Consider the following 64,797-nt stretch of genomic DNA (forward strand, 5'->3'; position numbering starts at 1 on the left):
TTATATAGACCAAAATAGAAGCTTTGGTTTTCTCGATCAGTTGTAGGTAGACGCGTGCGTTGGTGGAATTCGAGGAGATAACATATACTTAATCGACGCAGGGCGTGAGTAGATGTGCAACTGCTTTTTTCATGTGTCATAAATTCTCGACTGTTCATCTGTTTGTTTGAATAATTAGATTTTTTAATAGACTTGAAATAGAATCGATAATAAACTATGTGGTATATAAAGAATAATTTCAATAGACTTGACACATAATATATCCCAATAAACTATGTGTACGCTAGGGTTGTATATTAGAAGTGATGATGTCGACCTAGTGTCCAAATACTTAATTTTTCAAGACTTGTGTTAGAAAATCTAAAAAAGCTTTCAATGTGTCTATTTTGCAAAATGGAGTTAACCAAGAAATATTTTTTACCGCCTTAGTACTATTTTATCTTTATTCTTTCGGATAGAAGATTACTTTAAAATTTATAAAAATAAAATTCAAATAGATATGTCATCTGTTTCAACAGCTATCAATAACTGTTTGAACATTTCTAACAGCTCAGTCATCTGTCACAACAGATGTCTTTGCAATTGATTTTAAAAAATAATTAACATCAGCTCGGACCAAATTAATAATTTCAAAACTTGTCATACTTTTTCAAAAACTACAAATCATCCATTTGCGAAAAAAATATTTCATCATTTCGAATCTCAAGTTCTCGTTCTTCTATATCTCTCTCTCTCTCTATAATACAGACAACAACTACTCAGCATATTGCTCAACCCTTCAAAACAGATTGATTTTCTTCTTATTTTTGACCACATAGTTGTTATTTTTGACTTTATTTTCAGTTGTATCCATCATTTTCTTTGTCTTCGTAGGTAACACAGTTGGAGAAGAGTTCTACATTTGTTCATTATTTTGAAAATTAGTGCTTTTTAGCTAATGATGAAAAAGAAGACTTTTAGTTGTATTACCTTCGAGAATGGGGTAAGAATTTTGAGTTTTGATGCTAAAAAATATAGAAAGAACCCGAGAAAACCCTAGTTTTTGTCACAATATTTTATTGACTGTTATGGTATTATTGAATAGTATTTGTGGTATTATTGGTGGCTGTTGGTGGTGGTGTCAGTATTGGTGGTCTTAGTGGTGGTGTCGGTGGTATTGGTGTTGGTATTGGTGGCATTGGTAGTGGTGTTGGCGGTCTTGGTGGTCTTGATGTGGGTATTAGTGGTATCAGTGGTCTTGGTGGTAGTGGTGGTGGTTTTGGGCATGGTCTTGGTGCTTTTGGTAGTGGTATTGGTGATCTTGGTGGCATTGTTGGTTGTTTTGGTGGCATTGGTGGTGGTCTTGGCGGTCCATCTATTGAAAGATGTGAATCATCTACTGGGAGATATTAAATAGGTCTTCAAACAGATTTCCCATCTGTTCTAACTGATGGGTTATCCGTTAGAGTATTTTTTTTGTAATGTGCCGTACAATAATTTATTGAAATTTGCTTTACCTTATTAAAAAAATTTATGCAGACATCAAATGTAATGTATTTTTTATTTTTCAGTTGTTTGTAGTTAAAAGATGTCTCCCAAAAGAAAAGAAACTGAAAATGGATCATCTTCTGACCACCCAACAAAAAAAGCTAGAGTATAGACGGATTCGGAGGAACTTCCTAAACAATCTCCGTCAGGGAAGAATGAAACTGAGGAGTGTATAAAAAGGGAGGTGGAGAAGGGTATATAGAGGTTGGTGAGGAAATAAAAGTGAGGAGGAAGAAGAATAAGATGAACAAAAAGAGAAAGAAGTACAAAATGAGAAAGAAGACGATGATCAACATGTTGATAATGCATCACCAATGGGGCGTGAATTAAGATTGAAATCCCAGCATGAGCCAGTTAAAACTATTAGTATTGATTGTTTTCAAGTTGCAATGCCGAGGTACTTGATTCGCATGTCTGCTTCTGCTTCCTAAGTAGCTCCCTCTACGGACTGGTTCCGCCAAAAAACTTTGACTAGAGGGATTACTTTGTTCCTCAGTTAACGAATCTGATAGTCAAAGATTTCGATCGGAATTTCCTCATAGGAGAGGCTATTATGAACATCAACGCTCTAAATAGGGACTACAATTTCTGGGTCACCTATGCCCTTCTTGAGCAAAGAGACATGGAAGACTAGATGAACTGAGGCTAGATTTGAAGGTAACTCGAGCTCATAAGCTACCTTACCAAAATGACTGAGAATCTTGAAGGGATCGATATATTGGGGACTGAGCTTCCTTTTCTTGCCGAATCTCTTTACTTCTTTCATGGGAGAGATCTTTAGATAGATAAAGTCATTAATCTCGAACACGATTTCCCTTTACTGAACAAGCATGAATAGGAAACGGAGAACATGGCTGAGTCTGAAATGTGATGCATGAACTGAATATTGTGAATTAGATATCGTGACTAAGTTGTAACATGGTACATGGACTGAGTATCATAAACTGAACTGAGCCAATGAGTACCTAGCTTACGACTGAGATTGGAGATAGAGGGTCACTTATGGGTACCCATCACTCCAAACTGGATTCATTACATAAAAAGAGATTGGCATGTTTAAATCATAAAAGTATGGGGATTATAGTGTATCTCCCCCTTGGGACACTATGTCCCTTGAAGAATGCTGGACTTGGAAAAGTTACCGAGGGAAATCTAAGATGGTGTACAAGGAACCTACGAACTGAATCGTGACTGAATATCTGAGATCTGAAACTGAGACATGATACCTGACTAAACTGAGCTTCGAGCTACCTGGCTGGTTTATCTGAGAATGGTTACATTCTTTCATGAGATTTTGGCTAGTGCAAAAAGATAGAAAGGTGGAAAGACCAAACTATATGAACTTATCTGTATGAGACAGCTGAGTAATAAGATCATATCCTGATTAAGATTCGGTAAGATGAGTTGAGGCCTATGAACATCATCTAAGATGAAGTAACTAAGCCTCATGTATTACAATTGAGACTACTTAAAAGATTCACATGGGTGCTGAGTACGAGTGCATAAATATGCTAACTTATCTGATTAGTTAGATAGCTGAAAGTTGAATACTTGGTCTGCTAGGATAAACTGTGCTTAGCCTGAATAGTTGAACTAAAACTGTAGAGTATTATGCATAGAAGGTAAGGACTAATTTAGTAACATGAGGTAACTGAGCATGGATTCATGAGGTCAGTATTATTTGAGAATACGAGACCAAGCGTACCGCATGATTTGGAAATTGAGGTATTGGAATACCTATAACTGAGTAACTGATAACTCTACACTATAGTCAAGCAAGTCTGAAACTGAATTGAGTTTTTTAGATCTGGTTGCTGAACTGAAGCTGACATTATAACTGAATCTATAACTAGGACTCATACTGGAGCCGTTATTAGGTTCTGGTAACTTATTACTGATTGCTGAGGTTTAGGCTGATACTGAAGTACTAAATCTTGATGGCTAAGTAACTGATAACTGATAGGCATGGTATTGTAGGACTATCTGAGTCCTTTACTGAATACTGATTACTATGCTAACATTGTATCTGAAGACTGGGGGATGGAACATCGACCCCAAGGATTCACCGAGGAATCCAAATTGAGGGTATATGTGACATATTATGAATTTGTGTGATCGTTAGGTGTATAACATGAATCACGAGAACTAAGCATTCTATAGACTGAGATACTGGAACACTGATAGCTGAGTAACTGGTAACTGAATTTTGATAGTTACGTGATAGGGCTGACATAAGTCAAGGATATGAATGTACATTTACACTCTGTACTTTCACTACTTCTAAATACAACCTCTTGCTAGCCATCTACCAGCACACTAACATGACATTTAAGCCTATCTTCATAAGTGCACCCTCATGTAAAACAAGCATACGAAATGTTCTCTTAGTCATGAAATATTTACTCTCCCCCATCTAAGCAATAGCTCATTACTACACTATTTCACAAGGAGATCTTACTGAAGGTTTTAAATCAGGAGGACCTGAAGTATGAATGGACACTAACTAAACTTAACACATGACTGAAACCTGAGGAGTAGAATATCAACTGCATGGTTTTACCCAAAAGGTCTGAACTAAGAATATACATGACGTAGTCTAAATTTATTTAATCTGTAGGGGCATAGCATGAGTCATGGAAACTAAGTATACTGTAATACGTGACGTGAGTACGTGAGTCATGAGCTGCATGAACTAAGTCTGGAATTTTTGTATTCGTGAGACCTGATTCATAATACTGAGTGAGCTAGAACTGTACACAATTCTATGGAAAGTATGTGAATAAGCTGGGTGCATGGAACTGATTTGTACTGCAGGGTAAACTAGGACCCTTTATACTGGGAACTGAAACAATATATGATTTACGGAAAAAGAAAATGCATGAGCATGGTTCATAACCATAGAGTTGACATCCAATGCATGAGTGGGTTTTATGATAGCTGAAGTGCAAAACTCTATACTGAGATGAGAATGGGTTGGGAATTGTCTTCCCATACTGCTTCTCTAGACATACAGACACTAATACTGGAATATAAGGCTGACTTGGTCACTTAATCTACTATCAAGTACTTACATTTTTCTTGATACATGCCTGCCTTACTAAACACATCATCTGTTACTATTTCTTCATATGCTACTAATTCATATCCACACCTTCATACCTATTTTCAGGTCAATAGATTAAAATCCTTGCTTGCACTGTTCAAGCCTACTGATTGGTACAAATATCCCCATGAATTCATAATCTGATCAATCCGAATAATATTATCCCACTCTACTATTACTAAGATCCTAGACATATGCTTCTAACTCTAGGTCATGTGCTATCATAGGATTCTGAGAAGGGATCTAATGATATATCTAAATTTAAGTTAGAGAATGAGTTCTCATCACCGTAAATAAAATCTATATGAATTTGGAACATAACGGGACTGATGAGGTATTTCTGAGTTTGTGGTCAATCCCATAACTGACTGCAGGGATTTTCTAGGAAAGCCCTATCTGTAGGACTTGAGCTTCACTATTTCTGTTACCTTAAAAGTAAGGTGGAGTTGACATGAGTGAAGCAAAATGAGAATCTACATGAGTTTTCTTGGAAAACTTTTCTATAGCACGATCTGAGACATGAAAGAAGGGAAACTGTTCTTAAAACATCTCATAGCCTCCTGCACATAAATGTGGCGCGCAACACACCCATGCACAAGACTCTACTAGATGCAACTTTTAGATTTCCTAGGACACTATTGAACCTTAGGCTGTGATACCAGGTTTGTAACACCTCGATTTTCTGAATCGAAATACTACACGGTGCTCATGATCCTGAAGGACCACAAGCTAACCCATGACTGATATTTGTACCTATACACTGCATAATCTATCTATATATATATATAAACATAATGCGGAACAAAGACTGATAGACCATAAGGTTCAAACTGAATATCAAACATCTGGTGGGGCATAAATAACCAAAGATAACTTGAAATACTATCTGAAAACACGATAGTCTAGAAAGCCTCTAACTGTTTGAAAAGAGAGTTGATGGGACATGTCCCCAACTAACTCCAATAACTAAATAAAACCGAGTGCTGCAACGATAAAACATAATAATATATCCTTGTATGATGAGGGCTTACCACTGACACTGAAAGCTGAAACTGATCAACTACTACTGCTATGGATCTCGTGTCTCGAAACCTATGGTGTAATATAAAAGAAAGCACCATAGCGTAAACGCATTAGTATAATTGAGAGTACTGAGTATACGAGTGAGGTAGGCTATATGCAATGGGTTACATGCATGAACAATGCTAAATAATTGACTAATATGAACGTGAGAGTACATGCAAAATTATGAGACTGAAACTGATATCGTGATACATGAATACTGAATCTGATCTGACATGGTATTGATAACTGATAATTGATATAACATGGGCGAATGTGTCTGACAGTCCTGATTCTGATGGAACTAGCTGAGTTTCGTACTGTATCTGTATTGACTGTATCTGATAGTCCTGAAGTCTAAAGAACTATTTGAGTTCTTTTACCGATGATGAGACTGAAACTGTGGGAAGTAGTAGCTTAACCGACATGCCCCATGTATGCTAATATAGCTGAACTGGGGTCCAATCCTTGCCCTGATTGGAAGGGTGTTCATACCGTGCCACGGGTAAAGATAAGCTGTGAGTGACCCTCAAATCTAGCAGTGTCCCCAAAAGAGAACGACGGATGTCCGCCTCATCAATCCTCAAGCAGGCAGTGTTGATGTCTCAACCTATGCTGGCTACATAATTTTGGAATGCAAGGATTTCTTCTAGGAATCACACCCTCATCCGAAGCAGGTGAGTTTCCATCCTTGGGTTCACTCGGTTCTAACTTCTACTCCCATATGAGGAGACTGAACATGATTGACTAAACTGTGCATGATCTGAGTTTCCTGGATTCCGTTGACTGACGGAATGCTACTGATATCTGACACTGACTGAGATCATAAGATTTCTGAGACTTACTGAGTCACATGACTGACTGAATTCTATGGAATATGGCTGGACAAAAGATATCGTGACAAATGACATGGCTCTAGGCACACAACTATATTTTTCGGGTACAAGTACCCCCAGGATTCGATGGAAGGAAACTAACATACATGACTGACATGTTCATAGGAATAAAGTCCATAATTCATAATATCATAAGTAGGGGATTTAATACTACACATGGTTCTCAATATTTCATACGTGGGAAGGGATACATTCAACGTGGAAGTACTTTCTTAACTTCAACATCATGTTCACTACATATCACAACCACAATACATATCAATAACGTGGAATTCATGTAAAATCATAAAGCATAAAGCATGGACTTGTTACTTGGTACTCTTAAGTCATGAAAACATGATTATTATTATTCTAGGCGTTTCATCGAACACCTTGCATGCACAATTTAGGCATAGGTGAAACCATGAGATTTTACATCATGAACAACCAAGTTTTACATGTTTTCAACTCACATGGTGTCCTGGATTCATAATAACACATAAACATTCCAACTTGGGAATCATTCAACATCAACAACTTGATTATCAACATCCAACAATATAGATATCATAAACAACTAATTTTATAGATTTCAACTTACATACTAACATAGCTTCATGAAAATACATAAAGATCCCAACTTGAAACCATACAACATGAACATAATCATACCATAACAAAGTATTCACAATACATGATTTAAAACTTTATTTTTGAGCTCCACGTATGAAAAGAATCCATGGATAAACACTACGCATACCTTAGATGGAAGATTCTTGATGATTAACGGTGAAATCCTTTGAACTTGGGTCTTCAAATTGAAACCCTCTCTTGTTCTTGAGAGAAAATAATGAAAAAGGATATATTTTGGTCCAAATGAGCCTTAATACTGTGTTTGTGTATATATATAGGGTGGGTCGAAAGACTAAAATACCCCTAAGGAAAGGGAGAAAGACGTAGTTGTCCCTCTGTTGACAGTTTTGATATGCTGAAGTAAATTGATCATAAATTTTTACTCCGACGTTGGATTTGGATGAATCCAATTGAATTGGAAAGAACACTCAAAGATATTTCCATTGATATATAGCATACCTCTTAGTTCATTATATACAGGGAGTTATGATTGTTTTAAGTTGACCCTGAAATTTTGGCCTGAAATGTGCTCGGAATGCGGAAGTATTTCAAACCAGTGAGTTCAGCCACTGAAATGCGCCTAAAGTGCGTTCTAAATATGACCAAGACATACTAGGGTCTTTCCCCATCGCAACAAAACTTGAAAAACAAAAAACGGAGGTCGAGAAGGTCACCAAATAAATCCCCGAAGTTCAGAGGCTTAAAATATGACTAGTGTTGAACACTTAGCAAAAATTCTTCTACGTATTGGATTTTCTTATCAAGCCTTAAGGAGCTGAGTTAGTCCTAAAATTTTATGGGGTCTTACAATATCTCCCCTTTGGGAACATTCGTCTTCGAATGACACTTGACTGAGAGGAGAGAAAAGACTATCTGAACATGAATGACTGAAACATGATCTCGTGACTGTCATGACTAATAAAATGAATATATCATACTGAACATGCATATCTGATGCATGACTGATGCGCCGAATTAATATATATCTGATACATAATTATATAATTGAACTGATACATGAATGCATGACTGAATATGCAATGGTAATAGATACCAAATTTATAATGGGAACATGAACATGAATTTGGATATCGAATTTGTAACTGAAATCTGAACATGAAACTGAATAAGCTTAAGGAGAACTGTTATCTTGAGCTACATCTGAGTTTGTGGAGAAGAGGTGAGGGTACTTGGTTTACGTGTCTACTGCTGCTTGTTGACACTCAATTTTTGTTCTCCATACCTAAAATTAACCTCTTTAGGCTTTTTGTTCGTTAAAGGGCACGGAGCATAATTTTCACATCTTTTTTACAATTGTTTGATAAATTATTGATAATTATCCTTTCTTTGGGATTTTAATCAATTTTTTTCATAATTTGATTTCTTATAATTTATTATAATTTTTCTAATTTTAGAATTTTTATCAATTCATTATCGTTCTTAACATTTTACAATCACCCGCACACGTGCACAGCATGACGTTATATATATATATCTATATCTATATATATATATTACAGTATTTTTAAATTAATTATATTTTAATAATTTTATTATTCTTTACATTTTTCATTCAACATCTATATTTTATAGTCCGCAAACGCTGAGTCGGATCAATTATTTTTGTGCAGTATAATAATTCAATGTCTTATCACATCCGACAATGACTACACAATAATATCTTGTCACGTCCGACAATAATCACTCAGTGTTGTCTTGTCACATCTGACAATGACCACTCAATGACACTATCTTTTGAATAATTACTTTGTCCGTTGGTTAAAAGAACAAAAATCCTTTGACCAATAGCTTAAGGACCTAAGGGAGTTCTATTATGAAAAGAGAGGACATCCCTTTATCCATTGGATAAAAGGGGTGCTCAATTTTTTATATAAATAGGTGGTGGTAGGACACACTTGACACACATTTTTTTGTTCATTTCTTCCTCTCTTTCAAAATACACATATATTTATTTTTTACAACTCATAAACATTTTTTCTTTGCAAACCCACACATATATTCATAAATACACAAGCATATTTTATTTATTTCATTTTTCTATTTTGCTCTTCAAAACACTCCAATGGATACATTACACAACAACCTCTTTGACATTTTTCTTCACAAAATAAATAGTTGTGCTATCATCCATTCACGGACAGACCATGAACATAAAACAATACTCTAACATATTACAAAATACACAGAACCCAATTTTTCCTTTTTCTTTCTTCTTCATCCAAAAGGCACATACACACACACTTGAGCGGATCATCTCCATTTTGAAAATCTTCTACAAAATAAACACACTATAAAACATGACAACACACACAATTATCATTTTCATCTCCTTCTCCCTCATAATTCTCTCTTTTTCCTTCACTGTTCGAGATCTAAGCGAGCGTCCAAACAACACCAACCCCGCCGCTTCTCAGATCTGCAGCCACCAGCCACCCTCCGCTACAACAAACCACTTCTCTGGCGAGTGCCGCCTAGCGCCGCCTCTAACACCAACAAAACAGCATCGCGACAGCCCCCTTCTCCCCCTTTCGCTTTTTACCATCAAGAATTGGCCAGATCTGGTCGTACTCCCATTTTCCAGCGTTGCTCCGGCGATTGCCGTCGAAGCAACGCCAATCCTTGTCTCTTACTATAGATTTATTTGGTAGTATGTTTATTTTACAGATATGGGTCATTTATGGTGCTAACATTTTTTTTTTCTACTTTGGATCCTTAATACTTTGACTGTGTTTGTTGACATATTTGATGAATTTAACAACCATTATATGGTCAAAAGTTGTTACTATACTCCTTTGTTATTCTTTATGGGTTGTCTTGTTGAGATTAATTTATATAGGTGATTTTACTCCGTTACTGCGCGGTTATTTTTGGATTGATTTGGACATTTGTCCTTTCCTTTTGCCTTCAATTTATTACATTGATAATGAACAAATAGTACATAATTTTATGGCCAATGAAAAATTACTTTAATTTGAGGCCTCCGTAAATAAAAGACGGATTATTACATATACATATACGTAATAAAAAATATTTCTTGGGAAATGATGACACTTTACAACAATATATGATTTTACAATTCATATTTTGGCAAGACGGTTTAGGACGGTCAATTAATTGAGCAACCAGTTCCTAGCAAAACGATTTAGGAAGGCCAATTAATTGAGCAATCATTTCGCAGTCATGACATTATATGAGCCCACTTTTTAATAAAAAATATATTTTTAAATATTTATACGCATACATACTTGTTCAATTTATTTTGATTATTTTTATTTGTTACTAATATTCTTTTTTTAAGTGTTTATATAGGTTATTTTGAAATATTCGTCGGGAGTTGCAGTCAAAGGGGCCCTTAAATTTTATATTGTATTTTACATTCTCACACTTGTACAAATAACAAAAAAATAGTGAAAATTTTACTTTTTGGGTGCCGAGTGGGGATATTCTTTATTTATATAATTTGATCAATTTTAGGCAAAACTTAGGCCGTTAATATTTACATAAAATAATTAAGTTAATCAACTAATTCACATTCACATATTACATAGCTCTCTTTTAAAAAATGAATTTATATTTTTCTTTGTGATTTTTGATTAAAAAATACTTTTCCTTTTTAGTATATAAAAGATACTTTTCTTTTCTTTTATACGTTACAAAAAATGTTTTTTCCTTTTACATGAAATCTTTATATTTTTATACATACTTTTGTACATATTTTCATAACAATAAATTTATTTATATATTTAATACACATACAACTTTATATTATTTAAATATTTATACCTCCTCCCTCTTTGATAAATTTAGTCTATCCGGGTACCACACTTGTGGATTCTGAAGGATGCCTAACCCCTTCCCTTCGGAATAACTTGAACCCTTACCTACAATCTAAACTGGTTTCGTAGACTAAAACACAAGTCATGCATTTTAATAAATAAAAAAGGGTTTTCCTCATTTCCCTTAAAATAAGGTGGCGACTCTGTACAATTTTCATTTTTTTAGAATCCATAACGTCGTGCTCATTTTTACCTCAGTTAAAAATAGGTAGCGACAGAATGGAGACTCTGCTGGGGATGAGGAGACGTTCTAACTATGATCGACTCGATTTTCAATCGAGGGAGGTATTTTTATATTTTTGTATATGATTAAATTCTTCACCTATTACACTGCAAATTATGTGAATTTGCTCATAAATTGTTTACATTTTTTTATCATGCTTAGTTTAGGATTTTTATGCTTTATTATGTTATTTGTTTTAGATATTTTTATATCATGCTATGTGTGAAAGGACGCAAGCCAAATCCAAACTTGCGTTCCTTATTTGTTTGAATAACACTACTTGTTACTGCTTTATCACTTGCATTTTTCTATCGAGTCTTTGGCCATACACAATTCACACACTATGGTATACGCGAGGGGTGTACTGCACTCCTCCGAACCTTCTTTGGATTTCTTAGTTTCAGAGTTGGTGCAGTTAGGTTAGTGCACCTTCTCGCAAATATTCAGTCCCACTCTTGAACATTTAGGAAAAAATCCTACTCTAGTAATAGGTCATATTGCATATACCTCAGGCGGGACGGTCCAAGGTATCGTCTTCGCAACTAGGAAGCCACCCTTTCGTCAGAAGGTTATGAAACCTTTATGACATATTTTGTGTTAGAACTGATTCAGATAATCCAGAAATCAAACATTAATGGATTCAGAACAGTCAAATTGGCCTTCTTTTACTCTTCCTTCATTCGACATCATTTTCACGTCAATAGACATAAAGTATTACCCAAACTAGGCAACATTTGACACTATTTTCACGAATACAGAGTGTTGTTAAAGCTCTGCTTCACAAATATCTTTCTCAGAGTCCATGAAAGTCGAGTGTTCTAAAAATGATTTGCTTTCGTTCGACTTTCTCTTCAAGTCCGCAGATAGGAATGTCACTAAAAACTCCACCTATGTCTAACTTTTTCTTTTTTGATCCAAACTAGAGTGGAATGTCGTCAAGCATTCTTCCAATGTCTGATACTCTTTTCTAGTCAACAGACATAGAATATTATTCAAAACTTTACAATTATTTGACACCCTTCTTCAAAACAATGAATGAGGAATATTATTCGTCTTCACCCACTTCTAACTCTTTCCAGCCAATGAGCGTGAGGCATCATCGATACTTCTCCTCCATTAGATATATCTACCACAAGATCCTCATTCATCAATAACGAGACTTGAGATACTCACTCTTTTAAAGGCATCATTTTAGCTCACTTCTATCAATTCTTATCGACTATATAGGCCTCTTTTAGCCACCCTTGTTGGATACATTCCCTCTTCAAGAAAACTTAAAATTGTTCTGAATCCAAAATGTGTCAAAATCTAGATTCATCTATATCAGTTTATTTGGACGAAGGCCTACCTCTGGCAAAATGAGGCTCCATAATATAAGATACGCTTACTCGTTGTTGTCTGAATGTTCTTGTCCATCGACATGAACTAACTCTTGAACTTTCATTTGTGTTTACATTATTCCCCAATAGAGGTTGATTGTGTTGATCGATAGAACTAGCCGACTTAAGCTATATAATGAAAACCAATACTGTCGACCCAATCAGAAGTGTTCCAACGTTGGTAAACATATCAAGAATTTTCAAAAGACAATATAATGAATGTATGCTTCTTTTGGAGCAACAACTCAAGACGTTAAGAGGAGAACTACACCAGGGAAAGGATCCCACATATCCATCCACGACTAATCTACCGCGCCCTTCGAATTTCTTATCGCTAGAAACTCCAATACCTAAACACTATCCGTCAGTACAACTTCCCATAACAACTGTTGGCTTTACAAATCCATCATCCCCGTTCACACCCATCAACTCCCATAAGTTTCCTTATTGCACCCCACATCCCAATGTTGTCACATCTTCTCATGATACTCAACAAACAAATTATGCTACCTTTAGAGAACCATATATTTCTCCAATCTGTGTGACTGAGACACCCGCTTTCACCATACCTGCAAAAAGTAGGTTTTTGATGAATTCAAGGACTAAAGAAGAAGACGACATGATCGTAAACAAGCTTCGTGATCTAAAGCAGGCAATGAAACACCTCCAAGAAACTCAAGTCAGCAAGCATTTAGACTATGAAGATTTATGTATCCATCCAGATGTTGATTTGCCAGTCGGGTTCAAGCCACCTAAGTTCGACTTGTTTGATGGAACCAGCGATCCTCATACTCATTTAAGAACATATTGTGATAAATTGGTCGGGATTGGCAAACATGAGAAACTTATAATAAAGTTGTTTATTAGAAATCTGTCTGGCGAGGAGCTCACCTGGTACACCAAACAAGACCCCCGTCATTGGCACAAGTGGAGAGACTTTATGAATCATTTCAGGTTTAATACATAAATCGTACCTGATCGACTTTCCCTTATTAGTATACAGAAGAAGCCCTCTGAGTCATTCCAGGAATATGCTCGATGATGGAGGTCTGAAGTAGGAAAAGTTCAATGACCGATGGATGAAAGTGAATTGACAAAGTATTTTATCCGCAGTTAAAAGGGTGTCTATTTCGAAAGGATAATGTCCACATTGGGGCAGAAGTTTGCTGACTGTGTCAAAATAGGGAAATTTTATTGAAAAGGCGATTAACTCTGGAAAGATTAAGTCGGCAAATAACTCAAGCGAGTCTACTCGGTTAGAGTTCATCGAAGGAGCCAAGATGGAGAATAAAGAAGAAGTATCTATTATGATACCATACCACTCAATACCTGAATCATCCCAATCACTTCAAAATCCTGATAACGAACTGATGCAAATATTGAGTCACAAACTATATTATGCCTACAATAACCAACAAAATTACCTTCAACCCCAAGTTTCCACATACCAAAATCCAGCACAACCATGCATACCAAACTAATTGTCAGTTTATCAAAATCCGACACCTTTTGCGCTTAGACAAAATTCAAAGGGTAAGAACAGTCGAAGCCACACAAAATTTGTTGAACCATTGACACATTTGTTTGAAAGATTGAGAGGTACAAATTTGCTACAACCCGAGCTTGGGAAGATTCCTAACCCATTACCTAAATAGTTTGATGAAAGAAAGTGATGTGTTTTTCACTCTGGAGTTCAGGGGCACGACACTGAAGATTGTCATAGGTTAAGGCATAAAATTGAGTGCTTGACCAAGGATGGGGTAATCCAATGTGTCGAAGTGCAACCAAATGCAAATATTGATCCAATGCCCAGTCATGAAAATGGAAGAGTGTATATGATATGAGGGACACCATCCTTCACGCCGAGCCAGTAAGGCTTTCATATAAGCCATCCTACAAAGAAATAATTAACTTTAGTGGGAATACATTAGTGAAAAATCCAAGTAGATTGACTCAGAAGTAGGCAATATAGTTCTATATTTCAAGACATAGGATTTCCTCTAATTATCATGTATCAGAACTACGTTCTAACCTGATTTCTCATGGTGAGATATGTAGGCAACCCTCACCGGGTTCGATCGTACTTAAGTAGAATCATTTTCTTTTTTGTAGTTGGAACTACGTGTGACATGATTTCCCTCGGCAGGATACGTAGGCAGCCTGTATAAGGCTCGATCCCTTTATAATACAAACTTCTATTTTTCCTTAACGACGAGCAAAACTTGAACGCGATGGTATCCAAAAAACCCAACACAATCCATCAAGACTATCCCAAGATACACAGTGAAGAATCATCGAGAAAGTCTCTCCAAGAGACTGGGGCAAATTTTAAAGAACGTTTCAAAAATCAATGAAGGCTATGGCGTTCAACTTGGAAATGTTGCAATCAAGGTTGATTTGTACTAGATAATGCAAGACATCATTAAAGCTATAAGACATCAACGGGGGATGAATTGACTACAATATCGAGAGAAATGCACCAAGGGTCAATACAGAAGACACTTCCACCACTTAACTAAAGATCTTTTCTACAAATACTGTTAAAAGATACTATCAATACAAATGCTCCAAAATCACATCTATGATCAACGCAGGATCAAACACTCATTACTTCAGTCATAAGGAGGTTAACTAAATCTTCAGGAGAATTTCCAAAATATGCTTAAAAGCATTCAAGCTTGGATTATGACTAATACATCAATCGAGGATATCAACATTCAATATCCGTCGACACGTGAGATAGCATTCATTGGCATCGAGGATATCTCATCATCCTATGAATCAGCATCTGAATTCATCAAAAGCACATGATTTGTCTTTAAGTCGCTATCTAAAAGCGAACATCATATGAGATTTCCTTGAAATTGATAATTTGAGGATCATCTATAAGTCATATTATTTGAAATACGATAGTGTGCAAGATTACCTCTGAGTTGATAGTCCATAGGTCATTTGTAAGCCGCAATAACATCCTAACCGGATAGTGTGCAAGGTTACCTAAAAATTGATAGTTCGAAGGTTATCCATAAGTCGCAACTAAATCCTTACCGGAGAATATGCGAGATCATCAAATTGGTATGTCCAAAGGTTCTCTATAAGCCGCGTCATATCCAAGATTGATTATGTACAGGATTACCCAAGAACTAATAATTTGAGAGATATCTATAAGTCATATTGTGTCCAAGGTTGGATGATGTGCAGGAACACCTGAAAGCTAGCAATTGAAGGGATATCTGTAAGTCATCTGTTATCCAAAGTCGGATAATGTGCAGGATTACCTAAAGGCTAGCAATTTAAAGGATATCTATAAGTCGCCTCATATCCAACATCAAATAATACACAAGATAATCCAAAGATTGACGATTCAAGAGGAATCTATAAGTCATATTGATACAAAAGATGCGTAAGACTTATACGAGATCATGTGCGAAGAATTATTGGCAATAACCAGAGAGGTCATCATTCCATAAGCATTATAGGTGACTTAAAAGGGTTATTGCATCAACACAAGATTACACAGTCGCAGGGATCGCTCTGCATAAAGTGTTATCAGTGTCCAATAGGGGCACCCCACTTTGAAGACATTTTCAACTGAAAAATGATTATGCAATAACCAAAAGAGTTGTTGTGTCTGTTGTTGTAAGTTATTTCCTTCCAAATAGGTACACGAAAGGACGACAGCAGTGGACCCAAAAAGAGTTCATATACGAAGACGCCCACAAGATAGGGAGACTGTCAAGGAGGTGCCTAAGAAATATTTAGAGTTTATGCAGAGAAGACTCGCGCATGTACCAAAGCCTCATGCTTCCATAAAAACGCAAGTCAGCGAGACTACATATGAAGTAGCTTATAAAATGTGTTCACTACTCTCCCGCTTGAAACCATGACACAAAAAACATTGAGATGCAAATCTCAACGCTTGATCAACTCCAACAACTTACAAAAGCATCACTTAAATTAAGAACTTCTTTGATGTTAATTGTTAGCACAAGAAAAAGCCATAAGATGTTGAAGACTCATACATAATAGGCACCGCTTCAGTAAATGGCCAAATGAGCTTTCCAAAGCAAGCTCATGATTATCAACCTTACCATTCTCCACATACCCACCCTTATGGACAAATTTTTCTTGATTCCCCTCACACAAAACTACGTTTTGACTTAATTTCTATTCTAGGATATGAAGGCAGCTTAAGTCAGACTCAGTCATATCAACAACATAATCTCTTACATCTTTTCAAATTTTATTTATTATCTCAAGCCACAACAACCACGTCACTTTAATGGAAGTCCGAAAGCGAAGATCAAGATGGAGAAAGTTCCCACCAGAAAACATACTAGTATAAGTACATTATGTGGAGTTAGGAAGTGTCACTACTCCTAATCCCGAATAGATTATCGATTGTCGAAATATTGAAGGACGATATAGCTGCTAGGCCGAGTTCTCGATCAACACAAAATCAACATCCTCTCCCCAAACTAAGAAACTTTATTTGAGCGCAGGTACAACATCGCTACAACAAAGGTTCAAACATTTTGGAAGCCTAAATACTGCCTCACCATCATAAGCTGAGAATCCAAGTGTCGTCAATTTATCCATAATTATTCCAAGACACTAAAGAATCTTCTCGAATCTTGCAGGTCATAATAATGCTCAAGAAGGCACGTGTCAAGTATCTTACAACATTCCATTAGAAACTGAACATCATATCTCTATCACAAGCCAGGAAGCCAGGTTTTATCAATTCATTCGCTAATACTTTCTAACTCTAAAAGAAATTTCTTGATTTTTTGTACATCGCATTAAAGGGATATCCCCATTAAGACTCTGTCATCAAGTACTAACAGATGTTCACAAAACTCTAACATAACACAGGGCAATCCACCCCGAACAACAGGACAGGGCAAGTATGCCCCGAACAATAGGACATGGCACGCCCGCCTCCAATAATAGGGCATATAATACAACTTTCACTTCTTCAACAAGCATTTCAGCCGACGGAGGCTATTTATATTTTAGCCGCGGAGTCTATTTACATTTCAGCCGATGAAGGCTATTTATATTTTAGCCGGCGGAGGCTATTTACATTTTAGCCGACGAAGGATATTTACATTTCAGCAATCGCTCAGTCGACGGAGGCTATTTAAATTTCGACTGATAGAGGCTATTTATATTTCATCAACTGCTCAGCCGACGGAGGCTATTTACATTTCAATTACTGCTCAACTAACGGAGGCTATTTATATTTCAGTTATCACCCCGCCAGGTGGATTGCCTTAAAAAATAAAGATAATACTAAAACATGCAGTACAACGTAGAACCATCCTCTTAGCAACAAACTGGGGTAAGCTAGCGGAATATTAGGGATCCCTAGTTACGTCAGGAATTTCGGCAAAGAAACTCAACTCAACTCGACCCAAAACTCTCATTTTTATAATCCTTATTATCATTACTCAATGTCTTCTTAATCCGATACTGGGGCAATCTTTGAAAATTTGCAATCTTTTTTTCGCTCAAAGTCCCCAGCAAATATTGTTATCTGATATCTACTCATTTCCAGCTACCCAAACAGTTAATTTTGGATCAAGCACCCGTATTCATTCCATTCGTGTTAAAATCTTTGCTATCATCCTTAAAGGAACCCAGTGTCACCATAACTCTACAATGAGGCAAATTTTGATATTGCTATGATTCGAATTACAGTGACTTGATTCTACTAACACTCGAGATATTTAGGAAGCTCTGTGCAGAGTTCGATCGTCACAACCGCAATCATTCTTTCTCCCCAGCAAGTATACAATCTTGCGTCTCCAGCATCTCACAGGGGCAATTTTGAAAGAGGCATCGAAAATAGATGAACACTTTTGTTTCCAATTAGTCCTTCTCCCAATAATCATTTCGCATGATATCTCATCCTTAACAACAGGACGATTTGCTTAAATTTTTGAACTACGTTGACCTGATCCTCATACAACTCGAGGTATGTAGGTAGCTTTAAATTGGAGTTCGATGGAATTTTCTTGAAATCATTTTTGTCGAGAAAATTGGCTACACGTCAACGTTTTCATTTGAAGACTTCTACATCGTTCTCAAATGAAAAGGGGCAACTGTTGACACCTAATTTTTGCTCTCTGTACCTAAAATTGATGTCTTCAGGCTTTTTGTTCGTTAAAGGGCACGAAGCATAATTTTCACATCTTTTTTATAATTGTTTAATAAATTATTAATAATTATCCTTTCTTTAGGATTTTAATCAATTTTTGTCATAATTTAATTTCTTATAATTTATTAATAATTTTTTTAATTTTAGGATTTTTATCAATTCATTATCGTTCTTAACATTTTACAATCACCCGCACACGTGCACGACATGACGTTATATATATATAACTATATATTTACAGTATTTTTAAATTAATTATATTTTAATAATTTTAATATTCTTTACATTTTTCATTCAATATCTATATTTTACAGTCCTCAAACGTTGAGTCGGATCAATTATTTTTGTTCAGTATAATAATTTGATGTCTTATCAGATTCGACAATGACTGCACAATAATGTTTTGTCACGTCCGACAATAACCACTCAGTGTTGTCTTGTCACATCTAACAATGACCACTCAATGACACTACCCTTTGAATAATTACTTTGTCCGTTGGTCAAAAGGATAAAAATCCTTTGACCAATAACTTAAGGACCTAAGGGTGTTCTATTATGAAAAGAGAGGACATCCCTTTATCCATTGGATAAAAGGGGTGCTCAATTTTTTTTATATAAATAGGTGGTGGTAGGACACATTTTGACACATATTTTTTTGTTCATTTCTTCCTCTCTTTCAAAATACACATATATTTATTTTTTACAACTCATAAACATTTTTCCTTTGCAAACCCACCCACATATTCATAAATATACAAGCATATTTTATTTATTTCATTTTTCTATTTTGCTCTTCAAAACACTCCAACGGATACATTACACAACAGCCTCTATTTTTGACATTTTTCTTCACAAAATAAATAGCTGTGCTATCATCCATTCACGGACAGACCATGAACATAGAACAATACTCTGACATATTACAAAATACACAGAACCCAATTTTTCCTTTTTCTTTCTTCTTCATCCAAAAGGCACATACACACACACTTGAGCGGATCATCTCCATTTTGAAAATCTTTTACAAAATACACACACTACAAAACATGACAACACACACAATTATCATTTTCATCTCCTTCTCCCTCATAATTCTCTCTTTTTCTTTCACTGTTCGAGATCCAGGCGAGCGTCCAAACAACACCAACCCCGCCGCTTCTCAGATCTGCCACCACTAGCCACCCTCCGCTACAACAACCCACTTCTCCGGTGAGCACCGCCTAGCGCCACCTCTAACACCAACAAAACAGCATCGCGGCAGCCCCTCTTTCTTTCCCTTTTGCTTTTTACCATCAAGAACTGGCCAGATCTGGCCGTACTCTCATTTTTCAGAGTTGCTCCGGCAATTTCCATCGAAGCAACACCAATCCTTGTCTCTTACTATATATTTATTTGGTAGTATGTTTATTTTACAGATATGGGTCATTTATGGTGCTAACATTTTTTTTTCTACTTCGGATTCTTAATACTTTGACTGTGTTTGTTGACATATTTGATGACTTTAACAACCATTATATGGTCAAAAGTTGTTGCTATACTCCTTTGTTATTCTTTATGGGTTGTCTTGTTGAGATTAATTTATGTAGGTGATTTTACTCTGTTACTGCGCGGTTATTTTTGGACTGATTTGGACATTTGTCCATTCCTTTTGCCTTCAATTTATTACATTGATAATGAACATATACTACATAATTTTATGGCCAATGAAAAATTACTTTAATTTGAGGCCTCCGTAAATAAAAGACGGATTATTACGTATACATATACGTAATAAAAAATATTTCTTGGGCAATGATGACACTTTACAACAATATATGATTTTACAATTCATATTTTGGAGAGACGGTTTAGGACGACTAACTAATTGAGCAACCACTTCATAGCAAAACGATTTAGGACGACCAATGAATTGAGCAACCATTTCGTAGTCATGACATTATCTGAGCCCACTTTTTAACAAAAGATATATTTTTAAATATTTATACACATACTTACTTGTTCAATTTATTTTGATTATTTTTATTTGTTACTAATATTCTTTTTTTAAGTGTTTATACAGGTTATTTTGAAGGGTATATAGAGGTTGGTGAGGAAATAAAAGTGAGGAGGAAGAAGAATAAGATGAACAAAAAGAGAAAGAAGTACAAAATGAGAAAGAAGACGATGATCAACATGTTGATAATACATCACCAATAGGGCGTGAATTAAGATTGAAATCCCAGCATGGGCCAGTCAAAACTATTAGTATTGATTGTTTTCAAGTTGCAATGCCGAGGTACTTGATTCGCATGTCTGCTTCTGCTTCCCAAGTAGCTCCCTCTACGGACTGGTTTCGCCAAAGAACTTTGACTAGAGGGATTACTTTGTTCCTCAGTTAACGAATCTGATAGTCAAAGATTTCAATTGGAATTTCCTCATAGGAGAGGGTATTATAAACATCAACACTCTTAATAGGGACTACAATTGCTGGGTCACCTATGCCCTTCTTGAGCAAAGAGACATGGAAGACTGGATGAACTGAGGCTAGATTTGAAGGTAACTCGAGCTCATAAGCTACCTTACCAAAATGACTGAGAATCTTGAAGGGATCGATATATTGGGGACTGAGCTTCCTTTTCTTGCCGAATCTCTTCACTTTTTTCATGGGAGAGATCTTTAGATAGATAAAGTCATTAATCTCGAACATGAGATCCCTTTACTGAACAAGCATGAATAGGAAACGGAGAACATGGCTGAGTCTGAAACGTGATGCATGAATTGAATATTGTGAATTAGATATCGTGACTAAGTTGTAACATGGTACGTGGACTGAGTATCATAAACTGAACTGAGCCAATGAGTACCTGGCTTATGACTGAGATTGGAGATAGAGGGTCACTTATGGGTACCCATCACTCCAAACTGGATTCATTACATAAAAAGAGATTGGCATGTTTAAATCATGAAGTTTTGGGGGTTATAGTGTATCTCCCCCTTGGGACACTATGTCCCTTGAAGAATGCTGGACTTGGAAGAGATACCGAGGGAAATCTGAGATGGTGTACAAGGAACCTACGAACTAAATCGTGACTGAATATCTGAGATCTAAAACTGAGACATGATACCTGACTGAGCTGAGCTTCGAGCTACCTGGCTGGTTTATCTGAGAATGGTTACATTCTTTCATGAGATTTTGGCTGGTGCAAAAAGATAGAGAGGTGGAAAGACCAAACTATATTAACTTATCTGTATGAGACAGCTGAGTAATAAGATCATATCCTGATTAAGATTCAGCAAGATGAGTTGAGGCCTATGAACATCATCTAAGATGAAGTAACTAAGACTCATGTATTGCAATTGAGACTACTTAAAAGATTCACATGGGTGCTGAGTACGAGTGCATAAATATGCTAACTTATCTGATTAATTAGATAGCTGACAGTTGAATACTGGGTCTGCTAGGATAAACTGTGCTTAGCCTGAATAGTTGAACTGAAACTGTAGAGTATCATGCATAGAAGGTAAGGACTAATTTAGTAACATGAGGTAATTGAGCATGGATTCATGAGGTCTGTATTATTTGAGAATACGAGACCAAGCGTACCGCATGATTTGGAAATTGAGGTATTGAAATACCTATAACTGAGTAACTGATAACTGTACACTATAGTTAAGCAAGTCTGAAACTGAATTGAGTTTTTCTGATCTGGTTGCTGAACTGAAGCTGACATTATAACTGAATCTATAACTAGGACTCATACTAGAGCCGTTGTTAGGTTTTGGTAACTTATTACTGATTGCTGAGGTTTAAGCTGATACTGAAGTACTGAATCTTGATGGCTAAGTAACTGATAACTGATAGGTATGGTCCTGTAGGACTATCTGAGTCCTTTACTGAATACTGATTACTATGCTAACATTGTATCTGAGGACTGGGGGATGGAACATCGACCCCAAGGATTCACCGAGGAATCCAAACTGAGGGTATATGTGACATATTATGAATTTGTGTGATCGTTAGGTGCATAGCATGAATCACGAGAACTAAGCATTCTATAGACTGAGATACTGGAACACTGATAGCTGAGTAACTGGTAACTGAATTTTGATAGTTACGTGATGGGGTCGACATAAGTCAAGGATCTGAATGTACATTCACACTCTGTACTTTCACAACTTCTAAATACAACCTCTTGCTAGCCATCTACCAGCACACTAACATGACATTCAAGCCTATCTTCATAAGTACACCCTCATGTAAAACAAGCATACGAAATGTTCTCTTAGTCATAAAATATTTCCTCTCCCCCATCTAAGCAATAGCTCATTACTACACTATTTCACAAGGAGATCTTACTAAAGGGTTTAAATCAGGAGGACCTGAAGTATGAATGGACACTAACTAAACTTAACACATGATTGAAACATGAGGAGTAGAATATCAACTGCATGGTTTTACCCAAAAGGTCTGAACTAAGAATATACATGACGTAGTCTAAATTTATTTAATCTATAGGGGCATAGCATGAGTCATGGAAACTAAGTATACTGTAATGCGTGACGTGAGTACATGAGTCATGAGCTGCATGAACTGAGTCTAGAATTTTTGTATTCGTGAAACCTTATTCGTAATACTGAGTGAGCTAAAACTGTACACAATTCTATAGAAAGTATGTGAATAAGATGGGTGCATAGAACTAATTCGTAATGCGGGGTAAAATGGGGCCCCTTATACTGGGAACCTAAACTGTATATGATTTATGGAAAAAGGAAATGCATGAGCATGGATCATGACCATAGAGTTGACATCCAATGCGTGAGTGGGTTTTATGATAACTGAAGTGCAAAACTCTACACTGAGATGAGAATGGGTCGAGAATTGTCTTCCCTTACTACTTCTCTAGACATACAAACACTAATACGGGAATCTGAGGGACCGACTTGGTCACTTAATCTACTATCAAGTACTTACATTTTTTCCAATACATGCTTGCCTTACTAAACACATCATCTGTTACTGTTTCTTCATATGCTACTAATATCACATCCATACCTTTATACCTAATTTCAGGTCAATAGATTAAAATTCTTGCTTGCACTGTTCAAGCCTACTTATTGGTACAAATATCCCCATGAATTCATAATTTGATCAAGCCAGATAATATTATCCCACTCTACTATTACTAAGATCCTAGATGCATGCTTCTAACTCTAGGTCATGTGCTATCATAGGATTCTGAGAAGGGATTCAATGATATATCTAAATTTAAGTTAGAGAATGAGTTCTCATCATCATGAATAAAATCTATATGAATTTGTAACATAACGGGACTGATGCGGTATTTTTGAGTCTGTGATCAATCCCATAACTAACTGCAGGGATTGTCTGGGAAAACCATATTTGTAGGACTTGAGTTTCACTATTTCTGTTACCTTAAAAGTAAGGTGGAGCTGACATGAGTGAAGCAAAATGAGAATCTACATGAGTTTTCTTGGAAAACTGTTCTATAGCACGATCTGAGACATGAAAGAAGGAAAACTGTTCTTAAAACATCTCATAGCCTCCTGCACATAAATATGGCGTGCAACACACCTATGCATAAGACTTTACTAGATGCGTATTTCAGACTTCCTAGGATACTATTGAACCTTAGGCTTTGATAACAAGTTTGTAATGCCCTAATTTTCTGAACTGGAATGCAACATGGTGCTCATGACCCCTAGGGACCACAAGCTAACCCATGACTGATATTTGTACTTGTAAATTGCATAATATATATATATATAAACATAATACGGAACAAAGGCTGATAGGACATAAGGTTCAAATGGAATATCAAACATCTGGTGGGGTATAAATTCCCCAAAACAACCTGAAATACTATCTGAAAACATGATAGTCTAGAAAGCCTCTAACTGTCTGAAAAAAGAGTTGATGGGACATGTCCCCAACTAACTCCAATAACTAAATAAAACTGAGTATTGCAATGATGAAACAGAATAATATGTCCTCACATGATAAGGCTCACCACTGACGCTGAAAGCTGAAACTGATCAACTACTGCTGTTATGGATTTCGTGTCTCAGAACCTATGGTGTAACATAAAAGAAAGCACCATAGCATAAATGCTTCAGTACAACTGAGAGTATTGAGTATACGAATGAGGTAGGGTATATGCAATGGGTTACATGCATGAACAATGCTAAATAACTAACTAATAAGAACGTGAGAGTACATGCAAAATTATGAGACTGAGACTGATATCGTGATACATGAATACTGAATCTCATCTGATATGGTACTGATAACTTATAACTGATATAACATGGGTGAATGTGTCTGACAGTCCTGATTCTGATGGAACTAGCTGAGTTTTGTACTGTATCTGTATTGACTGTATTTGACAGTTCTAAAGTCTGAAGAACTATCTGAGTTCTTTTACTGATGTTGAAATTAAAACTGTGGGAAGTAGTAGATTAACTGACATGCCCCATGTATGCTAATATAGATGAACTGGGGTCCAACCCTTGCCCTGATTGGAAGGGTGTCCACACCGTGCCACGGGTAAAGACAAGCTGTGAGTGATCCTCAAATCTGGCAGTATCCCCAAAAGAGAATGATGGATGTCCGCCTCATCAACTCTCAAGATGGCAGTGTTGATGTCTCAACCTATGCTGGCAACATAGTTCTGGAATGCAGGGGTTGTTTCTAGGAATCACACCCTCATATGAAGCAGGTGAGTTCCCATCCTTGGGTTCAATGCTAACTTCTACTCCCATCTAAAGAGACTTAACATAATTGACTAAACTGTACATGAGCTGAGTTTCCTGGATTTCATTGACTAATAGAATGCTACTAATATCTAACACTGACTGAGATTATGAGATTTCTGAGACTTTCTAAGTCACATGACTGACTGAATTCTATGAAACATGGCTGGACTGAAGATATCGTGACAACATGACATGGCTCTAGGCACACAACTATATTTTTCTGGTACAAGTACCCCCAGGATTCGATGGAAGGAAACTGACACACATGATTGACTTGTTCATAGGAATAAAGTTCACAATTCACAATATCATAAGTAGGGATTCAATACTACATGGTTCTCAATATTTCATATGTGGGAGGGGATACATTCAACGTGAAAGTACTTTCTTAACTTCAACATCATGTTTACTACATATCACAACCACAATACATATCAATAACGTGGAATTCATGTAAAATCATAAAGCATTGAGCATGGAATTGTTACTTGGTACTCTTAAGACATGAAAACATGATTATTATTATTCTAGGCATTTCATCGAACACCTTGCATGCACAATTTAGGCATAGGTGAAACCATAAGATTTTACATCATGAACAACCAAGTTTTACATGTTTTCAACTCACATGGTGTCATAGATTCATAATAACATATAAAGATTCAAACTTGGGAATCATTCAACATCAACAACTTGATTATCAACATCCAACAATATAGATATCATAAACAATTATTTTTATAGATTTCAACTTACATACTAACATAGCTTCATGAAAATACATAAAGATCCCAACTTGAAACCATACAACATGAACATAATCATACCATAACAAAGTATTCACAATACATGATTTAAAACTTGATTTTTAAGCTCTATGGATGAAAGGAATTCATGGATGAACACTATGCATACCTTAGATGGAAGATTCTTGATGATTAACGGTGAAATCCTTTGAACTTGGGTCTTCAAATTGAAACCCTTTCTCTTGTTCTTGAGAGAAAATGATGAAAAGAGATATATTTTGGTCCAAATGAGTCTTAGTTCTGTGTTTATATATATATATATATATATATATAGGGTGGGAAAATACTAAAATACCCCTAAGGAAAGGGAGAAAGACGCAGTTGTCCCTCTGTTGACAATTTTGATATGCTGAAGTAAATTGATCATAAATTTTTACTCCTACGTTGGATTTGGATGAAACCAATTGAATTGGAAAGACCACTCAAAGAAATTTCCATTGATATATAGAATCCCTCCCAGTTCATTATACATAGGGAGTTATGATCGTTTGAAGTTGACCCTAAAATTTTGGCCTGAAATGCGCCCAGAATGCGGGAGCATTTCAAACCAGTGAGTTCAGCCACTTAAATGTGCCCAAAATGCATTATAAATATAACCAAGACATACTAAGGTCTTTCCCCATCATAATGCAACTTGAAAATAAAAAAACAGAGCTCGGAAAGGTCGCCAAATAAATCCCCAAAGTTCGGAGGCTTGAAATATGACTAGTGTTGAACACTTAGCAAAAATTCTTCTACGTATTGGATTTTATTATCAAGCCTTAAGGAGCCGAGTTAGACTTAAAATTTTATGGGGTCTTACATTTGACCACCAAGACTTCAAAAGTATGACAGTTATGTGTAAGTGGTACGTGGATAAGGTAAGTTTACTTTTCCTAACCTATCCTTCTAATGTACTCCATGAAGAAGTAGCTACGCAACGGATATGTCATCTATTGCAATAGTTGGGTATTCTGGCCCAACTGGTGGTTGTTTTATTGCAACAGATTAAAAATTTGTTACATAAGTTGCGTTAGCTGGGTAATCTGTGAACAGATTCAGAGAACCCTCTGCAACAGATGGACCATCCATTGCATCTTTCCACTATGTTTTTATTCTTTACAATTACTAACCTATTTAAAAATTATCTTCTTATATCATAGTATGTTGATGAAATTCTCTGCCTCATGAGGGGTAGGCAATTAGCGTACCCGGATGCTTATGATGCTGCCTATAGAATAATGGACCTCAACTTCTACAATAATTTCAAGAATAGGTACAATTATCTTAAGAATCTAGATGAAACTCTCGATGGCCTGGAATTTGATTAGTTAGTTTCTACGTACGAATGAGAGGAAGATATGATTAACTATATTAGAGAAAAGAGGCCATATCCATACGACAAGAGTTGGACCAAGGCAAAGAGAATTGTTGTAGTCATGAACGTGGAAATCAAATATTTTTTTGCTATTGAGATACTTCCCGAGGAGGGAAAGATTAAATTTTATGATTGCAACTTACCTATCTTCGACGATGATGCTTTTTTTATCCAAATGCTGCCACTGTTGGAGTTTCTCCCTAAATTCTTGAGGCAGAGTAAACTGATGAATCATTTTCCAACGAAAGTTTTGATGAAAAAAGCATGGGATTTTGAGGGGGAAACAAGGGCGTGGACTTTCAAAAAAATAAAATCGATGTCGCGTGCGAGCCGTACGTGCTTGCATACATCTAATGTTTGCTGACCGGCACAAAAATATTTGGTCTGTGCAACACTATTGTGGAAAGGATGAAAGAGGTATGGGCTTAGGGGGTACTAATTAAATGCTTTGAGCCTGTATATAAAGAAGAAGATGTACAATTACAAACATCATAATAATTTTTTATGACTGACGAAAGTTAATTTTTTTAGAATACAACAGATTGTCTATCTGTTGTAACAGATAGTATATCTGTTATGACAAATTGATTATCTGTTGCATTAGGTTGGTCATCTATTTCATTATATAGATGTCTCAGTCTCTGTCACAACAGATATACAATTTATTGCAATATATAATCTATCTAATGTAACATATAATCTATCTGTTGCAACTAATAGGTAATCTATTGAAACAAATCAAAAAAGTAGAAAGATCTGTTTGATAATTTCCAACAGATGATCTACATATTGCAACATATGTCTAAATCTGTTTGATAATTTCTAACAGGTATGTCGTCTGTTGCAACAGATGTATTATCTATTGCGATATTTGAATCTAGTATTCCATTTTAATTAATATGTTCTAAACAAAGGATTAAATTATATTCATAGACAACATAAAATAAATCGAAGCCTTCAGAAATTACATGAAATAACTCAACAAATAAATGAAATGTAAAAAAATCATTATAGGTACAAATGATCTACTCTACAAATAAATCAACAATTTAATCTTTGGTGCCAACAATTACCAAGGAGAGGTTATTACTTTGACAGACTCAAGATAAAAAAATCTACTCAATATGAACAAGTTGTTCTTTATCCGGTGCTATGAAATTCGGGTTTGGTCGTCGTGGATCTTTAATGTAGCTTGCGTACGATTTCTGAGCTTTTGCTTCTCCGTATTTTCATAAAAGAGCATCATATATTTTGAGGAGTAATCTGATATCAAGTCCATCATTTGGTACTTGTAATCCATAGCTCAAATACTCGGCATAAGCAGCAACAAAAAGACCGCAATTCCTGCATTAAAAAAAATAGATAATCCATATCTTGCAGTTCAGGTAAGTGCTATTTATGAAATGAAATTAAATCATGATACTTACAGGCTACCAATGGGTTATTGAGAAATTCCTTCAGCATATTCTACGTCAAATGGATTACCTATTTTATCCCGATATGCTTCAATCGTCGACCAATCAGTACGAACCTGTTGGTCCAAAAAGCCACTCATATCAAGATAAGTAGGCAATATTTTGGCCAACTTTTATATCTCAGACGATGGTCTGAAATGTCTTCTTCGTGACATCAAGTTATAAACTTGAATGCGCCTCTCTTTTAGAACGAAGACAGCCAACACCGAATAGAATTCATCACCACAATTGATTGGGATGTACACTTTGTCGACAAAATGCCAAGGTAAGACAACTAGAATGCTAAAACTTTTGATGATGTTGATTAAGCATTCCTCATTTCGGAAAAATTTTGGCTGTTGTTGACAAAACCTATCATATGCATTATTAATGTAAACTTTGTACAAACAATTGCCTGTCGTGTATCTATATTATTCTTGTGTTAGCAACTTGGCCTTCTTTCGGATGTAGTAAAAAATGACATCGATGTGCTGCACATATTATCAAATAGTTTAGATTACGTGACAATAAAATTAATACATAGATGCAATTAAATAAAGTATTAATTAATAGTAATATGTATGACATTTAAACCTCATCATTCCAACAAGTTTGGGGCTGTGACATCAAATAGAACCAATCCTTCATTCCGGGATGTGCAATAATAAAGTCAAACATATCAAGACCAAGACTTGATTCGTTCACTTTGTAGTGTTCATCATTTTATTTTCTATATGATTTATATGTGTTAATGTTATATTTTTACAACAAGAATTGTATAAATCAATATCTTTAAAAAAAATTTATGTACCTGCCGAAGTGATGCTTTGACAGGCCATTGAAAATCCATTTTGAATAGTCGTTGATCAACTTTGTTAGTTTTTTTGGAGCCTCGTACGAGATGTTGAACCCTTCAAATGGTAATTCTTCTGTTCTCCCAAAGTGACAGGGCACCACTTTTTCTTTTCCCATGGAAGCAATTGATGGATTATCAACTGTGATATTATGCTGTTTAGCAGTAGCTTCTACTGTGACATCCACCTAGAAAGCCAGAATTGTCAATGTTAATCACAGATATACAGTAAATTATCTATCCATTGCATCAGATGGATCATCTGTTGGGACAAACTCGAACAGGTAAAGTAGAGTTGTACAATAATTTTGAACAAATGATACATCTGTTGTAATATATGACTCATATATTGGTACAAATTAAAATAGTACTAAGACCTATTTGATTTGCTGAAACAGACGGACATATATTGCAACAGATAACGCATCTAATACAACAGGTTATACAACAGTTGCAACAGATGTATATATTTGTTTGATAATTTTTAGCAGATGTATAATCTGTTGAAATAGATATGTGCCTGTTTGTTTATTAGAACAGATGATATACATTCACCTTTTTTCAGCTCATGCTGCTCTCCTGTGGCCCTTGTACATTGATCAAAGGTGTAAGACAAAGACAAAAGAGTTGTAATTTTTCTTTTTTCAATGCTTGATGATGCCTTGGAAATTTCTTTCCTTCTCCTCTTAGCCACCTTGATCTCTAGTTGTATGTATGGATATGAAATCCTTTTTGATGGAATGATACCCCTCTTAGATGTCATTTTCTTTACAGAAACAGTTAATGCATTAATGGAATTAATCACTCCATCATGTTTTGCCTTGCATTCTTAACATTTGCATGCACATTCGCTAGAAGTGGCAAAATCTGTATAACCAGTATGATCATAATCATAATGGTTTGCTGTTTCAAAAACTGTAAGAGAAGCACCACTACCACTACCATCATCATCAACAACAAGCCCACCCGCCAAAATTATTTTTCTTGTGATGGTTATTTCTCCAAACAATTCCTTCTTTATTTTATTAATGACCTAAGGGTCCGATACAGTTTGCCCAAGTAAGAAAAAATAGAATCTTCAACTCTTGATTGGTCGGAACAACCACAGATGGAAAATCTAAAATATATCAGTATATATATTAGAATGATGATGAAATCATTAAAAAAATATTAATTAAAATAAAAATTTAATTAAAATTATACTTACTGCTTCTTTCGGGGGTTGAAGAGATCAAGAAATTTTGTATTTTTATCAGTTTTGGACGATAACCATCTCAGGATTCTTGGATAGAAAACTTCTTCCTGGTAATTTACTTGTTTGTCACAAATAGGAATAACTTCTAATGCCCAAACCTATAAAATAACGCCAATAAATCAAAAGCATTATTGAATAAGAAAATGAATCATGTCATAATAAGAAAAATATTTACCATGAAAACCCATGGAAAGCCATATAAGTTGACTGTCCTTGGCATTAACGAAGTTAACAAATATTTAACAATTGTTTTGAAGCTTTCATAACCCCAAAGATAGTTATTAAATGCCTTAAGATCCTCGGCGAGCTTTATCAAATCAAGTGGTATGTTGTTGTTGACGTCTCTCGCCCAAAGAACATTATGTACAAACCAAACCAAGAACAATGATTGTTTGTGCTTCTTTGAAAGTCTTTTACCTTTCAACGCTTCTATCAAATTTATGTTTTTGAAGCTTGGGCAAACAAGGGACACCAGGTCATCACGATCACTCGACTTGTCTTTGCCTTTTTTTTAGGTGCGCGAGGTATTTTTTTTGGGTTAGAATAGGTATAATTTGAGAAGGAGAAGGAAAATAACATTTTAATCCAGTAACTATGACAAACTCCTTCCAACCAAAACAAACAGGCATGCCACAATAATTTATCCACACCTCATCCATCTTATCTTTGTTTTCATACATAAACCTACATTTGAGAAGATCATATACCATTTTCATTGGGAAATGAGCTTTGTTGTCCTTCGGTAAATCAAGATATTGTCAAAAGCAGCTGTCCTTGAAATAAGCATCCAATTTTTGTTCTCAAAGTATTTTTTCTGAAGGCGTCGAAAGATTTTTCCATGGCAGACTTAACCACGAAATCACCCGTTAAATCTGTGGCACCATCGCATTGCATTCTCATAGGATAACGATCAATGCTGAAGGTTTTGACCAACTCTTTGGTGGAAGGACTATTAGCATTTGGATCTTCTCTTTTGAAACATTCCTCTTCCCTATGTTCATCATCTTCTGCTCCTGATTGAGATAACGTTTGTAAAACAAGCTCATAGAGTGGTGGATGTAGCCTAGCTACTTCACTTGTTCCTTTACTTGGACTTGATTCAGTTTCTTTTCTTTTGGGAGCCATATTATCTAAAATTAATAGGAACATAAAATAGATTATAATTGATTAACGCATCGTTAAAAAAGGATAACAATAAATCAAATATATACAACAGTAAAATAACAGTTCCAACAGATCACACATATGTTGTACCGGGTAGGATATCTATTGCAACATATAGCCAACCTGTTGCAGTGGATGAGCAATCTGTTGAAAACAGTTCCAACATATCACACATCTGTTGCACCAGATAGGTTATCTATTGTAACTTATAGCCAATTTGTTGCAGCGGATGAGTAATTTGTTGGAAATAATAAAAATACTTCACTCATTTGTTGCACCAGGTAGGTTATCTATTGCAACTTATAGCCAACCTGTTGCAGCGGATAAGTAATCCGTTGGAAATAATAAAAATAATCACCCATTTGTTGCACCAGGTAGGTTATCTATTGCAACTTATAACCAACCTGTTGCAGCGGATGAGTAATCCATTGGAAATAATAAAAATATATCACTCATCTGTTGCACCAGGTAGGTTATCTGTTGTAACTTATAACCAACCTGTTGCAGCAGATGAGTAATTCATTGGAAACAATAAAAACAGATCACCCATCTGTTGCACCAGGTAGGTTATCTGTGGCAACTTATAACCAACCTGTTGCAGCGGATGGGTAATTCGTTGGAAACAATAAAAACAGATCACTCATCCGTTGCACCAGGTGGGTTTTCTATTGTAACTTATAACCAACCTGTTGCAGCGAATGAGGAAACCGTTGGAAACAATAAAAATAGATCACTCATCTATTGCAAAATGAGTTATATATTGAATCAATATTGTTTAGATTTCTCTCAAACAGAAGAGTTGTCTGTCGCAATAGATGTATGATATGTTAGATTGTTCATCTGTTGCATCAGATATTTCATTAGATTTTTTATCCATTGCATCAAATGGTTCATCTGTTGCGCCAAATGGTTTATCTGTTGAGTCAGATGGTTCATCTGTTGCAACACCATTTTTACCAAGAAAAATAACAAATTAATCCAGCAACACCAACACAAAACACATACACTAAGAACATCAACGGTGACAAAAAATTACCAACAAATTGAATAAATAGTCCGACAACAAGAACTACATAACAACAAAAAATTATATTTCACACCGAAAAGAGTAGAGAAGAAATGCCAGAAGTTAGGGTTTTATTCAGTCCACATTTCAAATTTAAGCAAGAAATATTGAAATTGTTGACCAATACTAGAAGAGAAGTTGGCTCAAATTCCTCTGTTTCTTCATAACTAAAAAAACATGATTTTTTACTTGTGAAAGAAGAAATGGGACGACGAAGAACTCGAAGTTGTCGTCGCCGGAGAACACTGCTTGTCACGTCGATTGACGGTTGAAAGTCGAAAAGGAACTCACCCAGCTATTTGTCGCCGGGGATTGAAGGGAGAAATTTTGCAAAATTGTTGGTTGGGAGACTGTTGAGAGAGAGAGAAGAGAGAGACGGTTTATTTTGAAAGGAGAGGGGTGTGGGTTGATTTGTATTTTTGAAAAGATTAGAAAGTTTTGAAAATATTAATCAAGTCCACAATTAACTTAATCAAGTTTCCTAATTATGTTTGACCCTTTAAGTTGGTCAATATCACCAGACTTAAAAGACACCTTTCCTTCAATTTTCTCGGGCAACCTTATTTGTGAAAGTACAAAGCAAATATAACACTTTTTTTGTCATAAAAATCAAGAGGGCTAAATATAAACAAACTTTTAAATATCAAAAACCTAGTTCAATTTTTTTTATATTTCTTTTAATTTTCCCCTTCTTGATCTTACTAGTTACCCAGTTGCATAGTAATTCTACATATTACAAATTCTCAAAAAATTATTCACAATCAATACGTACAGATCTAATGTCAACGTCTTTTTCAACACAAATTTACATGAATTTTTTCGCATGCGCACCAGATCAATCAATAAAATGCCAAAGTAAGGTAAGATCTAATAAAAATAGCATATTAGGAACCAAAATTTGATGTTATAGTGCCAAAGTAGTTTTGGCTGCTTGATAATTTGACTCTGTTACCAAAGACAATATAGTTTTTCGGGAGTTCCACAGGTTGAATTTGGGCACGTTCACGCGTTGCCTAAATCACCGCATATGAAAAACATTTAGTATCACCTCCCCCCTCCACTCTCTCTTGAAATTTAACTTGTGACTTGATACAACAATTAGTGTATTAAATCCAAATTTTAATATAAGTAATTTATCATACGGTAAAATTTGTGTATATTTTTATTTGAACTTGTTTATAAGCATTTTATCATTTACAAGCACTTGAACGAGCCACATTTCAATTTTTCCAAAGGTTAAGATATTGTAACAACAATAATAATATACCAAGTGACAATTACAATTTACAAGTAGGGATCTCGAGAGAGTGATGTGCACACAAATTTTATTTCTACCCTGTGAAGATTGAGAAGTTGTTTCCGATAAATCCTTGACGGAAGAAAAACATACCAAATCAGATTATTTAAAAATACAATAATGTCAAAAATATGGTAAACTCTTTATTCGTATACGAGACATAATGAGATGCTACTCCCATTTCAATTAGAAAGTAGACAATTCATTAGCATATATCTCATTATGCCTCCACTTTTTCATTGGAAATTACGTCCATTTGAAGGTATACTTCATTCTTCCCTATTCTATTTGCTCTTTTCTTCTTGTTTTCAATTTATTGAAAAAAAAAATATGTTGAAGTAGACTATTTCAAGTACTACTGATTTATATACTCCTCTTTTTCTTTTTCTATTTTGTATAGAATATTTATGTTAACAGATCCCTCATAATTAATAAGATTATAAACCTCAAACCTTATGGTTGCGACAAATTTGTTGGGATAAACCCCCACGATAATAATATTGCGGTAATAAAAAGCAATAATTATGATAACAATAATACGGTTAATCAACAAGAATAACAAGAGTGATAATGACACCAAGATTTTTACGTGGAAACTCAATAAGGGAAAAAATTTCGGGCCAAGAGGAGCAATTGATATCACTACAGTAAGGAATTTTACACCGTAATCACAAGTACAATACTTAAAGTGATTACTACACACTCAAAATAAATATTTCTCTTTTGATTTTTCCACCTCACTGAAATATCGCTCACACTCTCTATTTTTTTTCCTCACACACTAAACTCTCTGTGATGCCTCTCTCTATTTTTCTTTCACTTTTTTTGTTGGTGTGTCTTTCCAAGGAGATGAAGAGCTCCTTTTATAGTCAAGAATTACCCCCACCGATGTCATCAATGACATCACTAAATGAAGTTTCGAAGTGTTCATAGTGAACACATTAAATAACCAACTACCAAATCTTGCTTATCAATTTGCAGCCAAAGTTCTTTGAAAAAAATTTGCCCATGATAAGTTTTTCAAGACTTCATTTATGAAGATGGACCCCACAAATCTCCCCCTCCAGTCCTATGCACCTGAAGGAGGTATCCACGTCTTCTCAGAGAGAGCTCACGTCGACAAGTTCTTTGCACAATTCAAATTTGTCTTTTGGCACCACCTTTGTCAGCATATCTGCGGGATTTTCACTGGTGTGAATCTTCTTAATATGGAACGATTCGTTCTTCACTTGTTCATGAATTCAATAAAACCTCACATCAATGTGTTTTTTTCTTGCATAGTACATGGAGTTCTTAGTCAACTCTATTGCACTTTGACTGTTATAATAGACAACGTACTTCTTTTGGTGCAATCCAGGTTCTTAAAGAAACCGCTTAAGCCATATCATTTTATTGTCAGCTTCAGTAGCCGCAATATACCCAGCTTCAACTGTAGATAGTGAGACACACTTCTACAACTTCGACTACCATGATATAGCTCCCCCTGAAGATGTAAACAAAAAACCAGTAGTAGATTTTCTGTTATCAAGGTTACCCGTTATATCAGCATTTGTATAGCCCCTCAAGATTGAATCAGATCCTCCAAATCATAAGCAATCTCCTGTGGTACCTCTCAAATACCTGAGTATCCATTTGACTGCTTCCCAGTGTTCTTTTCTAGGATATTCAAGAAACCTTCTAACAACACCAATTGCATGAGCAATATCCAGTCTGGTACACGCCATTGCATACATCAAACTCCCGACTACAAAGGAATAAGCAACATTGGCCATATTTCATTTCTCTTCCTTTGTTGTAGGACACATCTTCTTGCTTAACTTCAGATGACTAGTAAGAGGTGTGCTAACACTTTAGCACTCTTCATGTTGAAGCGTTTGAGTACACGTTCAATGTACTTCTCCTGAGATAGCCACAACTTTCTGCTTGTTCGTTCTCGAACAATCTTCATCCCCAAAATTTGTTGTGCTGGGCCTAAGTCCTGACTTGGACAAATCTCTCTTCAACTTAGCGATCAGCTCCTTGTCTTATCCTATAATTAACATGTCATCCGCACAAAATAACAAAATAATAAAGTTATTGTTCAAAAATCTTTTGAAGTATACACATGGATCAGAATAAGTCTTTTTGTAAGTTTGACTTTGCATGAATGAGTCAAACTTCTTGTACCACTACCTTGGTGCCTGCTTCAATCCATAAAGACTCTTATACAGTTTACAGACCATGCGTTTCCTTCTAGATACTTCAAATCCTTCTGGATGGTCCATATAGATCTCTTCTTCTAAATTTCCATGAAGAAATATAGTTTTCACATCCAAATGTTTCACTTCAAGATCTAGGATTACGACTAAGCTCAAAATGGTTCGAATAGAAGTCATTTTGACAATGGGTGAGAAGATTTTATCAAAATCAATACCTTTCTTTTGTTCAAAACCTTTTACCACCAATCGAGCTTTATATCTGACCAATTTGTCATTTTCATCTTTCTTGAGTTTAAAACCCACTTGTACTTAAGCGGTCCTTTACCTTTTGGAAGTTCAACCAGCTTGTACGTGCCATTTTTCTATAGAGATTCCATCTCTTCTTGCATGGCTTTTATCTACTTGTTCTTTTCTGGATGGACCAATACCCCTTTTAGACTTTCTTCCTCCCCCTCATCATTGACGAGGACATACTCTGAGGAAGGGTACTTGGATGACTCTATCCTTTGCCTTTTTTATCTCCTAAAAGGTTAAGATTGTTGTTCTTCTTCTTGAGTAGGGTACTCTACCTGCTCAGCATAATTATCAGGTTGCTTCCCCTGCTCAGCAACCTTATCGGTTGCACTTTCTGCACTTGTGGGATGGTCAGAAGTAGAAAAAATGGTAATAACATTAGGGACTACACCATTCTGTTTCTTGACCTTCTCTAATATATCATCAGCAAAGCTGACTTCACTTTCTCGAAAGACTACACCTCTGCTTCTGATGACCTTCTTCTTTACAGGATCCATCAATCTGTACCCAAACTCATCATCTCCATATCCGATGAATGTGCAAGGAACTGATTTATCATCTAGTTTTGTTCTCTGCTCATTCGGTACTATGAAAAAACTCTGCAACCGAACACCTTCAGATGAGAGTAGGACACCTCTTTGTTGGTCCAAACTTTCTCTGGGATGTGAAACTCCAATGTAACTGATGGACTACGATTGATCAAGTAACAGGTCGTCTGAACTGCTTCACCCCCGAATGACTTAGGTAGTTTAGCCATTCTGAGCATGATTCTTACCTTCACAACAATAGTGCGATTCATCCACTCAGCTACACCATTATGTTGTGGGGTTCTAGGAACTTCCTTCTCATATCTGATACCATAACTTGAATAGTACTCTTTAAATTTCCTTGAAGTGCACTCACCTTCATTTTCAGTGCAGAGATGCTTTAGCTTTCGACCCATCTCTCTTTCCACTAGATCATGAAACTTCTAGAATACTTGAAATACCTAGTCTTTGGTTTTCAACATATAAACCCACAATTTTCGTGAAGCATCATCAATAATAAAATATTTGTTATATCCCATCGATTCTACCTCCATTGGACCATAAATATCAGAATATATCAGATCAAGTATATTCAATTTTCTATTAGACGATGTCTGAAATGAGACTTTATATTGCTTACCAAATAAGCAGTAGTCACATGATTTTACCGGCGTACCTTTGGCAAAAGAGATGAGTGATTTCTTAGCGAGAATCTCTAATCCTTTCTCACTCATATGACCCTTTCTTTTGTGCCACAGATCTGAAGAAATCTCTTCTCGAACTGCATTCAATTCACCTAGGAAAATTTTGGCATTTGTCCTGTACAACGTGCCACGAGAAACTCCTTTTGTAATCACCAATGCTCCCTTGGTGAGTCTTCATTTTTTATTTGCAAAATAGTTCTCGTATCCATCTTGATCTAATGCAATTCCGGAGATCAAGTTCAACCACAAATCAAGTACATGACGCACATATTTTTGAACCAATGTGCATCCGACATTAGTCTTGATACTAATATCTCCGATCCCCACGATCTTTGAATAACTTGAGTTATCCATTTTCACAGTGTCGAAATCACCTGCTACATACTTGCAGAAAAAATCCCTTACCGGTGTAGCATGGTAAGATGCTACTGTGTCAACCACCTATTCTGACTCTGTCCCTGCCAAGTGCATGCACTTCTCTTCCTCGTTTATGAAGAGAACAACATTATCATTGTTTTACACCGCGGAAACAGTGTTGTCATCATTCTTCTGGCCACTACTTTCACTTTTGCCGCTTTTTAGATTTGGACAATCTCTTTTGAAGTGACCTGATTGATTGCAATTGTAGTAATTTCTAGCTCTTGATTTAGATCGGACCTTGGACTTTCCACGACCTCCGATTCTACCATAGCTACTTAAAATCCTTTGGTGACTTCTGCCTCTACTTTCTGTGATGAGAGCTTGCCCATGATTTTCAGGCATCTTTCTCATCTTATCGTTAAGTAGAAGAGCTGATGTGATATCTTTCAGCTCAATAAAGTCCTTACCATGTAAAATGGTTGTTGTCAAAGTATCATAAGAAGATGGCAACGAGTTTAAAAGTATGATGGCTTTATTTTCCTCCTCGATCTTTACTCCGAGGTTAACCAACTGTGTGATCAGTCCATTAAACACATTTAAATGTGACAAAAAATTTGTACCTTCACCCATTTGTAGGGCGTACAACTGCTTCTTTAGGTATAATTTATTTGTCAACGTTTTAGACATGTAGAGATTTTCTAACTTTGTCCAAATATCACATGCACTATCATCATCGATGATGTTATTGACCACATCATCTGTTAAGTTCAACCTGATTGCACTAGCAGCCTTTTCATCAATTTCTTCCCAATCTTCCAGTTTCATGAATTCGAGTTGTTTGGATTTGCTACTTAGTGCCTTTTGTAATCCTTGTTGGATCAGCAGATCTCTCATCCTCCTCAGCCATGTTGAGAAACCGCTATCACCGTTGAATTTTTCTACCTCATACTACTTTAAATATTTTATTTTTACCGAGTATAGTACCACTAATCACAAAATATTATTTTCGCGAATGAGTAGAACATATGCTCTGATAACAATTGTTGGGGATAAACTCTGCCACGATAATAATATTGTGGTTATAAAAAGCAATAATTATGACAACAATAATATGGTTAATCAATAACAACAACAAGAGCGATAATGACATCAAGATTTTTACGTGAAAACCCAATGAGGGAAGGGCCAAAAGGAGCAACTGATATCACTATAATAAGGAAGTTTAGACCGTAGTCACAAGTACAATATGCAAAGTGACTACTACACACTCAAAAGAAATATCTCTTTTTTGATTTTTCCACCTCATTACAATATCGCTCACACTCTCTATTTTTTTGCTCACATACTAAACTCTCTGTGATGTCTCACTCTATTTTTCTTTCACTCTTTTTGTTGGTGTGTCTTTCCAAGGAGATGAAGAGCTCCTTTTATAGGCAAGAATCACCCCCTCAATGTAATCAATGACATCACTAAATGAAAAAGTTTCAAAGTGTTCATAGTGAACACATTAAATAACCAACTATCAAATCTTGCTTATCAATTTGCAGCCAATGTTCTTTGAAAAAAGTTTGCCCATGATAAATTTTTCAAGACTTCATTTATGAAGCTGGACCCCACAATATTGTGCATTAACGTAGCTCAAGTATTGTGATTCAAGTCACGATTAAGACAATCCAAGGGTCGTGGTACTACACAAGTGAAAGTCTAGGCGTATTACGAATATAAATTTTATGAGTTCTGAATTTCATAAAAAAGACATTAAAACTAATAAATGAATTTTGAGTTTAGTTTTAATGCATACTTAGCACACTCTTAACTCATATACATGATTTGAACCAAATGATATGCATGTTGATGGTTGAGAAGTATTAATAATGTTGATGGTTGAGAAGTATTAATAATAATTTAAGGAAATTATTAAGAAAGCTTAAAAAGGATAAAGCAAAGAAAGGGGCTAGGAAGCCATTATTAGTGGACTAGAAATAGGAAAAGGAATAAGGAAGAAATTCTTGACTTGAGAATAACGTCCCAACACTTTAGTTTTGAGTTAAGATTCTCAAATTCCATTTTTCCCAAAGAAGAATCTGACCTTTTTTCTTAAACCCCAACAAGTCTTTCCCCCCCATGACCATAAGGAATATCATTCTGTGGTCATTGCTATTAATACCCTTTTATTTTCAGCCAGTCCCTTCATCCTGGGGTCAACAACTACCCACCAATTCCAATTCTACGTTTGTCTTTGCCAATCACTCGAGGCTGATCCAAAATTTAAGTTTTATGGATTCAATTATTTAGCCGTTTGGGCATGTTTCATTGTGAAAATAGGCAAATGCAGTTTTTATGATATTTAAAAATTGAAGTTGTGTTTTGACTATGAAATAAATTAGAATTATTTTTGAATTTTTATAGTAGGTAATTCAAAGTGAAAAAAGTAAAAATAAATTTTTTTTTTTTTTTTAGAAATTCTTGAAAAAAGCAAAAACAGATTTTTTTTCAAAAATTTATGCATCCACCTCTGCTTATCAATAATCATATACAACACAGAGGTATCTTTATACCAGCGAAGAAAGATTCAAGATTTAAAGATTTAAAGGGTATGAATTTCTAAAACATTTCTAACTTAATATTACTAGAACAACATGTTTCATAATCAAATATTTATAGAGATATTCTATGGATTTCATAATAACATGGTTGGAGGGTAGGGAGAACACAATTAATATGAAATATCATTTGTGGAACTTGTTTTTCGTGCTTTCAATAAGGAAATCATTTTTCTTGTATTTGAAAAAACTTATTTTTCTATAGAAAATATTTTTCATTTTTTTGATACCGTGGTGTTCGGGCCACCTTTCACGCCCTACGACTAATTCCACGGGATATCTGTCACCTCCCATCAACCATAGATACTAGGTAAATCTATCCACCAAGGCAAGACAAATGAAAAAAAATACCTAGCGCTTTTTTGTCTCTGCTGAAACTTTAACCTGAGACCTCAACTCTCATTCACTTCACTGATCACTAGGTCACACTTTTAAATGCTATTTTCAACAAAATTTTAACAACATGATAAAATTAAAAAATATTTCAAACAAAACCCTATCTTGGTACTATTTACACAAAATTCTGCCTACATTACTCTGATAATGCATTGACTAGCTCCCCTAAGATGATTAGAAATGCTCGTTTTTGTTGTTAATTTTAATAGCGAGCTTCATCTTGTACTTTAAAGTAAGATTAAAATAACGTAACTAAGAGCATTAAAAAGGAAATGCAAGTACAAGAAAGAACAAAAGCACATGTTCTCTCTTCTTTAAAGTGGGAGAATATATATCATGAAAATAACATAAAGAAAGCAACACAAAGAGACTAGGAAGAAGAAGATAGATTTGAAATTGGAATAGTAAAGGTAAAGGAGTACAAAACCAAAGGAACCAGCAGTAGTCATTAATTGCTTTATTGCAACATCAAAAGAAAGGCAGCTTAAATACTTTTAAAATGTACCATTAGAAAAGAGGATTTGGGTTATTATTGAGAGAAACATGCAATGAATTTTACTGGTGGTTTACTGTGACGGATACAAGTTTTTCACTAAGGAGTTTGAAAAAAAAAATATAATGCCTAGGATTTGAATTTAGAATCTCAAAGTGAGCTTCGAACCCTCTACTCCACTGAGTCAATTCTAGTCTTGTGTTCAGAGGATTCAAAATCTATACTTATACCTAAAACGCAAAAAATTACTACATTATATGTACAATATTATTTTTTACCAAAGGGGCTTTGGTGAACACCCTTGGCGCCCCCTAGATCCGTCCCCAGTTGTTTATACTTCCTAATATATATATATATATATATATATATATATATATATATATATTACTTATTTTTGATATATGTTTCAATAAGTTTCCCATAATTCCATTTCCATGAAACTTTCACAAAAAATTTCAAATACATTACGTTATTTTACTATAAACTTGATGTGACATTTTTTTTTTTTTGGCCCAAACAATACGAGTTCAAGTTGTTCACCTAAAATTTATACTTTTGGCATGAGGCATATGTTTTATGTGTAGAAATCAACTAATATTGCAACAAATAATAGATTTGAATCCACAAGTTTAAAAATACAATGAGCTCGTTTGAATAAATAGAGAGTTTAACTTGTTACTACTTATGGCTTGGTGTAGCAACATAAAGCAATTACAAATCTTGGATATCATCAATCAGAAATTCTATTTTACCATAACAGAAGGAAAGTTGAGAATGACAAAAAAGGCCAAACAACTTAACAACACAGTTTCATTAGATGAGTAACATGATAAATATCTTGCTTGCAGGGGCTATATATTTTTAGTAATAAAGTTTACAATATTATAGTCCAATGCAACTCATTAAGATCAAGTTTTTAAATCTCAAAGAGAATTTATCATCATAGCTTAAAATGTACATCCTCATTTTCATTCCTATCCACATGCCAGCAAAATAGTATAAGGGAATTCTGCTTTATGCCTATATACCCACTTTACCTAAAGGTTGTAATATATTCCTCCAAAGTGCATAAAATTCTCTAAGATATCAGAATCAGTTGATCTTTTTCTTGATAGTTCAACTGAAAACTGATGTGCATACCTTGTTCAGAGGTTAGGAATTTTCACTATTTTATATCAAGACAGAAAATAATTAAACATAGATGCCATGTTAGATGAAGATTTGGCATGTTCTCTACTTACTTATAATAGCCATTAATAAAATCCAACATAACGATCAATTTCCATGATGCAAAGGATTATAAAAGGCCAGCCGGTGCATGAAGCATTCCCGGTTCTAGCAAGATTTGAGCAAGGGCCGACCCAAGGGGTGTAATGTAGACAATTTATCTTTTGACACAAGCATCAAAGATGGATTCCTGTTTTTTAAGTCACATAGAGACACTTTGCCATTGCTTTAATACTCCCATTCATGCAAAGGACTATAAAACAGTAAAATAAAATGTTTTTCTTGATACAGCACTGTTCAACATAAAGTAAACATAGATAACGTATTATGATTCTCTCTCACGTTCGATAAAACCACATCTTTTTAACTCATTATGATAGTTTCTGATATATGCCTACCACTGGAAATAACATACAGCAGATATAGAGGTATCATTGCAAAGTGAACAAAGAAGGCGGTGCAAAAGAGACAACACTTCATAAATCGAAATGTAAAAAATGGTGTTCATCTCAGAAATCTAGGGGCGTTACTTTGCCAAGTGAACTAGAAATCAAATTAGCAAGGAGATAGTTGCGACGATCAAGCTCGTCTCAGATGAAAACGTATGACACAAACTGGCAGGTATACTAATGTTAATCAAATAAAGAAGCACAAAAGAATGTAAGACTACTATTATATTCTTTCAGGGTTATCATTAGACCAAAGTAAAGTTTGAGTCAAGGGGAAGGCAAATAGTAGCGTTCGAGTGATGAGTTGTCATGTTTTCCATCAGAAAACTATAAAAGCAAATAGTAATACTGTATTTCTCGTTTCAAAGGAGTCCCAATGCCTTGGAGATAGCTGTCTTATACCAATTAAAGATTAAGAAATATATAACTGTAGGTCTCTCCCTATTTTAGTTCCATCCAGGCTGAATAAGTACCAAACTTCCTGAAAGACAAAAAAGAATTTGTTCCTTATTCCATTCTTGGCCTTCAGACAAAGCCAAGGAGAGGCATCTCTTGACAATTCCTTTACCTTTTTTATCTTCTTCCTTTTCAGTTACTAAATTACTGGAAAGAGTGCTCAACATATTCCAAAAGTTAATATCACTAAATACACTGCCCAAAGCAGCAGGGACCAGGGATTTCTCCTGAACTTACTTTAAGAAATTAACATAAATTTTCTCCCTAAAACTGAAAGAAAATCTAGTACATGTCTTAAAAAATGGGGAAAAGAATGAATTGTATGTCAGAACAGGGATCCGTCAGCACATAAGAAGAAAGAACATCCATAGCAGTGAAATGGACAAACAACGAGGAAGAAGCACCGAAAACATGGATTAACTTCTGTTTACCCAAGGCAACCTATAGTCAACATAATAGAATAAAACACGTGTATAGGAAATATTCCCGCAGTTAAATTCTTTATATAGGACCCCCGCAAAGTTTGAGCGTTCTGCTGAAAAAAATTGGGACTAGTCCAGGGGGAAAATATGTATTATTTCAAAGAGAAATACATTAGATATTTTCATTTTGATATGAAATAAGAGAAGCATCTCTCAACCATTTTCATATCTCTTTCCTTTGTTCTTTATCCAATACCAAGTACTTGAAGCTCTAGTCAACAGAATCTTCTATTTGAAAGGTAAAATGGTTTTGAAGGTTTCAAGAAATTATACATCATTAGGTAGTGGATACTTTCAGTCAGCATCAGGAAAAATTCCAATATTAATTCTGCGAATATGGTTCCCAAACTATGCCAGATGAAGAATATGAGTGCACAAAAGTCGCGGGTGGATCAATTCTTTGTACCTATTGTAAGGTGTTTAAGTTTTTCAGTAACTTATAGTGCAGAGGAATATCATGCTAGGACCCACAAATATGTAAAACTGGAAGGATGAGATCGCTTTTTGAGCCGGCTGTGAAGATTCGATTGGTTCTAGCGTTCAAGTGGCCCTATTCTAGATTCTGTGCTTCACCTGGACCCCCTCCCTCTTTCTCACCCCATTTACTTATAAGAGCTCTTTGGCAACATCTTTGGTCTGTGAAATTGTACAACTAAGGACATACATAAAGGCAATAGCAAACAGTCCTCTTGAACCGAGTATCAGGAACAACATCATACTCTGGAGAATACAGAAGAATCTTGATTCACATTTAAAGGGCAAGAGTAGACCGAAAGCAAGTACAGTAGATCATTTTCAGGTGCGTTATGATTAGTTAAACTACTGATCGTGATTCCTACGTATTAAATCGTATCACGAGACTTATTTGCTAATCATCAAACAGAAGGCCAGAAGATGTACCATCATCACCACCAGGATAATAGCATGCACCCTTCAACACGAATGTCTATCCCTGAAAGGCATCTGTTCCTGCAAGGTGGAAATGGCAACGCAGATTCAGGGCTTGTCCTATCAACTGATGCTAAGCCAAGATTGAAATGGACGCCGGACCTCCATGAGAGGTTTATAGAAGCAGTTAACCAACTTGGTGGAGCAGACAGTAAGTGCACACAAATATATCAATTTCAATAAGTAACAGGAGGATGTTTTTTTTTTTTTTTTTCATGAAGATAATTAACTGCAACATTATCCTATTGCAGAAGCCACTCCAAAATCAGTTCTAAAGCTCATGGGGATCCAAGGATTAACCTTGTACCACTTAAAGAGCCATCTTCAGGTTAGTTCTTATTCGCGTTTATGGCATTACAAAATCCATGCAATGAACAAAACATTCTAAAAGGGCCATATTCAGCCTTGAAAATACTTTAGCTGTCAAGACAATAATTCCAAACAAAAGAACTGGTTGTAAGGGGGCAAAACATCTTTTAAATCAACTGCAAGAAAATTTTGAATTGTTTTATTCAAAACATTTAAGGACAATGCTGCCGCTGCCATATGTTACATTTAGATTGTGAAAGAAAACTGACCAAATCTTTGTGTCTGGAAACTGGGCTGGCAAGATTACAGACAAATATATACTTTTGTTTCATTTCCATCCAAAACACAGAAAAATGCTGCTTATATTTAACACTCTTATATTGTGCCAGAAACTAATGCTTTACAAAATGATGGCAGAAATACAGACTAAGTAAGAATCTCCATGGACAAGCAAATGCTAGTGGAGCAAATAAAGCTGGTAAGAAATCAAATAGTACTCATGAAAATAAAAATTCAGAAAATCTCTTTCATGAATTGGTAAGTTTATGAATAGTTGCAGCAGCAGGAGTAGAAAGGATATCTGAGAATAGTGCAGCATGTATAAGTAATCCAAGCATGGGACCCCAACCAAACAAGTAAGAACAAAAAACATCTAGTCCTTGATTTAAACAATTCATCTTTCTCTTTCATGTCTTGGCAAAAACTTTGACTTACACTAATATGACAAATACTTATCTATTCAGAAACATTCAAATAAGTGAAGCAATACAAATGCAAATAGAAGTGCAAAGAAGGCTTCATGAGCAGCTTGAGGTATGAAATTGCTGCAGAATTTTCTTACGTATGAGAAATGAGAGCAAAAGCCTATGCCAAAAATACTTTTAAAAGATGAGACTTCCTGTTTGATGATGTAAAATCCGGAAGCATGAGCGCACTGAAACTTGAGGAAAAAAAGCACTTTCATCTTGTAATAAGAAGACTTCACTGGGAAATTAAGTAATCAAAAACACATCTCCCCATAATAGTAGAGATAATATGTTAAACAGTTTAGTCAACAGGCCTTGTCCACGTGTTTGGTTTCAGGAATTAAAAATGTGTGTATGGTATTTTTTTCTTGTAAACCTTTAAAATTCAAGGAATATTTTCCTTGATGGCTTCTAAATGAGGCCTAATTGAACTGATATAGGTACAACGACATTTACAGTTACGGATAGAAGCTCAAGGGAAATATTTGCAGTCCGTGCTGGAGAAGGCACAAGAAACCCTTGGAAGACAAAACATGGAAACAGTCGGATTAGAGGCAGTGAAGGTTCAACTGTCAGAATTTGTATCCAAAGCATCCAATCAATGCCTGAACTCTGCATTTCCAGATATAAAAGAACTATCAGGATTTCACAGCCAACAAACACAAGCTACACAGCCAACAGATCGTTCAATCGACAGCTGCTTGACCTCTCGTGATGGCTCTTTGAGGGACAATGCAATGCATGATAACCCAATTGGATTGAGGCCTTTCGACTTTACACCATCTATGGAGTGTAAGGATATTGCAAATGACACCAGGATACAGCAGACAGAACTACGATGGTGTGACAACCTCAAGGAGAACAGACGATTATTCTCCCCAGTGAATGAGGGTAGAGAAAAAGCATTCACCAGAGAGACAAACTGCAATAACCTATCAATAAGTATAGGACTTCAAGACGAAAAACTGAATGGAAGCATGAATTACTCGGATGGAAACTTCAGCGGAACAGAGAGAGATGTTAAATTTTTTCACCAGGTAGCCAAAAGAAGTGAATCAGTGCCAGAGAGGCAGAAATCATCGCAAGAGTATAAACTGTCATACTTTGAGCCTAAACTGGATCTAAACATGCATGATGAAACTGATGCTGCTTCAAGCTGTAAGCAATTTGACTTAAATGGTTTCAGTTGGGGTTGAGGAACCTTATATAAGAAAGGGTCAACCATGAGATCAGAGGACAGGTAATTTGCTTATAACATTTTGTCTGAAATCAAGGTCTGCAAATGGGAAATTAGCCTTATGGTCTCTTTGGAAGGAATGAATGATGTATAATAATTAAAATTCTAGATCAGTTACAATATTGTAATACCATTCGATCTGCTCAGTTTATTTTCTGAACTCATATTTAACTTTCATCGATAGTTTCATGCAGAAGAGTGTATAACCTTTAATTTAGCAGTTGAATATTCCTCAACTCTAAAATTGTTGTTGTATAAAGTGCATAAGGATTCATAAGTGAATCTCTTCTTAGGAATATATCATGAATCCTGCAATCCATATGTAGCAAATACTTCCTCATATGCCATATGCTACTTAAATTATATAATCACATACAAAGTCACTTCAATTGAATGTGGGATCTCAGATATCAGAAATCAAAACAACGTCCCTGAAATACATCTAATGTAATGCATTAAGAAAATTACATAAATCCTAGTATTGGTTTTCTCAAGTGCCACCAGGCCGGACAATAATACATGAGACCTCCCGTAGATCCATGGGACTTACGCCCACATATGTCAGACTTACACGTCACTCTATACTGTGTAAAACGCCGAGCCCCCGCCTCTTAAACCATTATTGTGCTCACGCATAACAACAATTTTTTTTTTTTTTAAATAAGCAAATTTTAAAAATTTTGACCAAATAAACTCGGAGTCCTACACTTGTATTGTGCTCTCTAAACTGATTTTGTGGGTGCATACAGATATTTTAATAGTTTGTGAGATAATTAATATTCCTTAATAATGTGGACAGGTATGTATACCAAACTCCCAACCGAAACCATAAATGTTTTTATCGAAGGACAATTAATAAGAGATAAGGCCAGAATACCAACAACAACATACCAAGTCTAGTCCAACAAAGCGGATTCTCGGGATGGTAGGGTACATATAGACCTAACCTCTGCCTCATATATAACGTGTCTGTTTTTGATAGACCCTCGCTTTAACATACAGTACTAAAAACAATATATAATAACAGAACAATATTACGACAAAATACTTCTAAACAAACTACACGAAACAACATATCAACATATGTAATAGAAATCTCAATGAAAAAGAAGATTATTTTTTAACACCTTTGAAACCCAGTTGACCAAACAAAATACTCAGAGAAGACTGATTTTGTGAAGCAAAGTTTACTGAACCAAATCACATATTTCAAATGCCTCCAAACAGAGAAAGAATCTAACAGATCAGGCAAGTACCAGAGTTGACCCATATTTGACAAGTCAACGCCGAACATCATCTCCGATCGGTTTTATCGGATCACGCGCCTACACGCGCCGGCACGTGAGAGTCAGAGTGAAATTTCAGGTGGCGCGTGAAAATACATGCGATTCTTGACCAGTCGCCGCAGATGTGCTACCCGCCGGAGAAGTAATTTTGGTCGATGCATAACTAGTTGACTTGCTAGTAGTATGTAAGTTGGAAGCACTATTTCCAAGTTAATGGTTAAAAACACATCTAAAATATTTTATTTTTTGAGTTTTATGATATTTCTAGTTGAACTATTACCAACTATTTATCAAAATCCACATCGATTTTTTGAGTTTTATGATTTTTCTAGCTGAACTATTATCAACTATTTATCAAAACACATATCTCATTTTTTGAGTTTTACAGCTGAACTATTACCCAACTATTTAACAAAACATAGTGAAACTATGAACTATCAATGGTTTAATTTTCCTACATGAACACTTACTAGTTGGGGTGTGTATTGATAAATAGTTGGTAATAGTTTAGGTAAAAAATGCACACAATTGATAGTGCAATCATGAAACTCAAGCAACCGGAATGCTTTAGATATGTTTTTGACTCTTCACTCTTAGTTCTCACTGATTCATTCATTTACAGTTCAATTTCATACAAAAAGAGGGAGAGAAAGAGATGTCTTCAGAGGAGTTTCTTACTTCACAGAAAAATCATCCTGTTTCTACTTTGCAATTGATAAGTACTGAATGGGATTTAATCTTACCGGGGACTATAAAGGATCGAATTGAGTTCCTTAAAAGGGAATTTAAATTCCTTGATATTTTTCTCAGCTTGCAAAGTTTGACAAGTGAATGCAGCATGGAAGATGTTACACAGAAAGTACAAGCTCAGTTTCAAAATGATGCAGTTAACCTCACAAAGATCCAAATTTGCGAGTACCTTGATTCCGTGACTTCTCGGGTGCAAAACAACATTTGGCTGAGTAAGTTGGAAATCAGGGATAACTATCCCTTTCTCAAAATGGCATTTTCATCGAAAAAGGAAAACAGTAGTAGTAATGCTGCTTCTCCTGATTTTTTAGAGAAATTCATTGATATTGTTCTAAGGAATCTCAGTGATTTACTGAAGATTTATGCTCCTACTTCGTTGCTTTTTGTTCCTGGTCCGAAGAAACAAATGGAAGAGGTAGTAAAGGAGTTGAAGTTATTGAGAAATTTTGTCTTCTATGTTTCAAATAGATGCACAAAGCCTCAAAACCTTCGTACTTTCTTCACTCACGTTTTACTTGTGGTTGGTCATGCTGCCATGGATGCCTGGTTGTATTTTCCAGGCATTGATGGAAATAAAGACTTGGCTTCAAATGAAATGGATGTTTTGGGTTTTCTACAAATGAGGACTTGTCCAATTCAACCATTTGTCTGCGATATCTATATTGATGTCCTGCAGGCCTTAAAGTCAGAACAAACGGGATGGGATCGGAATATCCAAATTGAGTATACAGCGGATTGTGAGGTTGGCTTTGTGGAGACTCTCATACACTATTTGTCAGAGCTACCAATTATTGGTATGCACAAAGACACATGTTCTTTGAAGGATCAAAAGGCGATCCTTCAAGAGATGCTCAACCTCCTGAGAGCCAATCTCATCAGTCTACCAATTAAGGACCATAAATGTCATCTTCAAGATATTGATGCTGCAATTATTGATGCAGGACTTCTAGTTTATTCATTGTATAGCAGCATGAAGGAAAAGGAAGATATGGCTGTGGAGGAATCAAACCACGTGCCAATGCTTGATTTCTCAGGCATTGTTCAGAGTATACAGACTGTAACCTACCTCATCACTCGGAAGTCATTTCTCTCACTTTTACCTAGGATTGATGGACTAGGGTCTATAGGCATCATTCTAGACTACCTGAAGGAGTTCCTAAGCCACTATTCATATTCGCTTTCTTCCATAAAGGCCCAACTTCAGACGATTAAGAAGGAACTTGAACATTTCCAGAAACAGCATGATGGATTCCTATATTTTCCAATGCAGCTGATTGCTAAGGCATATGAGGTGGAACATATCGTTGTTAGTTGTATAAATAGAAACATTCCTGTGTGGTGCCTTGTTCGCTGGATTGGGGACATCGTGGAGGAGACTACATTACTCATGAGGGAGGCAGCGGAGATGCATGAAAAGAAAGTATCTGACTTGGCATTGCATAATACTATTGATGTTGCAAGTGTTAATACTTCACAATTTGCTAGGATTACAAGCATGAGAGAAGAGATGGTGGGCTTTCAGGAGGTGATGGACAAACTAAGCCGACAGCTACTCAGAGGATCACCAGAATTGGATGTTATCTCAATTGTTGGAATGGCCGGATTGGGTAAGACAACTCTGGCTAACAAGCTATTTCTTGATCAGTTAGTTGTCTCTCATTTTGATGTCCGTGCACAATGTTGTGTGTCTCAAGCATATACACGCAAGGACCTGTTACTTACCATTCTTCGTGGCGTTAAGAAGGATACAATTATAAGTGATAAACTACCAGAGAATGAATTAGCAGATAAGCTGCGCAGACTTCTATTGGTTCAGAGGTACCTTATCCTTGTTGATGATGTCTGGGAAACTAATGCTTGGGATGATCTAAAGCCATGCTTCTATGATGCCAATAATGGAAGTAGGATTATCCTGACAACTCGGCTTAGTGATGTTGCTTTCCATGCTAAACTCATCAGTGATCCTCATTTTCTTCGATTGTTTACTCTAGAAGAAAGTTGGATGTTATTGAAGAATAGGGTGTTCAGTAAAAGAAGTTGTCCCCTTGTCTTAGAAGATGTTGGCCAAAAGATAGCACAAAAGTGTGGAGGACTTCCTCTTTCAGTTGTTCTGATAGCAGGTATCCTCGAAACAATGGAGAAGGAAAAACACTCTTGGGAGCAAGTAGCGTCAAATTTAGGTCCACATATCCATGCTAAGTCGGAGGATATAATAGATCTTAGTTACCAAAATTTACCGTATCATTTGAAACCTTGTTTTTTATATTTTGGAGTTTTTTTGGAGGATGAAGAGATAAAAGTTTCCAAGTTAACATGGCTGTGGACAGCAGAAGGTTTGGTAAAACCTCATGCGGAAAAGCTTCCAGAGGATATAGCAGAATATTACTTAGAGAATCTTATTGGAAGAAACCTCGTGATGGTTTCCAAGAAGAGTTCAGATGGCAAGATCAAGGCATGTCGCATTCATGACTTGTTGCTTGATTATTGCAGACTGAAAGCCAAGATGGAGAACTTTCTACAATGGATAAAAGGGTAACAGAAACTACTAGTTAATTTTTCATGAATAAATCTCTCTCTTATACTTGTTCTTATAATACCAATTTCTCTACTGACAGGAAAAATATTGCGGATCCATCTTCTTTCGCCCGTCAGAAGCATAAAATGTCACGACGCTTATGCCTTTACTTTGAAGGTGATAATTTGGTGGAATGGAGTTCAATTTGTTTGGCTGTACAGTCTTTTCACTTGATGAAGAGTAGACATATTGCATCATCTTCGATAGGTTGCACATCATTCACTTTTAACAACTTCAAGTTTCTGAGGGTGTTAGATATGGAATTCACTATAATTGATTCTTTCCCAGAAGCGTTAACCTGTTTGAGATATGCTGCTGTTAGGATTGCTGAAGACTCTTCATTATCATTCTCATCCAATCTTTGGAACCTTGAAACCTTGATTGTTAAAGGAATTGGAGGACGGGTATCATTACCAGACACACTTTGGAAGATGGTCAAGCTGCGCCATCTACATATATACAGCCGTGCTATGTTCACTAAACCCAATGTTCAAATGTTCGTTGAAAGTTCCCCAAAAATGGATGTTTTGAGAACTCTTGCATCAGCATGGTTTTCTTGTGTGGAGGACGCAGATAACATCTTGGCAAATACACCAAATCTGCAGAAACTGAGATGTGAAGTTCTGAGATGTGACGGCTTCTTCCCTGCTTTTAACAATCTTACCAAGCTTGAAGTGCTTAAGTTTTCTTGTGGTCCTGCTTATACCTGGTCCACCGAGCTGAAGTTGCCTCCAAATCTCAAGAAATTAACGCTATCCAGTGGTCGCATATTTAGTCTTAATCAAGTTGCAACCCTTCCCAGACTTGCGGTACTCAAACTGTTACAAGTCATTACTAAATCCGACGTATGGGAAGTGACCCGTGAGCAGTTCCCTCAAATCAAATTCTTGAAACTGCAAGATCCTGATATTTCGAAATGGAATGTTGCAGATGATGCTTTTCCGTGCCTTGAACACTTAGTATTGAGAAAATGTCAATATCTTGAGGAGATTCCCTCTTCCTTTGCGGATATGGCTACTCTAAAGTCTATTAAGGTGCTGGAATGCAATGACTCACTTGTGGAATCAGCCAAGGATATCCAGGAAACACAAGTTGAAGAAATGCAAAATTCTGGTTTCAAGCTCTTTATCCAGAAATAGACTAACCATACCTTGACCTCAAACGCCAATTCGACTTGGTTATTAGGTACGTATCCTGTTGAGCCACTGCAACTGAAGTTAAACGTGTCATATATGCACTAGCTTATGGAGTTTTTCCCCCCCTCCCTTGACATCTCATATGTAGCTTTAAAACACGTTCTTAGCAGTCATTTATACTATGAACTAAGAAACTGATTATTTCAGCGTTACCTATATTAAAGTTGGAACAAAAATGCCTTTTTGTCAATCCAATTAGGAAGCTTAAATTGCTGATATAACTGTTGCGTGCTAATGGTAGAGCACGAATAAAGAATACTAGTATACGTGGCCAGCTAGAGGGTCAATGTTACACTAATTAGCTAATTTGAATTGGAAATTGTCATGTCAACAATTAGCTAATTAGAATTGGAAATTGCCATGTCAGCAAATTCTGTTATAACTGACAGTTAGTTAAACTAGCCACTGTTCATTACTGTTACATTGAGATATTGTTCAAGAAAGGTAGTTGAGCTGATAGTTAGTTGAGAATTAGAGGGAGTGAGTCAATTCTACAATTGTATATAAACTAGTGAAGTGTACAAGAGTTCTAGAATAATACAATTCATTGCTTCCTTCTCTAAAATCTCTCCTCTTCTTATTCTCTTCTTCTCTGTTCTTAATTAATGGTGCTGTTCTGCAATAGCTTATTCCAAATCCTTGAATCGTCAGTGATTCAAGCTATTTGGGTAACATTGGTATCAAAGCTTTTCGTTCCTTGGAACAATGACGAAAAGTAATATGGGAAATGATGGAGCAACCAGTAGTGAAATGGGTGAACTAAGGGAGATGATGCAAAAAGTTTTAACAGAGGTGGGAATTCTGGCAGGTGAAGTGTCAACTCTCAAGGGATTGGATCAAGCAGTAATGGAAATTAGGGAGAAATTGGCCTCAACAATTGAAAATCAAAGGGGTAAATCTCCTGAAATTGTTCGAGAAAGGGAAGGCTTAAATGATATACCTAGGCAGTTTGATGAAAGGTCACAAAGGGAGAAAAGTACAGGCAGTTACAACAATCATCATTTTCAATTCTCAAAGTGGTCAAGGTTGGATTTCTTGAAGTTTTCAGGAGAGGATTTGAGGTCATGGTTGTTCAAGGTGGATCAATTTTTTAATATGGAAAATGTTCCCATGGATGAGAGGGTAAATGTTGCATCCGTGCAATTTGAGGATGAAGTTGTCCAGTGGCACTTAGCTTTCATGAAGTATAGGCAGTACTTACATCCTCCAATGTGGAGTGAGTATGCTATGGCCTTAGTTGAAAGATTTGGGTCAGACTATGATGATCCCATGGAAGAAATAAATAAGGTGAGGCAAACAGGATCCGTAAAAGATTATCAGGCTATTTTTGAAAGACATCTAACTAGAGTCAACCTGTCAGAGGAAAATGCAATCAGCTATTATCTTAGAGGGTTAAAGAATGAGTTGAATATGGCAGTAAAGATAGCAAATCCAAGGACCTTATTTCAAGTCTACAAATCATCAAGGATGCAAGAGGCATAGTTGAAGGCTATGAAGCAACCTGTTCAGTATTCTGTTCAGAATTTCAGTCACAATAGGAGGTATGATCAAAGGTTTCAAAGTAAACCTCCCTTATTACCTACTCCTACTAGCAATGCAGTTGCACTAACATCTAAAGGGGTCAGTAGAAAAATTTTGAGTCCTGAAGAAATGAATGAGAAGAGGTCTAAAGGGTTATGTTATTTCTATAATGAGAAGTATGTATTTGGTCACAAGTGCACAAACTTGAAACAATTGTATTTGATAAAGGTAGTAGAGCATGAAGAAGTAGAAAGTGAACATGAAGAAAGAACCAACAAATGATAATGAAGAACGGCTAGAATTGATTAGGCCCTTAGAGCATATGGAAATCTCTGTTCATACCCTTAATGTGTCATTAGGATTCAGGACCTTAAGAGTAATTGGTTACCATTCAATGAAATCTCTCCATATTTTAGTGGACATAGATAGTTCACATAATTTCATTAATCCTGGGGTGGTGAAGGAGCTAGGATGCCAAGCGACATCTAATCCTCCTCAAGCAGTGACTGCAGCTAATGGTAATGACATGCAAGTGAGTAAAATGTGTAGACTCTCTTGGCTATTACAAGGGGTGGAGTTTTCAATAGAATTTCTGCTCTTACCATTAGGGTCTTGTGGAGTGGTCTTAGGGGTGCAATGGCTATTAACTCTTGGAGATATCAAGATGGATTTCAGGGATCTGACAATGGAGTTTTGGTACAAAGGGAGAAAACATATTCTCAAAGGAGTAAGCAGACAAATCAAAACCACAAGAGGTGGAAAGTTAGCCAAGATATCAGGTATTAACTCTCAATTGTGCATGATTCAAGTTGTGCCTTCAATGACTAGTAAAGATCAATGGAATTCAGTTGATGCTAAGGAAAGCCTTGAGGGTGATCCTAGATTGATGAGTCTCTTACACAAGCATAAGACCTTGTTTGAAGAACCCCAACACTTGCCTCCATCTAGGGGAATCTTTGATCATAGAATAGTGTTGTACAATAATACTGAACCTATAAACAAGAGGCCTTACAAATATCCTTCTGTCAAGAAGGACATTATTAAGGGATTAGTTCAGCAGATATTGGATCAAGGGGTAATGCAACCTAGTTGTAGTCCATTTGTAGCTCCAGTAGTATTGGTTGGCAAGAAAGATGGTACATGGAGATTATGTGTTGATTATAGAGACTTGAACAAACAAACTGTCAAGAAAAAGTTCCAATTCCAGTTGTTGAAGACTTGTTGGATGAGCTTGGGGGTTCTGTAATTTTTTCTAAGATTGACCTTAGATCTGGTTATCACCAGTTAAGGATGGCAATTGATGATATACCTAAAACAGCTTTCAGAACTCATTCTGGGCATTTTGGATATGTGGTTATGCCTTTTGGGCTATCAAATGCACCTACTTTATTTCAGGGCTTGATGAATGTTGTATTCAAGGAATTTCTTAGGAAATATTTCCTTGTATTCTTTGATGACATATTAATATAAAACAAAAGTATAGATGAGCATCTAGAGCACTTGAGTTCTGTTTTTGAGGTTATGCAACATCACCAGTTGTTTGCTAAGCACTTCAAATGCTTTTTTGGAGTCAAGAGGATTGAGTATCTAGGGCATTTCATCACTCAAGAGAGAGTGTCTACAAATTCTCTGAAGATTGCTGTTGTAAGAGATTGGCCAACTCCAACAACTATTAAATAGTTGAAAGGTTTTCTTGGATTAGATGGGTATTATAGAAGGTTTATTCAGGGATTTGGGACTATGCCAAGACTTTTGAATGATCTCCTGAAGAAGGATACGTTCCAGTGGAATGATGAAACTTCTATGGCACTTACACAACTTAAGGATGCATTGACAAAAACACCTGTATTAGCTCTACCTGACATAACTAAGTTGTTCGTAGTGGAAACTAATGCTAGTGGAGTAGGGATTAGGGCCGTACTAATGTAAGAAGGTCACCTCATTGTATTTTTTAGTAAAGTCCTTTCACCTAAACATGCAGCCTTATCAGTGTATGACAAAGAACTACTTGCTATTGTACATGCTGTAACCAAGTGGTCATATTATCTCTTAAATCAGAAGTTTGTCATTAGAACAAATCAAAAGGATTTGAATTATCTATTGGAGCAGAAACTACATACTAATTCACAATTGTTGTGGCTCACAAAACTCATGTCCTTTGACTATGTCATTGAATATAAAAAGAGGGTGGAAAACAAGGTGGCTGATGCCTTGTCTAGGGTGCAGGGTGCTGAATTAATGACTTTAGTGCTCTCTAATACTAGTTCTGATCTTCTACAAACTATAGCAGCCAGCTGGGAAGGTGATCTGCTTTGCAGCTTCTCATTACAGAACTCATGGCTAATCCAAATTTTCATAAACAATTTACTTGGCATCATAATCAACTCAGAAGGAAAAGAAAGTTGGTCGAGGGCAATGTACCTCAACTTCGACATGATATTATTTTCTTTTGGCATTCATCTGCTCAAAGGGGACATTCAGGTGTAGAAGCTACTCTTAAGAGACTGTTAACTCTTTTCTACTGAAAGGGTATTAGAGATGACGTAAAGTTTTTTGTCCAGTGAAGTGATACTTATCAGAAGAATAAGGCTGATTTAGCTGCTTACCCTGGCCTACTACAACCATTGCCCATTCCTGAGGTAGTTTGGTCCTAAATCAGCTTAGATTTTATTGATGGTCTACCTAAATCCAAAGGATATGAAGTCATTCTAGTAGTTGTGGATAGACTCAGTAAATATGCTCATTTTTTTACCTCTGAAGCACCCTTATACTGCTCAGTCCGTAGCTGAGGTATTCATGGATACAGTGGTTAAGTTACATGGATTACCTGACGCCATAACTAGTGACAGGGGTGTTGTTTTCCTCAATAATTTTTGGCAAAAATTATTCAACCTACAAGGAGTTCAGTTGCATACTTCCTCAGCTTATCACCCTTAGTTCGATGGTCAAACTGAAGTGCTGAATAAAAGCTTAGAAACTTACTTGAGATGTTCTTGTAGTGAGGAACCTCATACTTGGTTCTCTTTCCTAGCTATGGCTGAATACTGGTACAATACTTATTTCCATAGTGCTATTCAAACGACTCCCTATGAGGCACTTTATGGAAGGCCACCTCCATTACATTTACCTTATTTACCTGGTGAATCAACTTCTACAGAGATGGATGCTACCTTGCTTATCAAAGAGATGAAGTTGGACCTATTAAAACACCACTTGAGGAGGGCTCAATTGAGAATGAAACAACAGGCAGATTTGCTAGAAGTGATAGGGTTTTTGAGGTTAGTGACTGGGTGTATTTCAAGATTCATCCCTATAAACAAACTACTGTTTTTGGACATTCTTTCCATAAGTTAGCTGCCAAGTACTATAGGCCATTTCAAATTCTGAAAAAGGTGGGATCAGTGGCTTACACTCTTACTTTTCCTGATACTATTAAGATCCATCCTACTGTCCACGTGTCCTTATTAAAAAAGTGTTTTGCATTGCCTACTCAAATTTCACTACCCCCTATCCTTGACATTGCTCATCCTCTTTGTCCCAACCCTGAAAGTATTCTTCAGAAGAGAATGGTCAAGAAAGGTGGAAAAGTTGTGGCACAAGTTCTAGTCAAATGGGAAGGCTTACCTGCTGATGATGCTACCTGGGAGTTCTATGAGGCCTTGAAAGTCAGATTTCCTCATTTTGATCCTTAAGGACAAGGATCTCTTTTGGGGAGGGAGTATTGTTACACTAATTAGCTAATTAGAATTGAAAATTGCAATGTCAACAATTAGCTAATTAGAATTGGAAATTGCCATGTCAGCAAATTCTGTTATAACTGACAGTTAGTAAAACTAATCACTGTTCATTACTGTTACATTGAGATATTGTTCAAGAAAGGTAGTTGAGCTGATAGTTAGTTGAGAATTAGAGGGAGTGAGTCAATTCTCCAATTGTATATAAACTAGTGAAGTGTACAAGAGTTCTAGAATAATACAATTCATTGCTTCCTTCTCTAAAATCCCTCCTCTTCTTATTCTTTTCTTCTATGTTCTTAATTAATGGTGCTGTTCTGCAATAGCTTATTCCAAATCCTTGAATCGTCAGTGATTCAAGCTATTTGGGTCACAGTCAAGCCATTAAAGCAAGGTTTTGGGGCCCAATTTTTTTTATTTGGTATTCGGTACTTGTAGGATTTTCCGATTAATTCAATTTTGAAACACGCAAGACCGATTAAAGAGGAAAACGCTCCCTGCAAGATTTTTTTCATTCCGAGGCTCAAGCCCAAGACCTTTAGTTAAGGGAGGATGAGGTCTAATTTTTACCTATAATAGATCTATAGGTTAAGCTTTCTTTTAAAAAAGAGTAAAGCATCTAGTACCCCGAACTATGATCAAATTTGTTACGATACACTCCAACTTCACAAGGGTCCTATTACTTTCCTGAACTCAACGTGACCTCTTTTTAGCTGACGTGACCTCTTTGACTAAGTCCCATTTTTATGTAATAAAGATGTCATGTCAGCACAAAAATTTAACAAAAATACGCAAAAATTAAGTTCATGGAGTAATAGGACCTATGTGAAGTTGGAGTGTATCGTAGTAACTTTGGCCATAGTTTGAGGGGATATTGAATGCTTTATCTCTTTAAAAAAAATATTGAGCAGAAAAAATAAGGTGTTCTGTTAAAGTTGGCTTTAAGCCAGAGCCACCCCAGCTAGTATAATTGGCAAACCAGAATCGTTGGTGTTATTTATTAAATTCAACTGGAGCACTAATGGTGAGAACCTGAATGTTAATGTTACATCTTCACTTCACCTAAATTCCTGAATCTATGTTAGATGATACTTCATATCAAAGTTGCTGCTAACTGTTTGGCTTACTGTGAAGTTAACCTTTTGTGAATGCTTACATTTTTTAATCCAAACAATCACTTATAAGTTTCCATCTTCTAATTTCTTTTTTGATTTACAGATTTAAGGGGTTTTATTAGCTGAAGCAGTTTGGAAAATCACAAGTCAAAAGACCTTATGTTTGTATAATATGTATGTCGTAATACTAAACAACTGTTGTATTGCTATTTTGACAAAGTATTTATGTATGACTTCTTGTATTATATGCTCTGTTAGTTTAGTGTTTTTCTGTCACGCCCAAAATAATCCCTATGCGTGACTGACTCCCGTTAACACCACTTGTCGGGAGAACCAATTTTCTATACATTCACAATATCTACAAACACTGAGATAAAGATATGTGCAACTTCAAGTGTATTAAACGCAAAGTAATCATCCACCCGGTTATCATAATACGATTTATGAAAACAATAATACTTAGATAATAACTCTCTAGCCTCAAATCCCACCCCAAAATGATGGAGCATCTAAACAGAGTTACATGAGTTCAACTTTTGGGCATGCTAACCCAACAAAAAGAATCATAATTTAAAAGTAACTAAAGCTGGATGACAGCCTCCACGAACAATGCGAAGGCTCACCTTAGCAACACAATTCACATGTAAAGATCGTCAGCCACAAGTCTCTCTTCGCAACCGTATCTGCAGGTATGCAAGTAAGGAGTGAGCTATATAAATATAACCCAGTAAGATCCTCGGTTCGCTACTTTAAGTAGCCCTGGGACAAGTATTAGAAAATACAACAACACTAAGAACATATAGTTATTACACACAGGAAGTATATCTTAATAAGATGTCCAATGAGACCAACAATCATTCATCAGAAACTATATATCTCAACACAATTTATACCAAGTACTTGTCACCATTTGAAATCAAAGTAATTAACCAACATCAAAAGTTCCGGACCACATACACAATGTGCCAAATATCAAGAGTATACACAATACTCGGGAAACATACACAATATCCTATATAATCAAAAGACATACACAATGCTCAAGGGATGCGTGCACAATGCTCAAAGGAACCGTACACAATGTCCCAACGGAATTAAAAAGCATACACAATGCCCCAATCTCACAGTACACAATCATATCATATCGCGAAATAATTTATAAAGGAGTATAAGTATTCTTAAACATAAAGTATATGTGGCTGACCTACACGCTCGTCCCAACACATGGACCGGACAGATGTAAATATATCTTAAAAACGAATTTGAAAAGCAAGCACCCAAAGCTTAAAGTCTCACTTACCTCAGTAATAACAAGTTTCCCAACCTTGTGACGCGTAGAACACTAACCAATCAACCTCCAATAGCTTCAATCTGCAGATTCACACTTGAGAGCAGTGATCCAAAGATTCTCCTTGTATTTGGTTATAAACTTTCAAGAGATTTTTCCTCTGCAAGTGTTTTTTTTTCCTTTCAAAAATAAAGGAATCAAGAAGCCCTAATATTCTATTCCTCTGAACTAAAACGTGAAAAAAAAAACCCTGAATAGTGTGATCTCCAATTTTAGGTGTGCACAATGAGATACTTAAAAGTATCATAAAGTTGATTAAGTACATATATGTGTCCTACGTGACAATTTGCGTGAGACGCCATGTAGATGTGATGTAAAATGTGTGTGTCTATTTATTTTTCAATCTTATACAAGTTTAAGTGCCTCGGATATACCCAAAGTTGGAGGACTTAGATGCCAAAATAAAGCGCACATTTATGTATTGTGCTTTTACTTTTTCTTCTCTGGATTTAAATTGTGTCACTGGTTAAAAGTCATTGTAAAAGCATTATACTTTCCATCTGCCAATGTCAAGGAATTTACATGATTTCTGATTAAGTCATGCCTTATAATTGTTATCCCATTCCTCTTCATTGTGTTCGATTTTTTTTTCCTGTTTTGAGTTACTTCATACTTGTAACGTATCAGTTAAGTTATATTTTAAGAATTGATTTAGCATAATACATAAACAAAAATTTTTAACTTGACATCAAATTATAACTATATATGTCCTTTAACTTTGTCAGTGCACAAATAGGCTTTTAACAATATAAAAGCTGAACAAAAAAACACTCCAATTTTGCAACTTACATGCGTGAAACTCAATCGCTCCTACGTGGATTAGTAATTCACTCAGATGTTGCCACCTAATAAAAAAGACACATAAAAGCTATGACTAGAGGTGTGCAAAAATCGAATCGATCGATAAACCGAACCGATAAAAATGTTATTGGTTTATTGTTATTAGGTTATTGAGTTAACGGTTTTTTAATGGTTTTAAAAAAAAATTATTGGGTTATTGATTCAGTTCAATTTTTTCTTATTGGGTTATTGGGTAAACCGATAACCCAATAAGAATATATATATATATATATATATGACTTATTATATATTTCTCTTAATTTCTCTTTACTTTCTATCAATCAACAAACCTATTATTTCAATTATACAAACTCTTAATTTCTCCTAACAACATTTAGTTCAAATTTGAAGATTCTCATAAATAAAAACACATCATGTAGGATTTATGGTTGCAACTAAGATTCAATTTTTTTTCATGTTAGTTACTACTATTTCTATTTTATAAGTATTTTTTTATTGGTTAAACCGAAAACCGAACCATTAAGGACTAAAAATCGATAAATCGAAAATCGATAAAAAATATCTTATTGGTTTGGTTATTGGTTTAGCATATTTAAAAATCGAAAACCAATAAACCGAATCGATAATATATAAAACTGAACAGAACCGACCGATGCACACCCCTAGCTATGACCTTTAACTTTGTCAGTGCACAAGTAGGCCCTTTAACTATATAAAAGTTGAACAAAAAAATACTCCAATTTTGCAACTTACACGCGTGAAAGTCAATCGCTCCTACGTGGATTAGTAATTCACTCAGATGCTGTCACCTAATAAAAAAGACACATAAAAACTATGACTTTTAACTTTGTCAGTGCACAAGTAGGCCCTTTAACTATACAAAAGCTGAACAAAAAAATACTTTAATTCTAATTCTGACGCGCGTAGTTTTGAGTGTATACACGTATTTTGTCAGGTAGGAGTAGAGTTTTTTTTGTTCAACTTTTGTATAGTTAAAGGGCTTACTTGTACACTAATAAAGTTAAAGGTCTAGTTATAGTTATAATTTGGTGTCAAAATTTGGTGTCAAGTTAAAACTCTATATGTATTATGCCAATTCATTTCCTTTCTTTCAAGTTGGTTATTTAAAACACAAATTCTGTCTGTTCTTCTATCATCTCCCTATCATCTCCCTCTTAACTCACATTGTATGCACATATAACATTGGATACCAATGGTTAAATGAGCTGTCTTGAAAATTTCAGTTAACTTTAGTTCATTCTAATTAGTACTGCGTAAGTTAATTTTTACTTGTCCAATATTAACGTGGCACACTCCTTAACATGCAATAAATAGAATGATAATTTTACTATATTACTCTTCCAATATAATTAATTCAATGTTTTGAGAAACAAATATTGTTACTATAATACAGGTAAATTGGAAACTAAGGGATCGTTTGATGTGAGGTATAAAGTGTAATAGTACCGAAATAAAATATGGAATTATTATATCCCGTGTTTAGCTGGAGGTATAACTTAGTCCCGACATTATTTATCTCACCATTTATATCATAGTGATGAGACAAGTTATCCTATATATCTAGTGGGATAACTAATTCTGGAATAGCTAGTTTCGAAATTAATTATTCCGAGATAACTCTTTCCCAATCAAACGATCCCTTAGTGATAATTATTTCTTGATTTGTTAAGCGGAGCACACAAAAATAAATATTTATTTTTAGTACCATGGACAAGTTAAAGCAGACGATGGAAGTAATAATTTTTTTTGATCTTTCCAACTTGATGATGGATGTAGAAATGTATTCCCATTCTTCTAAATAATGTTTTCTTTTAGGGTTATTTAGATCTATAGTGATTGTTATATTGTTTTGAGTAGACATAGGTATTACTATTAGGGGCCGTTTGCTTTGCAAATAATTCCGAGATAAAATAATAATTTCGAGATAAAACTTTTTATCCGTCATTTGGTTGTAAATATTTGGGATAACTTATCCCGGGACTAACTTATCTCGGGACTAATAATTAGTCCCGGGATAAGTTATCCACCCAAATGGTAGGATAACAATTCCGAAATTATTTTTCTTTGGAATAAAATTATACAAGGACAAAAATACCCTCTTGGGATTGTTATATATAATTAAATTATATATAATTAAATATAATTAACATAATATATTATAATTAAATATATTAACATAATATATATATAATTA

At 35.6% G+C, this 64,797-nt stretch overlaps 2 protein-coding genes and 1 long non-coding RNA gene across 9 annotated transcripts; 2 read left to right on the top strand and 1 right to left on the bottom strand.

The window, feature by feature from the left end:
* The first annotated feature begins 45,653 nt into the window (after positions 1-45,653).
* On the top strand, positions 45,654-48,433 carry LOC107843408 (myb-related protein 2). 4 transcript variants are annotated; one of them, XM_047398606.1, is made up of 7 exons: positions 45,654-45,815; positions 45,900-46,115; positions 46,216-46,292; positions 46,691-46,751; positions 46,833-46,908; positions 47,017-47,086; positions 47,478-48,433. In XM_047398606.1, the coding sequence occupies exons 2-7, from the start codon at positions 45,911-45,913 to the stop codon at positions 48,213-48,215; spliced, it is 1,227 nt and encodes a 408-aa protein (XP_047254562.1). In that variant the 5' UTR covers positions 45,654-45,815; positions 45,900-45,910; the 3' UTR covers positions 48,216-48,433. The 4 variants fall into 4 exon arrangements, with proteins under 4 accessions (XP_047254562.1, XP_016543172.2, XP_016543174.2 ...); XM_016687686.2 differs by lacking the exon at positions 45,654-45,815 and having other exon boundaries at positions 45,911-46,115; positions 46,827-46,908; positions 47,460-48,433; XM_016687688.2 differs by lacking the exon at positions 45,654-45,815 and having other exon boundaries at positions 45,911-46,115; positions 46,827-46,908.
* On the bottom strand, positions 45,745-49,647 carry LOC124888156. Its single transcript, XR_007046243.1, has 2 exons — positions 49,513-49,647; positions 45,745-45,985 (listed from the first exon to the last, which is right to left on the bottom strand). It is a non-coding gene; the product is annotated as an uncharacterized LOC124888156 (long non-coding RNA).
* LOC107843411 (putative late blight resistance protein homolog R1B-16) lies at positions 49,553-60,678 on the top strand. Of its 4 annotated transcripts, none has more exons than XM_016687691.2 (4): positions 49,553-49,684; positions 50,165-52,824; positions 52,908-54,052; positions 60,537-60,678. In XM_016687691.2, exons 2-3 carry the CDS (start codon positions 50,198-50,200, stop codon positions 54,004-54,006), a joined length of 3,726 nt encoding a protein of 1,241 aa, XP_016543177.2. In that variant the 5' UTR covers positions 49,553-49,684; positions 50,165-50,197; the 3' UTR covers positions 54,007-54,052; positions 60,537-60,678. The 4 variants fall into 4 exon arrangements, with proteins under 4 accessions (XP_016543177.2, XP_016543175.2, XP_016543176.2 ...); XM_016687689.2 differs by having other exon boundaries at positions 49,588-49,727; XM_016687690.2 differs by having other exon boundaries at positions 49,612-49,751.
* Positions 60,679-64,797: the final 4,119 nt, after the last annotated feature.

The sequence above is a fragment of the Capsicum annuum genome, chromosome 10 (assembly GCF_002878395.1).
Source record: "Capsicum annuum cultivar UCD-10X-F1 chromosome 10, UCD10Xv1.1, whole genome shotgun sequence".
In the NCBI taxonomy this organism is placed as follows: domain Eukaryota; kingdom Viridiplantae; phylum Streptophyta; class Magnoliopsida; order Solanales; family Solanaceae; genus Capsicum; species Capsicum annuum.

What these genes read in the sequence shown, in the direction of transcription:
- LOC107843411 (XM_047398605.1), top strand. An exon ending in TTTCTACAATGGATAAAAGG is followed by an intron (nt 52,825 to 52,907) that starts GTAACAGAAACT and finishes CTCTACTGACAG; the next exon opens with GAAAAATATTGCGGATCCAT.
- LOC107843408 (XM_016687686.2), top strand. Translation starts at nt 45,911, where the DNA reads ATGTACCATCATCACCACCAGGATAATAGCATGCACCCTTCAACACGA. An exon ending in ATGGGACCCCAACCAAACAA is followed by an intron (nt 46,909 to 47,016) that starts GTAAGAACAAAA and finishes TTATCTATTCAG; the next exon opens with AAACATTCAAATAAGTGAAG. An exon ending in GGCTTCATGAGCAGCTTGAG is followed by an intron (nt 47,087 to 47,459) that starts GTATGAAATTGC and finishes GAACTGATATAG; the next exon opens with GTACAACGACATTTACAGTT.